This window comes from Lissotriton vulgaris, chromosome 10 (assembly GCF_964263255.1).
Source record: "Lissotriton vulgaris chromosome 10, aLisVul1.2, whole genome shotgun sequence".
Lineage (NCBI taxonomy): Eukaryota > Metazoa > Chordata > Amphibia > Caudata > Salamandridae > Lissotriton > Lissotriton vulgaris.
Window position 1 is genome coordinate 1,024,562,720 of NC_141698.1, and position 65,486 is coordinate 1,024,628,205.

The following is a 65,486-nucleotide window of genomic DNA, read 5'->3' on the forward strand; positions in this document are numbered from 1 at the left end:
CAGGCTGTGCTTGGTCCCCCTGGTTGCTCTTGGTCCCCCAGGCTGTGCTTGGTCCCCCAGGCTGTGCTTGGTCCCCTTGGTTGCTCTTGGTCCCCCAGGCAGTGCTTGGTCCCCCTGGTTGCTCTTGGTCCCCCAGGCTGTGCTTGGTCCCCCAGGCTGTGCTTGGTCCCCTTGGTTGCTCTTGGTTCCCTAGGCTGTGCTTGGTCCCCCAGGCTGTGCTTTGTCCCCCTGGCTGTGCTTGGTCCCCCAGGCTGTGCTTGGTCCCCCTGGCTGTGCTTGGTCCCCCAGGCTGTGCTTGGTCCCCTTGGTTGCTCTTGGTCCCCTGAGGTTCCGTGACGGTTCCGTGACGACTTGAACCCGTGTTTTCAAGTTTGTCGGAAATACCTAATATTGGTATCAGTGAACCGCAAATGATCCATTTAGTATATCCTAGTGTTTTCGCTACGATATGAGCAAGAGCACTTCTTCCATTGACATATTTCTGATATACCCATGGCATCCATCTTAGATCATGGCCGCCATTTTGTGTTTCCTTGCCCTCACATATGCAATAGCCTCTGATCACTTCATTCACTCCACTTTGATTAAGGACACGTAGCCTTAGCCGGAGATTCACCTCTTACATGACACGTGCACCTTAAACCAGATCACGCTGTAGCTGCATGACTCGACAAAGGCTGCCTCCTCTGCCCGAGGCCAGTCCTGCCAAACTGGTCTTCGTATCCATTGTACCTGATCATGATTAGGCGGCCGAAGCCGGTAGCCTTGCCCATTTACAACCCACAAACATCCCTTATCCCACTTTTCTATCTTCCACACCTGGCTCTGTTTCTTTCTTTATGAATCTTTATTAGGGGGAGGTAACGAACTTTACGATGAGGCGGTCCGGGTCCTGAATGCAATATTGACAGGGAATTGTGACAAACTAGTGGGAACCCCTCTCTTCGCAATGTTTGGCCTCAGATATTATCGACGGTTCCTGTGTAACACCAAATATTTATTGTTTTAGACACAAAGGTTTTGGGAATGTATTACATGTAAAGAATTTGCCCCTAGCATAAAAAACCGTATATAAGGAGCAGCCCTCTTTGTACAAATCGAACAGGCTCCTAGTCTCTGCCCGTGTGTAGATTCTGTGACTTCTGTGTCCCTGCAGTAATAAACCTTTGGTCTTTGACGCCACCATCGAGAAGCCCGTGTTTCTGTTCATTTGTGCACCAAGGCAGGTGGAACTCCGGGGTCTTTGGGTGTTGTACCCTGACACCTCTGGACGGAACCAAAAAGTCCAGAACTCCAATTGGCGCCCAACGTGGGGCGACGTCATTCGGTACCGGTCCAAAAGCCTGAAGAGTTCGAGAAGCTTTGTGTGAAGATTCCTGAGGGAGGCGCCCCACTTCATCGATCCCGGCATATCGCAAAAGTGGCCCGAAGTTCTCTTCCACGAGGGTTTCCCGTTCAGGACGGCTGCAGTGGGCCGTTGCCTTGACCGTCGCCCTGTCTTGGACCCGAAGTGGTGCAGTCCTTAGTACGGCGAAACGTGACGGGTTTCTCCTTGGTGACGTCTTCAGTGACTCAGTTAAGTATTTAGTGATAGCTAGCTGGTTACTTTTGTGAGGATTGTTAAAATCCTTGATCGGTTCTTGGTTTGGTTTGGTTTTGTCAGATTATCACTGGTTGTTCTAGTTACGATAATCTATTTGGTTTAGTTTTGGGTATCGATACATCAGTTCGTTTTGGTAGGCCTAAGTTCTTGGTTCAAGTGCACATATTTGTTCCGTGTTTGTTTGTTTTTGTGTTCCGGACTGAAAATGGTAAGTCGGAAAATGTTGTCTTGTTTTAGTTGCAACAGTGACTCGCGATTGGAGGACTCTTGTCTGGTTCCTCCGATTGGGACTCCTCTATATGATTTATATTGCAAATATGGCGTGGGTCCTATAACTTATAATGAGATATGGGTCCGCTATTGTAAGAAGGATGGTGTCCTTAGTTGGCCACTGCATGGTAGTTTTGAACAAGAGATTCTCGACAATTTAGAAGCGAAATTGTTCAAGAAGAAAGCCCGGCCGGCAATGTTTGATTCCTTCCGTTATTGGCGGAAAGAATCCAAACAGAGAGAAATGAGAAGGTTGAAGAAAGAGCAGAAAGAACAAGAAGAGTTAACTCTAGAGCAAGCGACTAAACAGTTGCAGGCTAACGAGTGTGAGAAGGCCATAGATGTAGCCATTAGAGAGCATAACTTAGCGATTGACAAGTGCTATCCTGCCTTGCCATCGAAAATGGCTAAGATACTGGAGGACTCCGAAAACGATCCTCTGCTATCTTATCTGTTATGGTCACCTCCACCGTATGCACAAGGTGCTACGGCTCCACTCATCCCGAATGTTCAAGTGCCGGTTGCTGGACAACCTGGTGCTCCTGCTCCTATCCCTCAGAATCAAGTTCCTGTACTTCCTGTGGTGAATGTAAATGTTCCTACAGCTCCTCCTCTTCCTACACTGCCAACCCCTATACCTACCTCTGTACCTACTGCTCCAGAAACTATTTTCCTCGATACTCCTACTGCTTCCTCATCTATTCCTACCTCCACTGCATTCTCTATGTCTGCGAGTGTACTAACTCCACTTTCTGTTTGTCGAAGAATCACTGATTCGGTTACTAATATGCTGTCTCCTATATATAAAACTTTGATTAAGACTCCTACTCCTGACTCTGTTCAGAGACGGAGTCAGCTTCCGAGTACTGAGGAACGGGGAGTTTTAGACTCCACGGCTCTCAGATGGATTTCGAAGGGTAGAAGATATAGTACAAGAGATGTGCTAGACACATTTATGCAGTGGGGAGAACCAACGCAACGATACGTCTTTGATGAGATGTGCTCGTTGTTACGTGAAGAGATAGAAGAAGACGATGTCGAATCAGATTTGGAAGATTTAATTAGGGTTCAAAAGGAATTTGCTGCTGGAATGATAGTGGGTGAGAGTATAAAACAAGCGATGGAACTCATTTTAAGTTTTAGGAATGATCCATCTCTTCGTTCACCGAGAGATTTAGAGAAAGGTAAAATGAAGCTAAGTCGCCAATATCCTATGAGGGAGGTTCCTCCAATTTGGCGCGAAGCAATACAACGTGATGATAATGCAGGAATTGCGGCTGCTCCAGCACAGTTCCAACGAGTGTGGATACACATTCCATGGAAGCGAGCAGAAGTGTTAGCAGTGAAACAGGCCTTGCCAGATCCGCGTAAGAATCCAGCCGGATATTACAAGGAATTAACACAAACAGTTGAGGCTTGTATAATGAACTTAGCCGACATTGATATGTTATTTGGTAATGTAGTTCCGCAACCAGTGTGGGCTAAAATTCGTAGAGAGGATCATCAGGCTGCTTTAGGTGGTGATTGGGCAGCTATCACTGCAGCAGATAATCAGCAAGTAGGTGGTGCGAAACCCGAACCCCTAATTGCTAATCTGCCAGGTAGAATAATTGATCTAATGAAGACTCTGATGCCAGCATTGCGTGTTAATTGGGACAAATTGTCAGCATGTAGGCAAAAGAAAGACGAAAGTGTCTCGGACTTCTTCACGAGGTTCGAAGAGACTTTTGTGGATCATAGTGGTCAGGACATGAGTACAGAAGGAGGGCAAAGACTGTTTGTAGATAAATTTGTGCATAATTTGTTACCTGAATTATGCAATAAATTAAAAGACTCAGAAAGTGCGTGGGCTGTATCTACGACAGCGCAAATACTTGCGACTGCGCAGTACTACGAAAATAGAGATAAAGAGGAAAAGGAAAAATCAGAAAAGAAAACGAAAGATTTAAAAACTAAAGTTCTTTTGCAGCAGGCGTATCCGCCTCGCGCGAATCAGACTAATACGCAGCAAAACTCATACCAAAGGACAGATTATAGTACATCAAGACCTCAATATCAATGGAATCAGTGCGCGTACTGCAAGAAAGAGGGTCACTATAAAAATGAATGTCCGATCTTAGCGCAAAATAATGCAGCAGCAGCTCAGAGAGGTCGTGGTGGTTTTGTGCAGAATTCTAGAGGACGAGGACGAGGTGCTATGCCTCCACAAACGAATGATCGTCCCTCCAATCACTTTGATCAGAGAAATGGACAATCTGTTCAGCAAAATAGATCACAGCAATATCTTGTTGAAGATTATTGTGAAGTAGAAGAGGGTTTTCAACAAAATGGGTACTAGGACAGCCATGGACAGAGAGAGGGAGTAGTATCAGTTCCAGTGGATCAGAGTGGGCCTTATGTCGCAGTAGCAACATCAGGTGTAGTCGAACCGTTTCTGTTGGATACTGGTGCCGCAAAAAGTTCTATCATGCATGCGAAACTCCCTGGCGCACCTTTGTCTGGCTCAACAAATGTTTCCGTAGGTTTTTCAGGCGCCCCTGTGTACAACCCGATATCTGGTCCTTTGTCTATTTCTGTTGGACCGTGCCAATTGAAAGCACCCCTGATTTTGACGACAGGTTGTAATGAAAATCTGCTTGGTTTAGATTTGTTAAAACGACTATATGCGACATTGTACTGTTCTCCGGAAGGAGTACAGCTTACACTGGGTAAAAATATCACCTCTCCGATGTACTTGTCAATGGACGCACTCCCGCCGGAGCTACGTTCACTCCCTGATTCTCTTTGGGCGACTGGTCCTAATGATGTAGGTCTCCTAGAAATTCCACCGTATGTAGTAACTTTGAAAGCAAATGTGAAATTTCCAAGAATTCCCCAGTATAAAATATCGAGTGAAGGTGAGCGTGCACTTTTATTGATTGTGCAAGACTTGATTAAGAAGGGTGTAGTTGAAGAAACTAGAGGAAATGTCTGTAACAGTCCTGTATTACCGATTCTGAAGCGAACTGACCCTACAAAACCTCCAGTTTATAGGTTTGTCATAGACCTTAGAGAAGTTAATAAGATTGTAATTCCGCAGTTTCCTGTTGTACCAGACATTACTGCCTTGTTAACATTGATTCCTGCTACAGCTACATGGTTCTCAGTTATTGACCTAAAGAATGCCTTCTTTAGCATTCCGATAGCCGAAGAAAGTAGGGATATTTTCGGCTTCTGTTTAGGAGGTCGCAGTTTCAGATTTAAACGCGCTCCACAAGGCTATTGTGAAAGTCCATCCATTTACAGTCAAGCTTTAAAAAGTCAGCTAGATTCCTTTGTCCTTCCTCCAGGTTCTGCCCTAGTACAGTACGTAGACGATCTTTTAGTGGCTGCCGATGACAAGGAAACTTGCAAAGCAGCTACAATTTCCCTATTGCATCATTTGTCTAATTTAAATCATAAGGTGTCTCCTTCCAAGATGCAATACTGCTGCCAAGAAGTGACCTACCTAGGTCATCTCTTGTCAAAGGAGGGAAGGAAGTTGACCCCAGAAAGAATAAAAGCAATTACGCAGATGAGTGTTCCACGCACACAGAGAGAGGTACGTGCCTTCCTAGGTATTACCTCTTACTGTAGGCAGTGGATCCCACATTTTTCTCTTTTAGCGAAACCATTAGTAGCTTTGACTGGGAAAAATGTTCCGAGTCCGGTGCCATGGTCGGATGAATGTCAAGAGAGTTTTACTGAATTACGAAAAGCATTGTGTTCAGCTCCTGTATTGGGTACACCTGATTACAGCAAGCCATTCACGCTCTACGTTCACGAAAGAGAAGGTTGCGCGTTGAGTGTTCTGACACAGAAATTTGGTGATAAGCAACGCCCTTGTGCGTATTTTTCATCAACATTAGATCCGGTAGCCAGAGCGTTACCTAGTTGTTTGAGGGCTACAGCGGCAGCTGCAGCTTCCATTCGACAATCTGCTGGTTTGGTGATGAACAATATGCTAGTGGTCATGGTTCCTCATGCAGTGGATACACTCATGAACCGAACGAAGACACAACACCTTACTAGTGCGAGATTATCTGGTTACGAGCTGACATTATTAGCGAGTCATATTCAGATCAAAAGATGCAATGTATTGAATCCAGCAACATTGTTGCCGACTGATCAAGAGTCGAGTGATTCTGAGCCACATGACTGCTATTTCAAAACGGAGGAAGAGACAAAAGGACGTATCGATTTAAAAGATACTCCCCTGTCCGACCCAGATGGTACGCTATATGTGGACGGGTCATGTTTTAAATTGGAGAATGGTGATGTGACTGCTGCCTACGCGGTAACGACTTTGAAGACGATTGTGGAGACTGCAAGAGTGAGTCAGAATTCTGCCCAAGCTGCAGAATTAATAGCTCTAACGAGAGCGTGTGTTTTAGCTGAGGGAAAGAGAGTGAATGTGTTTACAGATAGTCAGTACGCATTTGGCGTGGCCCATAGTTTTGGCCGGTTGTGGAGAGAAAGAGGTTTCATTACGTCCCATGGGACTAAGATCCAACATGGTCAGCTAGTTAACGACTTGTTGGAATCTCTAACCTTGCCGACTGAAGTTGCGATTGTGAAGTGCAGTGCTCATAAAGCAATCACGGATGATGTTGGTCGTGGGAATGCCTTTGCTGATGAAACTGCTAAACAGACAGCTAGAGACACGATGAGTAGAATGTATGTTGCTACGTCTGCAAGATGGATTGCTGAGTCTGGAATGTGTGAGGACACTATGGAAAGTGTGAAAGAGATTCAGAAAGAAGCGACTGAGGAAGAGAAACGTGTATGGAGAGAAAGTACGGGCAAGTTGGACTCGAATGGATGTTGGATTGATTTGACAGAACAGCAGCGTTGGATGTTGCCTAATGCGTATGTGCTTGCAGTAGTGACGATGGCACATGGAGTAGCGCATATAAGTTCTAAAGGGATATGTAAGATGTTGGCTCCGGTCTGGAAGAATGAGGGAATCAGTAAGTGTGCAGAGAGAGTGGTGAAAAATTGCATGGTGTGCTTGATGCATAATCCTGGCAAGGGAACTCCAACTCCAGCTGGTCATTTCGCTCCTCCTTCCTGCCCCTTTGAAGTGATTCAGTTAGACTTCATTCACATGGAACGCTGCAACAATTTAAAATACGTCCTGGTGGTAGTTTGTGCTTTTTCCAGGTGGATAGAAGCATACCCACTAAAGGACAACACTGCCCTATCAACTGCCAAAATTCTTCTCAAGGAATTTTTCCCTAGGTATGGAATGCCACGGATTGTATGGTCAGACAACGGAAGTGAGTTTATAGGGAAAGTTATGCAGAGTGTGTGTGCCGGTCTAGGATTGAAACAAAAATTCCATAGTGCAAACCATCCCCAATCTGCTGGTTTAGTTGAGGGTTACAATGACACTCTGAAGCTTAAGATAGCCAAAATACAAGCATCCACAGGTTTAGCTTGGCCAGACGCACTTCCTTTGGCCTTGTTATCAACGAGAGCAACAGTGCATTCTAGAATAGGGCTTTCTCCATACGAGATTGTGTTTGGCCGCCCGGCAAATATCTGGGGTGTGCCAAGGCCTAAACAATTTTGCTCCATTGAATATCCTATGTTGATAGATTACCTTTACGACATGACTGCTAAATTGAGTCTTATTCATCAACAGGTCTTCGATGCTTTGCCAAAACCTCCGGAGAGTCCAGGGCATCAGCTGAAACCCGGCGACCACGTGGTGGTCAGAAACTTCGCGAGGACAAAGAATCTTCAGCCTCGCTACATCGGCCCCTTCCAGGTCCTGCTGGCAACGAGGACAGCCATACGTGTCGCTGGCCGAAAACACTGGATTCACGCTTCTCACGTAAAGCGTGCTCCGTTGCCACTGCCTTACGACGACTGGGTGAAGAAGGGAATTGGTGCCTCCGAATCTGAAATCACTCCGAAATTTATCCCTTTCAGCGATGCCGATTTGATTACTGACACTTTGAAACTTGACTCTCCTCCTGAAAAGACTCCTTTGAACACTGAACATTTGTCTCCAGCATCAGAAGAAACTTTGCTATCTGCGAACTTAAACTCTGCAACAGCTGCTAGTAATACACTATTTTCCGATCAGACAGTACCAGCGAAACAGAAATACAACCTTAGAAGCCATAAAAAGGACAAATTAAGCAGGCAACTGCATACTGTGATTTTGATATATATATATATATTTAACTTTTGCCTTCAGCCAGGAAGTTTGCTATTGTTTATTGTTTTTAAAATTGCCTTGCCGTCTGGGTAGCCGTAGGGTCGTGGCTGTGTGCCTAGTTTGAATTTGCAGGGGTCTGACACAAGGTCGATCTTTCTGTTGGTTCTGGGAACTCCCAGGGCTGATAGAGGCATCTTCATCTACGTACACATCATCAGTGGTCGCGAGCGGATTGTAGAAGATGGAGCTTCCTGCGCTGCAACGAGAAAATGTGATTTACGTTCGCAGAAACAGACTTAATAGAATTCTTCACAGCAAATGTTTCTTGATGCAATGTGCCATTACATTTTTGATTGTTTTAGCAACATTGGTGGGTGGAATCGTCTTTAGCATAAATTTGATTTTTGTGCCAGTTTCTACAGTACCTCCCCTTGATCCTGCTATTTCTACTGTTTCTTCTATACACTCTTTTCACTCGTTTCCGGAACATGAGCAAGTCAGACGCTCAGAATTTACCAACAACACTTTTGTACAGCTCTTGCACCAACACCAACTGGTAGTTAACACTACAGACTGCTGGGTGTGTGGCTTGATACCTCACACTATGGATAAAGGTATTCCCTATTTGGTTTTGCCTTACAGCTATAATGGATCATTTCAGGCCTTCCAAACCATCTTTGCTTATGCCCTTGAAACCTATCCTCCACGTCCACCACATTCCACTAAATATAACTCTGCTAACAAAGCTTTAGTCCAGGGAATTATTGACATGGTCAAGGACGTCAATAATACTCCATCATACCCTAGAGACGAATTGCGAGTATATTTAAGTTGGAATACTTCAGAGTATCGCCTTAGTTTAGGAGAAAGCAAGCGTAAAAGCTCAACTCCAATCTGGGTCGTACCTCACCGAGGTCAGGTCTGTTTGCAAGGTAATGGGAGAAATCCGAGAGCTCAGCTAGGGAGGAGTGAGTGCGTAGAGACTTATGTGTTTCCGGCTAACTCTTCCCCTGCTTTTCTTACTGCTAGGGGTACCTATTTCATTTGTCGAGACAGAGCTTATACATGGTTGCCTGCCGACTTCTCAGGATCATGTTATATTGCTCGATTATTGCCTCCGACATACACTGCTTCACCTGATTACCACAGAACAAGAGTAGCGAGAGGTGTCTTCAGCAAGGAAGATACCGCTGGTCAGGAAGCCGGAGATTTCTTCAAAGGCTTCCTTCCGTTCTGGGGACCTATGGCCAATAGTAGAAACATACGTCAGCTAACACGGGTAGTTGAATCTACTATTACTGAAACTGCTGGTGCCCTTAGCAATCTGACAGCTGAGCTTCAGGCGGATAGGCTCATGACGTTGCAGAACCGTATGGTTCTAGACGTTATACTTGCAGATCGAGGTGGGGTATGCAGAATGATCCAATCGAGCTGCTGTGTCTTTATTCCTAATAATGCTCCAACAGTCTATGAGGCGATCTCTAAGTTGCACAAGATTTCAGACTCCATACATGTAGACAAGGGAAACTGGTCCTTCATGGAGTGGTTTTGGACTCTGATCTCAGCGTGGGGATGGAAGGTTCTAATGGTCATTGGTGTCATCCTAGTATTCCTATTCTCATGTTGTCTGATTATCCAGTGTGGTCCTGCTCTGTGTAGTCTTTGTGCTACGACTTGTCTCAGAAAACCACCTGCGTTTGGAGAAAAGACACGAGAAAGGATGATGATACAACAACATGTCACTGACCTGATGAGCATAGAACTAGATTCTGACATAGACTAAGTAATTGCCTATGTAAGGGCAAAAGGAGGGTCTGAGGTTCCGTGACGGTTCCGTGACGACTTGAACCCGTGTTTTCAAGTTTGTCGGAAATACCTAATATTGGTATCAGTGAACCGCAAATGATCCATTTAGTATATCCTAGTGTTTTCGCTACGATATGAGCAAGAGCACTTCTTCCATTGACATATTTCTGATATACCCATGGCATCCATCTTAGATCATGGCCGCCATTTTGTGTTTCCTTGCCCTCACATATGCAATAGCCTCTGATCACTTCATTCACTCCACTTTGATTAAGGACACGTAGCCTTAGCCGGAGATTCACCTCTTACATGACACGTGCACCTTAAACCAGATCACGCTGTAGCTGCATGACTCGACAAAGGCTGCCTCCTCTGCCCGAGGCCAGTCCTGCCAAACTGGTCTTCGTATCCATTGTACCTGATCATGATTAGGCGGCCGAAGCCGGTAGCCTTGCCCATTTACAACCCACAAACATCCCTTATCCCACTTTTCTATCTTCCACACCTGGCTCTGTTTCTTTCTTTATGAATCTTTATTAGGGGGAGGTAACGAACTTTACGATGAGGCGGTCCGGGTCCTGAATGCAATATTGACAGGGAATTGTGACAAACTAGTGGGAACCCCTCTCTTCGCAATGTTTGGCCTCAGATATTATCGACGGTTCCTGTGTAACACCAAATATTTATTGTTTTAGACACAAAGGTTTTGGGAATGTATTACATGTAAAGAATTTGCCCCTAGCATAAAAAACCGTATATAAGGAGCAGCCCTCTTTGTACAAATCGAACAGGCTCCTAGTCTCTGCCCGTGTGTAGATTCTGTGACTTCTGTGTCCCTGCAGTAATAAACCTTTGGTCTTTGACGCCACCATCGAGAAGCCCGTGTTTCTGTTCATTTGTGCACCAAGGCAGGTGGAACTCCGGGGTCTTTGGGTGTTGTACCCTGACACCTCTGGACGGAACCAAAAAGTCCAGAACTCCACCCCCAGGCTGTGCTTGGTCCCCCAGGCTGTGCTTGGTCCCCCAGGCTGTGCTTGGTCCTCCTGGTTGCTCTTGGTCCCCCAGGCTGTGCTTGGTCCCCCAGGCTGTGCTTGGTCCCCCTGGCTGTGCTTGGTCCCCCAGGCTGTGCTTGGTCCCCCTGGTTGCTCTTGGTCCCCCCAGGCTGTGCTTGGTCCCCCAGGCTGTGCTTGGTCCCCCAGGCTGTGTTTGGTCCCCCAGGCTGTGCTTGGTCCCCCTGGTTGCTCTTGGTCCCCCAGGCTGTGCTTGGTCCCCCAGGCTGTGCTTGGTCCCCTTGGTTGCTCTTGGTCCCCCAGGCTGTGCTTGTTCCCCCAGGCTGTGCTTGGTCCCCCTGGTTGCTCTTGGTCCCCCAGGCTGTGCTTGGTCCCCCAGGCTGTGCTTGGTCCCCCTGGCTGTGCTTGGTCCCCCAGGCTGTGCTTGGTCCCCCTGGCTGTGCTTGGTCCCCCAGGCTGTGCTTGGTCCCCCAGGTTGCTCTTGGTCCCCCAGGCTGTGCTTGGCCCCCCAGGCTGTGCTTGGTCCCCCAAGCTGTGCTTGGTCCCCTAGGCTGTGCTTGGTCCCCCAGGCTGTGCTTGGTCCCCCTGGTTGCTCTTGGTCCCCCTGGTTGCTCTTGGTCCCCCAGGCTGTGCTTGGTCCCCCAGGCTGTGCTTGGTCCCCCTGGCTGTGCTTGGTCCCCCTGGTTGCTCTTGGTGCCCCAGGCTGTGCTTGGTCCCCAGGCTGTGCTTGGTCCCCCTGGTTGCTCTTGGTCCCCCAGGCTGTGCTTGGTCCCCCTGGTTGCTCTTGGTCCATTGGTTGCTCTTGGTCCCCCAGGCTGTGCTTGGTCCCCCAGGCTGTGCTTGGTCCCCCAGGCTGTGCTTTGTCCCCTTGGTTGCTCTTGGTCCCCCAGGCTGTGCTTGGTCCCCTTGGTTGTTCTTGGTCCCCCAGGCTGTGCTTGGTCCCCCTGGCTGTGCTTGGTCCCCCAGGCTGTGCTTGGTCCCCCTGATTGCTCTTGGTCCCCCAGGCTGTTCTTGGTCCCCCAGGCTGTGCTTGGTCCCCCTGGCTGTGCTTGGTCCCCCAGGCTGTGCTTGGTCCCCCTGGTTGCTCTTGGTCCCCCAGGCTGTGCTTGGTCCCCCAGGCTGTGCTTGGTCCCCCAGGCTGTGTTTGGTCCCCCAGGCTGTGCTTGGTCCCCCTGATTGCTCTTGGTCCCCCAGGCTGTGCTTGGTCCCCTTGGTTGCTCTTGGTCCCCCAGGCTGTGCTTGGTCCCCCAGGCTGTGCTTGGTCCCCTCGGTTGCTCTTGGTCCCCCAGGCTGTGCTTGGTCCCCTTGGTTGCTCTTGGTCCCCAAGGCTGTGCTTGGTCCCCCTGGCTGTGCCTGGTCCCCCAGGCTGTGCTTGGCCCCCCTGGTTGCTCTTGGTCCCCCAGGCTGTGCTTGGTCCCCCAGGCTGTGCTTGGTGCCCCTGGCTGTGCTTGGTCCCCCAGGCTGTGCTTGGTCCCCCTGGTTGCTCTTGGTCCCCCAGGCTGTGCTTGGTCCCCCAGGCTGTGCTTGGTCCTCCAGGCTGTGTTTGGTCCCCCAGGCTGTGCTTGGTCCCCCTGGTTGCTCTTGGTCCCCCAGGCTGTGCTTGGTCCCCCTGGTTGCTCTTGGTCCCCCAGGCTGTGCTTGGTCCCCCAGCCTGTGCTTGGTCCCCCAGGATGTGCTTGGTCCCCTTGGTTGCTCTTGGTCCCCCAGGCTGTGCTTCATCCCCTTGGTTGCTCTTGGTCCCCCAGGCTGTGCTTGGTCCCCCTGGCTTAGCTTAGTCCCCCAGGCTGTGCTTGGTCCCCCTGGTTGCTCTTGGTCCCCCAGGCTGTGCTTGGTCCCCCAGGCTGTGCTTGGTCCCAATGGCTGTGCTTAGTCCCCCAGGCTGTGCTAGGTCCCCCTGGTTCCTCTTGGTCCCCCAGGCTGTGCTTGGTCCCCCAGGCTGTGCTTGGTCCCCCAGGCTGTGTTTGGTCCCCCAGGCTATGCTTGGTCCCCCTGGTTGCTCTTGGTCCCCCAGGCTGTGCTTGGTCCCCCAGGCTGTGCTTGGTCCCCCAGGCTGTGCTTGGTCCCCTCGGTTGCTCTTGGTCCCCCAGGCTGTGCTTGGTCCCCCAGGCTGTGCTTGGTCGCCCTGGTTGCTCTTGGTCCCCCAGGCTGTGCTTGGTCCCCCTGGCTGTGCTTGGTCCCCCTGGCTGTGCTTGGTCCCCCTGGCTGTGCTTGGTCCCCCTGGTTGCTCTTGGTGCCCCAGGCTGTGTTTGGTCCCCCAGGCTGTGCTTGGTCCCCCTGGTTGCTCTTGGTCCCCCAGGCTGTGCTTGGTCCCCCTGGTTGCTCTTGGTCCCCCAGGCTGTGCTTGGTCCCCCAGGCTGTGCTTTGTCCCCTTGGTTGCTCTTGGTCCCCCGGGCTGTGCTTGGTCCCCTTGGTTGCTCTTGGTCCCCCAGGCTGTGCTTGGTCCCCCAGGCTGTGCTTGGTCCCCCTGGTTGCTCTTGGTCCCCCAGGCTGTGCTTGGTCCCCCAGGCTGTGCTTGGTCCCCCTGGCTGTGCTTGGTCCCCCAGGCTGTGCTTGGTCCCCCTGGTTGCTCTTGGTCCCCCAGGCTGTGCTTGGTCCCCCAGGCTGTGCTTGGTCCCCCAGGCTGTGTTTGGTCCCCCAGGCTGTGCTTGGTCCCCCTGATTGCTCTTGGTCCCCCAGGCTGTGCTTGGTCCCCTTGGTTGCTCTTGGTCCCCCAGGCTGTGCTTGGTCCCCCAGTCTGTGCTTGGTCCCCTTGGTTGCTCTTGGTCCCCCAGGCTGTGCTTGGTCCCCTTGGTTGCTCTTGGTCCCCCAGGCTCTGCTTGGTCCCCTTGGTTGCTCTTGGTCCCCCAGGCTGTGCTTGGTCCCCCAGGCTGTGCTTGGTCCCCTTGGTTGCTCTTGGTCCCCCAGGCTGTGCTTGGTCCCCCAGGCTGTGCTTGGTCCCCCTGGCTGTGCTTGGTCCCCCAGGCTGTGCTTGGTCCCCTTGGTTGCTCTTGGTCCCCCAGGCTATGCTTGGTCCCCCAGGCTGTGCTTGGTCCCCCTGGTTGCTCTTGGTCCCCCAGGCTGTGCTTGGTCCCACAGGCTGTGCTTGGTCCCCAAGGCTGTGCTTGGTTCCCTTGGTTGCTCTTGGTCCCCCAGGCTATGCTTGGTCCCCCAGGCTGTGCTTGGTCCCCCTGGTTGCTCTTGGTCCCCCAGGCTGTGCTTGGTCCCCCAGGCTGTGCTTGGTCCCCTTGGTTGCTCTTGGTCCCCCAGGCAGTGCTTGGTCCCCCTGGTTGCTCTTGGTCCCCCAGGCAGTGCTTGGTCCCCCAGGCTGTGCTTGGTCCCCTTGGTTGCTCTTGGTCCCCCAGGCTGTGCTTGGTCCCCCAGGCTGTGCTTGGTCCCCCAGGCTGTGCTTGGTTCCCCAGGCTGTGCTTGGTCCCCATGGTTGCTCTTGGTCCCCCAGGCTGTGCTTGGTCCCCCAGGCTGTGCTTGGTCCCCCTGGCTGTTTTTGGTCCCCCAGGCTGTGCTTGGTCCCCCTGGTTGCTCTTGGTCCCCCAGGCTGTGCTTGGTCCCCCTGGCTGTGCTTGGTCCCCCAGGCTGTGCTTGGTCCCCCTGGTTGCTCTTGGTCCCCCAGGCTGTAATTGGACCCCCAGGCTGTGCTTGGTCCCCCAGGCTGTGCTTGGCCCCCCCTGGTTGCTCTTGGTCCCCCAGGCTGTGCTTGGTACCCCTGGTTGCTCTTGGTCCCCCAGGCTGTGCTTTGTCCCCCAGGCTGTGCTTGGTCCCCTTGGTTGCTCTTTGTCCCCCAGGCTGTGCTTGGTCCCCCAGGCTGTGCTTGGTCCCCCTGGCTGTGCTTGGTCCCCCAGGCTGTGCTTGGTCCCCCTGGTTGCTCTTGGTCCCCCAGGCTGTGCTTGGTCCCCCTGGTTGCTCTTGGTCCCCCAGGCTGTGCTTGGTCCCCCAGGCTGTGCTTAGTCCCCCAGGATGTGCTTGGTCCCCTTGGTTGCTCTTGGTCCCCCAGGCTGTGCTTGGTCCCCTTGGTTGCTCTTGGTCCCCCAGGCTGTGCTTGGTCCCCCTGGCTTAGCTTAGTCCCCCAGGCTGTGCTTGGTCCCCCTGGTTGCTCTTGGTCCCCCAGGCTGTGCTTGGTCCCCCAGGCTGTACTTGGTCCCAATGGCTGTGCTTAGTCGCCCAGGCTGTGCTTGGTCCCCCTGGTTCCTCTTGGTCCCCCAGGTTGTGCTTGGTCCCCCAGGCTGTGCTTGGTCCCCCAGGCTGTGTTTGGTCCCCCAGGCTGTGCTTGGTCCCCCTGGTTGCTCTTGGTCCCCCAGGCTATGCTCGTCCCCCTGGTTGCTCTTGGTCCCCCAGGCTGTGCTTGGTCCCCCAGGCTGTGCTTGGTCCCCTTGGTTGCTCTTGGTCCCCCAGGCTGTGCTTGGTCCCCTTGGTTGCTCTTGGTCCCCCAGGCTGTGCTTGGTCCCCCAGGCTGTGCTTGGTCCCCCTGGTTGCTCTTGGTCCCCCAGGCTGTGCTTGGTCCCCTTGGTTGCTCTTGGTCCCCCAGGCTATGCTTGGTCACCCAGGCTGTGCTTGGTCCCCCTGGTTGCTCTTGGTCCCCCAGGCTGTGCTTGGTCCCCCAGGCTATGCTTGGTCCCCCAGGCTGTGCTTGGTCCCCCAGGCTGTGCTTGGTCCCCCTGGCTGTGCTTGGTCCCCCAGGCTGTGCTTTGTCCCCCTGGTTGCTCTTGGTCCCCAAGGCTGTGCTTGGTCCCCCTGGTTGCTCTTGGTCCCCCAGGCTATGCTTGGTCCCCTTGGTTGCTCTTAGTCCCCCAGGCTGTAATTGGACCCCCAGGCTGTGCTTGGTCCCCCAGGCTGTGCTTGGCCCCCCTGGTTGCTCTTGGTCCCCCAGGCTGTGCTTGGTACCCCTGGTTGCTTTTGGTCCCCCAGGCTGTGCTTTGTCCCCCAGGCTGTGCTTGGTCCCCTTGGTTGCTCTTTGTCCCCCAGGCTGTGCTTGGTCCCCCAGGCTGTGCTTGGTCCCCCTGGCTGTGCTTGGTCCCCCAGGCTGTGCTTGGTCCCCCTGGTTGCTCTTGGTCCCCCAGGCTGTGCTTGGTCCCCCTGGTTGCTCTTGGTCCCCCAGGCTATGCTTGGTCCCCTTGGTTGCTCTTAGTCCCCCAGGCTGTAATTGGACCCCCAGGCTGTGCTTGGTCCCCCAGGCTGTGCTTGCCCCCCCTGGTTGCTCTTGGTCCCCCAGGCTGTGCTTGGTACCCCTGGTTGCTCTTGGTCCCCCAGGCTGTGCTTTGTCCCCCAGGCTGTGCTTGGTCCCCCTGGCTGTGCTTGGTCCCCCAGGCTGTGCTTGGTCCCCCTGGTTGCTCTTGGTCCCCCAGGCTGTGCTTGGTCCCCCTGGTTGCTCTTGGTCCCCCAGGCTGTGCTTGGTCCCCCAGGCTGTGCTTAGTCCCCCAGGATGTGCTTGGTCCCCTTGGTTGCTCTTGGTCCCCCAGGCTGTGCTTGGTCCCCTTGGTTGCTCTTGGTCCCCCAGGCTGTGCTTGGTCCCCCTGGCTTAGCTTAGTCCCCCAGGCTGTGCTTGGTCCCCCTGGTTGCTCTTGGTCCCCCAGGCTGTGCTTGGTCCCCCAGGCTGTACTTGGTCCCAATGGCTGTGCTTAGTCGCCCAGGCTGTGCTTGGTCCCCCTGGTTCCTCTTGGTCCCCCAGGTTGTGCTTGGTCCCCCAGGCTGTGCTTGGTCCCCCAGGCTGTGTTTGGTCCCCCAGGCTGTGCTTGGTCCCCCTGGTTGCTCTTGGTCCCCCAGGCTATGCTCGTCCCCCTGGTTGCTCTTGGTCCCCCAGGCTGTGCTTGGTCCCCTTGGTTGCTCTTGGTCCCCCAGGCTGTGCTTGGTCCCCTTGGTTGCTCTTGGTCCCCCAGGCTGTGCTTGGTCCCCCAGGCTGTGCTTGGTCCCCCTGGTTGCTCTTGGTCCCCCAGGCTGTGCTTGGTCCCCTTGGTTGCTCTTGGTCCCCCAGGCTATGCTTGGTCCCCCAGGCTGTGCTTGGTCCCCCTGGTTGCTCTTGGTCCCCCAGGCTGTGCTTGGTCCCCCAGGCTATGCTTGGTCCCCCAGGCTGTGCTTGGTCCCCTTGGTTGCTCTTGGTCCCCCAGGCAGTGCTTGGTCCCCCAGGCTGTGCTTGGTCCCCCTGGTTGCTCTTGGTCCCCCAGGCTGTGCTTGGTCCCCCAGGCTGTGCTTGGTCCCCCAGGCTGTGCTTGGTCCCCTTGGTTGCTCTTGGTCCCCCAGGCTGTGCTTGGTCCCCCAGGCTGTGCTTGGTCCCCTTGGTTGCTCTTGGTCCCCCAGGCTGTGCTTGGTCCCCCTGGCTGTGCTTGTTCCCCCAGGCTGTGCTTGGTCCCCCTGGTTGCTCTTGGTCCCCCAGGCTGTGCTTGGTCCCCCAGGCTGTGCTTGGTCCCCCTGGCTGTGCTTAATCCCCCAGGCTGTGCTTGGTCCCCCTGGTTGCTCTTGGTCCCCCAGGCTGTGCTTGGTCCCCCAGGCTGTGCTTGGTCCCCCAGGCTGTGTTTGGTCCCCCAGGCTGTGCTTGGTCCCCCTGGTTGCTCTTGGTCCCCCAGGCTATGCTTGGTCCCCCTGGTTGCTCTTGGTCCCCCAGGCTGTGCTTGGTCCCCTTGGTTGCTCTTGGTCCCCCAGGCTGTGCTTGGTCCCCTTGGTTGCTCTTGGTCCCCCAGGCTGTGCTTGGTCCCCCAGGCTGTGCTTGGTCCCCCTGGTTGCTCTTGGTCCCCCAGGCTGTGCTTGGTCCCCTTGGTTGCTCTTGGTCCCCCAGGCTATGCTTGGTCCCCCAGGCTGTGCATGGTCCCCCTGGTTGCTCTTGGTCCCCCAGGCTGTGCTTGGTTCACCAGGCTGTGCTTGGTCCCCCTGGCTGTGCTTGGTCCCCCAGGCTGTGCTTGGTCCCCCTGGTTGCTCTTGGTCCCCCAGGCTGTGCTTGGTCCCCCTGGTTGCTCTTGGTCCCCCAGGCTGTGCTTGGTCCCCCAGGCTGTGCTTGGTCCCCTTGGTTGCTCTTTGTCCCCCAGGCTGTGCTTGGTCCCCCAGGCTGTGCTTGGTCCCCCTGGCTGTGCTTGGTCCCCCAGGCTGTGCTTGGTCCCCCTGGTTGCTCTTGGTCCCCCAGGCTGTGCTTGGTCCCCCTGGTTGCTCTTGGTCCCCCAGGCTGTGCTTGGTCCCCCAGGCTGTGCTTGGTCCCCCAGGATGTGCTTGGTCCCCTTGGTTGCTCTTGGTCCCCCAGGCTGTGCTTGGTCCCCTTGGTTGCTCTTGGTCCCCCAGGCTGTGCTTGGTCCCCCTGGCTTAGCTTAGTCCCCCAGGCTGTGCTTGGTGCCCCTGGTTGCTCCTGGTCCCCCAGGCTGTGCTTGGTCCCCCAGGCTGTGCTTGGTCCCCTTGGTTGCTCTTGGTCCCCCAGGCTGTGCTTGGTCCCCCTGGCTTAGCTTAGTCCCCCAGGCTGTGCTTGGTCCCCCTGGTTGCTCTTGGTCCCCCAGGCTGTGCTTGGTCCCCCAGGCTGTACTTGGTCCCAATGGCTGTGCTTAGTCGCCCAGGCTGTGCTTGGTCCCCCTGGTTCCTATTGGTCCCCCAGGTTGTGCTTGGTCCCCCAGGCTGTGCTTGGTCCCCCAGGCTGTGTTTGGTCCCCCAGGCTGTGCTTGGTCCCCCTGGTTGCTCTTGGTCCCCCAGGCTATGCTCGTCCCCCTGGTTGCTCTTGGTCCCCCAGGCTGTGCTTGGTCCCCCAGGCTGTGCTTGGTCCCCTTGGTTGCTCTTGGTCCCCCAGGCTGTGCTTGGTCCCCTTGGTTGCTCTTGGTCCCCCAGGCTGTGCTTGGTCCCCCAGGCTGTGCTTGGTCCCCCTGGTTGCTCTTGGTCCCCCAGGCTGTGCTTGGTCCCCTTGGTTGCTCTTGGTCCCCCAGGCTATGCTTGGTCCCCCAGGCTGTGCTTGGTCCCCCTGGTTGCTCTTGGTCCCCCAGGCTGTGCTTGGTCCCCCAGGCTGTGCTTGGTCCCCCAGGCTGTGCTTGGTCCCCTTGGTTGCTCTTGGTCCCCCAGGCAGTGCTTGGTCCCCCAGGCTGTGCTTGGTCCCCCTGGTTGCTCTTGGTCCCCCAGGCTGTGCTTGGTCCCCCAGGCTGTGCTTGGTCCCCCAGGCTGTGCTTGGTCCCCTTGGTTGCTCTTGGTCCCCCAGGCTGTGCTTGGTCCCCCAGGCTGTGCTTGGTCCCCTTGGTTGCTCTTGGTCCCCTAGGCTGTGCTTGGTCCCCCAGGCTGTGCTTGGTCCCCCTGGCTGTGCTTGGTCCCCCAGGCTGTGCTTGGTCCCCTGGCTGTGCTTGGTCCCCCAGGCTGTGCTTGGTCCCCTTGGTTGCTCTTGGTCCCCCAGGCTGTGCTTGGTCCCCCAGGCTGTGCTTGGTCCCCCTGGCTGTGCTTGGTCCCCCAGGCTGTGCTTGGTCCCCCTGGTTGCTCTTGGTCCCCAAGGCTGTGCTTGGTCCCCCTGGTTGCTCTTGGTCCCCCAGGCTGTGCTTGGTCCCCTTGGTTGCTCTTAGTCCCCCAGGCTGTGCTTGGTCCCCCTGGCTGTGCTTGGTCCCCCAGGCTGTGCTTGGTCCCCCTGGTTGCTCTTGGTCCCCCAGGCTGTGCTTGGTCCCCCAGGCTGTGCTTGGCCCCCCTGGCTGTGCTTAATCCCCCAGGCTGTGCTTGGTCCCCCTGGTTGCTCTTGGTCCCCCAGGCTGTGCTTGGTCCCCCAGGCTGTGCTTGGTCCCCCAGGCTGTGTTTGGTCCCCCAGGCTGTGCTTGGTCCCCCTGGTTGCTCTTGGTCCCCCAGGCTGTGCTTGGTCCCCCAGGCTGTGCTTGGTCCCCCAGGCTGTGTTTGGTCCCCCAGGCTGTGCTTGGTCCCCCTGGTTGCTCTTGGTCCCCCAGGCTATGCTTGGTCCCCCTGGTTGCTCTTGGTCCCCCAGGCTGTGCTTGGTCCCCTTGGTTGCTCTTGGTCCCCCAGGCTGTGCTTGGTCCCCTTGGTTGCTCTTGGTCCCCCAGGCTGTGCTTGGTCCCCCAGGCTGTGCTTGGTCCCCCTGGTTGCTCTTGGTCCCCCAGGCTGTGCTTGGTCCCCTTGGTTGCTCTTGGTCCCCCAGGCTATGCTTGGTCCCCCAGGCTGTGCATGGTCCCCCTGGTTGCTCTTGGTCCCCCAGGCTGTGCTTGGTTCACCAGGCTGTGCTTGGTCCCCCTGGCTGTGCTTGGTCCCCCAGGCTGTGCTTGGTCCCCCTGGTTGCTCTTGGTCCCCCAGGCTGTGCTTGGTCCCCCTGGTTGCTCTTGGTCCCCCAGGCTGTGCTTGGTCCCCCAGGCTGTGCTTAGTCCCCCAGGATGTGCTTGGTCCCCTTGGTTGCTCTTGGTCCCCCAGGCTGTGCTTGGTCCCCTTGGTTGCTCTTGGTCCCCCAGGCTGTGCTTGGTCCCCCTGGCTTAGCTTAGTCCCCCAGGCTGTGCTTGGTCCCCCTGGTTGCTCTTGGTCCCCCAGGCTGTGCTTGGTCCCCCAGGCTGTACTTGGTCCCAATGGCTGTGCTTAGTCGCCCAGGCTGTGCTTGGTCCCCCTGGTTCCTCTTGGTCCCCCATGTTGTGCTTGGTCCCCCAGGCTGTGCTTGGTCCCCCAGGCTGTGTTTGGTCCCCAGGCTGTGCTTGGTCCCCCTGGTTGCTCTTGGTCCCCCAGGCTATGCTCGTCCTCCTGGTTGCTCTTGGTCCCCCAGGCTGTGCTTGGTCCCCCAGGCTGTGCTTGGTCCCCTTGGTTGCTCTTGGTCCCCCAGGCTGTGCTTGGTCCCCTTGGTTGCTCTTGGTCCCCCAGGCTGTGCTTGGTCCCCCTGGCTTAGCTTAGTCCCCCAGGCTGTGCTTGGTCCCCCTGGTTGCTCTTGGTCCCCTAGGCTGTGCTTGGTCCCCCAGGCTGTGCTTGGTCCCCCTGGCTGTGCTTGGTCCCCCAGGCTGTGCTTGGTCCCCTGGCTGTGCTTGGTCCCCCAGGCTGTGCTTGGTCCCCTTGGTTGCTCTTGGTCCCCCAGGCTGTGCTTGGTCCCCCAGGCTGTGCTTGGTCCCCCTGGCTGTGCTTGGTCCCCCAGGCTGTGCTTGGTCCCCCTGGTTGCTCTTGGTCCCCAAGGCTGTGCTTGGTCCCCCTGGTTGCTCTTGGTCCCCCAGGCTGTGCTTGGTCCCCTTGGTTGCTCTTAGTCCCCCAGGCTGTGCTTGGTCCCCCTGGCTGTGCTTGGTCCCCCAGGCTGTGCTTGGTCCCCCTGGTTGCTCTTGGTCCCCCAGGCTGTGCTTGGTCCCCCAGGCTGTGCTTGGCCCCCCTGGCTGTGCTTAATCCCCCAGGCTGTGCTTGGTCCCCCTGGTTGCTCTTGGTCCCCCAGGCTGTGCTTGGTCCCCCAGGCTGTGCTTGGTCCCCCAGGCTGTGTTTGGTCCCCCAGGCTGTGCTTGGTCCCCCTGGTTGCTCTTGGTCCCCCAGGCTGTGCTTGGTCCCCCAGGCTGTGCTTGGTCCCCCAGGCTGTGTTTGGTCCCCCAGGCTGTGCTTGGTCCCCCTGGTTGCTCTTGGTCCCCCAGGCTATGCTTGGTCCCCCTGGTTGCTCTTGGTCCCCCAGGCTGTGCTTGGTCCCCTTGGTTGCTCTTGGTCCCCCAGGCTGTGCTTGGTCCCCTTGGTTGCTCTTGGTCCCCCAGGCTGTGCTTGGTCCCCCAGGCTGTGCTTGGTCCCCCTGGTTGCTCTTGGTCCCCCAGGCTGTGCTTGGTCCCCTTGGTTGCTCTTGGTCCCCCAGGCTATGCTTGGTCCCCCAGGCTGTGCATGGTCCCCCTGGTTGCTCTTGGTCCCCCAGGCTGTGCTTGGTTCACCAGGCTGTGCTTGGTCCCCCTGGCTGTGCTTGGTCCCCCAGGCTGTGCTTGGTCCCCCTGGTTGCTCTTGGTCCCCCAGGCTGTGCTTGGTCCCCCTGGTTGCTCTTGGTCCCCCAGGCTGTGCTTGGTCCCCCAGGCTGTGCTTAGTCCCCCAGGATGTGCTTGGTCCCCTTGGTTGCTCTTGGTCCCCCAGGCTGTGCTTGGTCCCCTTGGTTGCTCTTGGTCCCCCAGGCTGTGCTTGGTCCCCCTGGCTTAGCTTAGTCCCCCAGGCTGTGCTTGGTCCCCCTGGTTGCTCTTGGTCCCCCAGGCTGTGCTTGGTCCCCCAGGCTGTACTTGGTCCCAATGGCTGTGCTTAGTCGCCCAGGCTGTGCTTGGTCCCCCTGGTTCCTCTTGGTCCCCCATGTTGTGCTTGGTCCCCCAGGCTGTGCTTGGTCCCCCAGGCTGTGTTTGGTCCCCAGGCTGTGCTTGGTCCCCCTGGTTGCTCTTGGTCCCCCAGGCTATGCTCGTCCCCCTGGTTGCTCTTGGTCCCCCAGGCTGTGCTTGGTCCCCCAGGCTGTGCTTGGTCCCCTTGGTTGCTCTTGGTCCCCCAGGCTGTGCTTGGTCCCCTTGGTTGCTCTTGGTCCCCCAGGCTGTGCTTGGTCCCCCTGGCTTAGCTTAGTCCCCCAGGCTGTGCTTGGTCCCCCTGGTTGCTCTTGGTCCCCCAGGCTGTGCTTGGTCCCCCAGGCTGTACTTGGTCCCAATGGCTGTGCTTAGTCGCCCAGGCTGTGCTTGGTCCCCCTGGTTCCTCTTGGTCCCCCAGGTTGTGCTTGGTCCCCCAGGCTGTGCTTGGTCCCCCAGGCTGTGTTTGGTCCCCCAGGCTGTGCTTGGTCCCCCTGGTTGCTCTTGGTCCCCCAGGCTATGCTCGTCCCCCAGGCTGTGTTTGGTCCCCCAGGCTGTGCTTGGTCCCCCTGGTTGCTCTTGGTCCCCCAGGCTGTGCTTGGTCCCCTTGGTTGCTCTTGGTCCCCCAGGCTATGCTTGGTCCCCCAGGCTGTGCTTGGTCCCCCTGGTTGCTCTTGGTCCCCCAGGCTGTGCTTGGTCCCCCAGGCTGTGCTTGGTCCCCCAGGCTGTGCTTGGTCCCCTTGGTTGCTCTTGGTCCCCCAGGCAGTGCTTGGTCCCCCAGGCTGTGCTTGGTCCCCCTGGTTGCTCTTGGTCCCCCAGGCTGTGCTTGGTCCCCCAGGCTGTGCTTGGTCCCCCAGGCTGTGCTTGGTCCCCTTGGTTGCTCTTGGTCCCCCAGGCTGTGCTTGGTCCCCCAGGCTGTGCTTGGTCCCCTTGGTTGCTCTTGGTCCCCTAGGCTGTGCTTGGTCCCCCAGGCTGTGCTTGGTCCCCCTGGCTGTGCTTGGTCCCCCAGGCTGTGCTTGGTCCCCCTGGCTGTGCTTGGTCCCCCCGGCTGTGCTTGGTCCCCTTGGTTGCTCTTGGTCCCCCAGGCTGTGCTTGGTCCCCCAGGCTGTGCTTGGTCCCCCTGGCTGTGCTTGGTCCCCCAGGCTGTGCTTGGTCCCCCTGGTTGCTCTTGGTCCCCAAGGCTGTGCTTGGTCCCCCTGGTTGCTCTTGGTCCCCCAGGCTGTGCTTGGTCCCCTTGGTTGCTCTTAGTCCCCCAGGCTGTGCTTGGTCCCCCTGGCTGTGCTTGTTCCCCCAGGCTGTGCTTGGTCCCCCTGGTTGCTCTTGGTCCCCCAGGCTGTGCTTGGTCCCCCAGGCTGTGCTTGGTCCCCCTGGCTGTGCTTAATCCCCCAGGCTGTGCTTGGTCCCCCTGGTTGCTCTTGCTCCCCCAGGCTGTGCTTGGTCCCCCAGGCTGTGCTTGGTCCCCCAGGCTGTGTTTGGTCCCCCAGGCTGTGCTTGGTCCCCCTGGTTGCTCTTGGTCCCCCAGGCTATGCTTGGTCCCCCTGGTTGCTCTTGGTCCCCCAGGCTGTGCTTGGTCCCCTTGGTTGCTCTTGGTCCCCCAGGCTGTGCTTGGTCCCCTTGGTTGCTCTTGGTCCCCCAGGCTGTGCTTGGTCCCCCAGGCTGTGCTTGGTCCCCCTGGTTGCTCTTGGTCCCCCAGGCTGTGCTTGGTCCCCTTGGTTGCTCTTGGTCCCCCAGGCTATGCTTGGTCCCCCAGGCTGTGCTTGGTTCACCAGGCTGTGCTTGGTCCCCCTGGCTGTGCTTGGTCCCCCAGGCTGTGCTTGGTCCCCCTGGTTGCTCTTGGTCCCCCAGGCTGTGCTTGGTCCCCCAGGCTGTGCTTGGTCCCCCTGGCTGTGCTTGGTCCCCCAGGCTGTGCTTGGTCCCCCTGGTTGCTCTTGGTCCCCCAGGCTGTGCTTGGTCCCCCAGGCTGTGCTTGGTCCCCCTGGCTGTGCTTGGTCCCCCAGGCTGTGCTTGGTCCCCCTGGTTGCTCTTGGTCCCCCAGGCTGTAATTGGACCCCCAGGCTGTGCTTGGTCCCCCAGGCTGTGCTTGGTCCCCCTGGTTGCTCTTGGTCCCCCAGGCTGTGCTTGGTCCCCCTGGTTGCTCTTGGTCCCCCAGGCTGTGCTTGGTCCCCCAGGCTGTGCTTGGTCCCCTTGGTTGCTCTTTGTCCCCCAGGCTGTGCTTGGTCCCCCAGGCTGTGCTTGGTCCCCCTGGCTGTGCTTGGTCCCCCAGGCTGTGCTTGGTCCCCCTGGTTGCTCTTGGTCCCCCAGGCTGTGCTTGGTCCCCCTGGTTGCTCTTGGTCCCCCAGGCTGTGCTTGGTCCCCCAGGCTGTGCTTGGTCCCCCAGGATGTGCTTGGTCCCCTTGGTTGCTCTTGGTCCCCCAGGCTGTGCTTGGTCCCCTTGGTTGCTCTTGGTCCCCCAGGCTGTGATTGGTCCCCCTGGCTTAGCTTAGTCCCCCAGGCTATGGTTGGTCCCCATGGTTGCTCCTGGTCCCCCAGGCTGTGCTTGGTCCCCCAGGCTGTGCTTGGTCCCCTTGGTTGCTCTTGGTCCCCCAGGCTGTGCTTGGTCCCCCTGGCTTAGCTTAGTCCCCCAGGCTGTGCTTGGTCCCCCTGGTTGCTCTTGGTCCCCCAGGCTGTGCTTGGTCCCCCAGGCTGTACTTGGTCCCAATGGCTGTGCTTAGTCGCCCAGGCTGTGCTTGGTCCCCCTGGTTCCTCTTGGTCCCCCAGGTTGTGCTTGGTCCCCCAGGCTGTGCTTGGTCCCCCAGGCTGTGCTTGGTCCCCCTGGTTGCTCTTGGTCCCCAAGGCTGTGCTTGGTCCCCCTGGTTGCTCTTGGTCCCCCAGGCTGTGCTTGGTCCCCTTGGTTGCTCTTAGTCCCCCAGGCTGTGCTTGGTCCCCCTGGCTGTGCTTGTTCTCCCAGGCTGTGCTTGGTCCCCCTGGTTGCTCTTGGTCCCCCAGGCTGTGCTTGGTCCCCCAGGCTGTGCTTGGTCCCCCTGGCTGTGCTTAATCCCCCAGGCTGTGCTTGGTCCCCCTGGTTGCTCTTGGTCCCCCAGGCTGTGCTTGGTCCCCCAGGCTGTGCTTGGTCCCCCAGGCTGTGTTTGGTCCCCCAGGCTGTGCTTGGTCCCCCTGGTTGCTCTTGGTCCCCCAGGCTATGCTTGGTCCCCCTGGTTGCTCTTGGTCCCCCAGGCTGTGCTTGGTCCCCTTGGTTGCTCTTGGTCCCCCAGGCTGTGCTTGGTCCCCTTGGTTGCTCTTGGTCCCCCAGGCTGTGCTTGGTCCCCCAGGCTGTGCTTGGTCCCCCTGGTTGCTCTTGGTCCCCCAGGCTGTGCTTGGTCCCCTTGGTTGCTCTTGGTCCCCCAGGCTATGCTTGGTCCCCCAGGCTGTGCATGGTCCCCCTGGTTGCTCTTGGTCCCCCAGGCTGTGCTTGGTTCACCAGGCTGTGCTTGGTCCCCCTGGCTGTGCTTGGTCCCCCAGGCTGTGCTTGGTCCCCCTGGTTGCTCTTGGTCCCCCAGGCTGTGCTTGGTCCCCCAGGCTGTGCTTGGTCCCCCTGGCTGTGCTTGGTCCCCCAGGCTGTGCTTGGTCCCCCTGGTTGCTCTTGGTCCCCCAGGCTGTGCTTGGTCCCCCAGGCTGTGCTTGGTCCCCCTGGCTGTGCTTGGTCCCCCAGGCTGTGCTTGGTCCCCCTGGTTGCTCTTGGTCCCCCAGGCTGTAATTGGACCCCCAGGCTGTGCTTGGTCCCCCAGGCTGTGCTTGGTCCCCCTGGTTGCTCTTGGTCCCCCAGGCTGTGCTTGGTCCCCCTGGTTGCTCTTGGTCCCCCAGGCTGTGCTTGGTCCCCCAGGCTGTGCTTGGTCCCCTTGGTTGCTCTTTGTCCCCCAGGCTGTGCTTGGTCCCCCAGGCTGTGCTTGGTCCCCCTGGCTGTGCTTGGTCCCCCAGGCTGTGCTTGGCCCCCCTGGTTGCTCTTGGTCCCCCAGGCTGTGCTTGGTCCCCCTGGTTGCTCTTGGTCCCCCAGGCTGTGCTTGGTCCCCCAGGCTGTGCTTGGTCCCCCAGGATGTGCTTGGTCCCCTTGGTTGCTCTTGGTCCCCCAGGCTGTGCTTGGTCCCCTTGGTTGCTCTTGGTCCCCCAGGCTGTGCTTGGTCCCCCTGGCTTAGCTTAGTCCCCCAGGCTGTGCTTGGTCCCCCTGGTTGCTCCTGGTCCCCCAGGCTGTGCTTGGTCCCCCAGGCTGTGCTTGGTCCCCTTGGTTGCTCTTGGTCCCCCAGGCTGTGCTTGGTCCCCCTGGCTTAGCTTAGTCCCCCAGGCTGTGCTTGGTCCCCCTGGTTGCTCTTGGTCCCCCAGGCTGTGCTTGGTCCCCCAGGCTGTACTTGGTCCCAATGGCTGTGCTTAGTCGCCCAGGCTGTGCTTGGTCCCCCTGGTTCCTCTTGGTCCCCCAGGTTGTGCTTGGTCCCCCAGGCTGTGCTTGGTCCCCCAGGCTGTGTTTGGTCCCCCAGGCTGTGCTTGGTCCCCCTGGTTGCTCTTGGTCCCCCAGGCTATGCTTGGTCCCCCTGGTTGCTCTTGGTCCCCCAGGCTGTGCTTGGTCCCCTTGGTTGCTCTTGGTCCCCCAGGCTGTGCTTGGTCCCCTTGGTTGCTCTTGGTCCCCCAGGCTGTGCTTGGTCCCCCAGGCTGTGCTTGGTCCCCCTGGTTGCTCTTGGTCCCCCAGGCTGTGCTTGGTCCCCTTGGTTGCTCTTGGTCCCCCAGGCTATGCTTGGCCCCCCAGGCTGTGCTTGGTTCACCAGGCTGTGCTTGGTCCCCCTGGCTGTGCTTGGTCCCCCAGGCTGTGCTTGGTCCCCCTGGTTGCTCTTGGTCCCCCAGGCTGTGCTTGGTCCCCCAGGCTGTGCTTGGTCCCCCTGGCTGTGCTTGGTCCCCCAGGCTGTGCTTGGTCCCCCTGGTTGCTCTTGGTCCCCCAGGCTGTGCTTGGTCCCCCAGGCTGTGCTTGGTCCCCCTGGCTGTGCTTGGTCCCCCAGGCTGTGCTTGGTCCCCCTGGTTGCTCTTGGTCCCCCAGGCTGTAATTGGACCCCCAGGCTGTGCTTGGTCCCCCAGGCTGTGCTTGGTCCCCCTGGTTGCTCTTGGTCCCCCAGGCTGTGCTTGGTCCCCCTGGTTGCTCTTGGTCCCCCAGGCTGTGCTTGGTCCCCCAGGCTGTGCTTGGTCCCCTTGGTTGCTCTTTGTCCCCCAGGCTGTGCTTGGTCCCCCAGGCTGTGCTTGGTCCCCCTGGCTGTGCTTGGTCCCCCAGGCTGTGCTTGGTCCCCCTGGTTGCTCTTGGTCCCCCAGGCTGTGCTTGGTCCCCCTGGTTGCTCTTGGTCCCCCAGGCTGTGCTTGGTCCCCCAGGCTGTGCTTGGTCCCCCAGGATGTGCTTGGTCCCCTTGGTTGCTCTTGGTCCCCCAGGCTGTGCTTGGTCCCCTTGGTTGCTCTTGGTCCCCCAGGCTGTGATTGGTCCCCCTGGCTTAGCTTAGTCCCCCAGGCTATGGTTGGTCCCCCTGGTTGCTCCTGGTCCCCCAGGCTGTGCTTGGTCCCCCAGGCTGTGCTTGGTCCCCTTGGTTGCTCTTGGTCCCCCAGGCTGTGCTTGGTCCCCCTGGCTTAGCTTAGTCCCCCAGGCTGTGCTTGGTCCCCCTGGTTGCTCTTGGTCCCCCAGGCTGTGCTTGGTCCCCCAGGCTGTACTTGGTCCCAATGGCTGTGCTTAGTCGCCCAGGCTGTGCTTGGTCCCCCTGGTTCCTCTTGGTCCCCCAGGTTGTGCTTGGTCCCCCAGGCTGTGCTTGGTCCCCCAGGCTGTGCTTGGTCCCCCTGGTTGCTCTTGGTCCCCAAGGCTGTGCTTGGTCCCCCTGGTTGCTCTTGGTCCCCCAGGCTGTGCTTGGTCCCCTTGGTTGCTCTTAGTCCCCCAGGCTGTGCTTGGTCCCCCTGGCTGTGCTTGTTCTCCCAGGCTGTGCTTGGTCCCCCTGGTTGCTCTTGGTCCCCCAGGCTGTGCTTGGTCCCCCAGGCTGTGCTTGGTCCCCCTGGCTGTGCTTAATCCCCCAGGCTGTGCTTGGTCCCCCTGGTTGCTCTTGGTCCCCCAGGCTGTGCTTGGTCCCCCAGGCTGTGCTTGGTCCCCCAGGCTGTGTTTGGTCCCCCAGGCTGTGCTTGGTCCCCCTGGTTGCTCTTGGTCCCCCAGGCTATGCTTGGTCCCCCTGGTTGCTCTTGGTCCCCCAGGCTGTGCTTGGTCCCCTTGGTTGCTCTTGGTCCCCCAGGCTGTGCTTGGTCCCCTTGGTTGCTCTTGGTCCCCCAGGCTGTGCTTGGTCCCCCAGGCTGTGCTTGGTCCCCCTGGTTGCTCTTGGTCCCCCAGGCTGTGCTTGGTCCCCTTGGTTGCTCTTGGTCCCCCAGGCTATGCTTGGTCCCCCAGGCTGTGCATGGTCCCCCTGGTTGCTCTTGGTCCCCCAGGCTGTGCTTGGTTCACCAGGCTGTGCTTGGTCCCCCTGGCTGTGCTTGGTCCCCCAGGCTGTGCTTGGTCCCCCTGGTTGCTCTTGGTCCCCCAGGCTGTGCTTGGTCCCCCAGGCTGTGCTTGGTCCCCCTGGCTGTGCTTGGTCCCCCAGGCTGTGCTTGGTCCCCCTGGTTGCTCTTGGTCCCCCAGGCTGTGCTTGGTCCCCCAGGCTGTGCTTGGTCCCCCTGGCTGTGCTTGGTCCCCCAGGCTGTGCTTGGTCCCCCTGGTTGCTCTTGGTCCCCCAGGCTGTAATTGGACCCCCAGGCTGTGCTTGGTCCCCCAGGCTGTGCTTGGTCCCCCTGGTTGCTCTTGGTCCCCCAGGCTGTGCTTGGTCCCCCTGGTTGCTCTTGGTCCCCCAGGCTGTGCTTGGTCCCCCAGGCTGTGATTGGTCCCCTTGGTTGCTCTTTGTCCCCCAGGCTGTGCTTGGTCCCCCAGGCTGTGCTTGGTCCCCCTGGCTGTGCTTGGTCCCCCAGGCTGTGCTTGGCCCCCCTGGTTGCTCTTGGTCCCCCAGGCTGTGCTTGGTCCCCCTGGTTGCTCTTGGTCCCCCAGGCTGTGCTTGGTCCCCCAGGCTGTGCTTGGTCCCCCAGGATGTGCTTGGTCCCCTTGGTTGCTCTTGGTCCCCCAGGCTGTGCTTGGTCCCCTTGGTTGCTCTTGGTCCCCCAGGCTGTGCTTGGTCCCCCTGGCTTAGCTTAGTCCCCCAGGCTGTGCTTGGTCCCCCTGGTTGCTCCTGGTCCCCCAGGCTGTGCTTGGTCCCCCAGGCTGTGCTTGGTCCCCTTGGTTGCTCTTGGTCCCCCAGGCTGTGCTTGGTCCCCCTGGCTTAGCTTAGTCCCCCAGGCTGTGCTTGGTCCCCCTGGTTGCTCTTGGTCCCCCAGGCTGTGCTTGGTCCCCCAGGCTGTACTTGGTCCCAATGGCTGTGCTTAGTCGCCCAGGCTGTGCTTGGTCCCCCTGGTTCCTCTTGGTCCCCCAGGTTGTGCTTGGTCCCCCAGGCTGTGCTTGGTCCCCCAGGCTGTGTTTGGTCCCCCAGGCTGTGCTTGGTCCCCCTGGTTGCTCTTGGTCCCCCAGGCTATGCTCGTCCCCCTGGTTGCTCTGGGTCCCCCAGGCTGTGCTTGGTCCCCCAGGCTGTGCTTGGTCCCCTTGGTTGCTCTTGGTCCCCCAGGCTGTGCTTGGTCCCCTTGGTTGCTCTTGGTCCCCCAGGCTGTGCTTGGTCCCCCAGGCTGTGCTTGGTCCCCCTGGTTGCTCTTGGTCCCCCAGGCTGTGCTTGGTCCCCTTGGTTGCTCTTGGTCCCCCAGGCTATGCTTGGTCCCCCAGGCTGTGCTTGGTCCCCCTGGTTGCTCTTGGTCCCCCAGGCTGTGCTTGGTCCCCCAGGCTGTGCTTGGTCCCCCAGGCTGTGCTTGGTCCCCTTGGTTGCTCTTGGTCCCCCAGGCAGTGCTTGGTCCCCCAGGCTGTGCTTGGTCCCCCTGGTTGCTCTTGGTCCCCCAGGCTGTGCTTGGTCCCCCAGGCTGTGCTTGGTCCCCCAGGCTGTGCTTGGTCCCCTTGGTTGCTCTTGGTCCCCCAGGCTGTGCTTGGTCCCCCAGGCTGTGCTTGGTCCCCTTGGTTGCTCTTGGTCCCCTAGGCTGTGCTTGGTCCCCCAGGCTGTGCTTGGTCCCCCTGGCTGTGCTTGGTCCCCCAGGCTGTGCTTGGTCCCCCTGGCTGTGCTTGGTCCCCCAGGCTGTGCTTGGTCCCCTTGGTTGCTATTGGTCCCCCAGGCTGTGCTTGGTCCCCCAGGCTGTGCTTGGTCCCCCTGGCTGTGCTTGGTCCCCCAGGCTGTGCTTGGTCCCCCTGGTTGCTCTTGGTCCCCCAGGCTGTGCTTGGTCCCCTTGGTTGCTCTTAGTCCCCCAGGCTGTGCTTGGTCCCCCAGGCTGTGCTTGGTCCCCCTGGTTGCTCTTGGTCCCCCAGGCTGTGCTTGGTCCCCCAGGCTGTGCTTGGTCCCCCTGGCTGTGCTTAATCCCCCAGGCTGTGCTTGGTCCCCCTGGTTGCTCTTGGTCCCCCAGGCTGTGCTTGGTCCCCCAGGCTGTGCTTGGTCCCCCAGGCTGTGTTTGGTCCCCCAGGCTGTGCTTGGTCCCCCTGGTTGCTCTTGGTCCCCCAGGCTATGCTTGGTCCCCCTGGTTGCTCTTGGTCCCCCAGGCTGTGCTTGGTCCCCTTGGTTGCTCTTGGTCCCCCAGGCTGTGCTTGGTCCCCCAGGCTGTGCTTGGTCCCCCTGGTTGCTCTTGGTCCCCCAGGCTGTGCTTGGTCCCCTTGGTTGCTCTTGGTCCCCCAGGCTATTCTTGGTCCCCCAGGCTGTGCATGGTCCCCCTGGTTGCTCTTGGTCCCCCAGGCTGTGCTTGGTTCACCAGGCTGTGATTGGTCCCCCTGGCTGTGCTTGGTTCACCAGGCTGTGCTTGGTCCCCCTGGCTGTGCTTGGTCCCCCAGGCTGTGCTTGGTCCCCCTGGTTGCTCTTGGTCCCCCAGGCTGTGCTTGGTCCCCCAGGCTGTGCTTGGTCCCCCTGGCTGTGCTTGGTCCCCCAGGCTGTGCTTGGTCCCCCTGGTTGCTCTTGGTCCCCCAGGCTGTGCTTGGTCCCCCAGGCTGTGCTTGGTCCCCCTGGCTGTGCTTGGTCCCCCAGGCTGTGCTTGGTCCCCCTGGTTGCTCTTGGTCCCCCAGGCTGTAATTGGACCCCCAGGCTGTGCTTGGTCCACCAGGCTGTGCTTGGTCCCCCTGGTTGCTCTTGGTCCCCCAGGCTGTACTTGGTCCCCCTGGTTGCTCTTGGTCCCCCAGGCTGTGCTTGGTCCCCCAGGCTGTGCTTGGTCCCCTTGGTTGCTCTTTGTCCCCCAGGCTGTGCTTGGTCCCCCAGGCTGTGCTTGGTCCCCCTGGCTGTGCTTGGTCCCCCAGGCTGTGCTTGGTCCCCCTGGTTGCTCTTGGTCCCCCAGGCTGTGCTTGGTCCCCCTGGTTGCTCTTGGTCCCCCAGGCTGTGCTTGGTCCCCCAGGCTGTGCTTGGTCCCCCAGGATGTGCTTGGTCCCCTTGGTTGCTCTTGGTCCCCCAGGCTGTGCTTGGTCCCCTTGGTTGCTCTTGGTCCCCCAGGCTGTGCTTGGTCCCCCTGGCTTAGCTTAGTCCCCCAGGCTGTGCTTGGTCCCCCTGGTTGCTCCTGGTCCCCCAGGCTGTGCTTGGTCCCCCAGGCTGTGCTTGGTCCCAATGGCTGTGCTTAGTCCCCCAGGTTGTGCTTGGTCCCCCTGGTTCCTCTTGGTCCCCCAGGCTGTGCTTGGTCCCCCAGGATGTGCTTGGTCCCCCAGGCTGTGTTTGGTCCCCCAGGCTGTGCTTGGTCCCCCTGGTTGCTCTTTGTCCCCCAGGCTATGCTTGGTCCCCCTGGTTGCTCTTGGTCCCCCAGGCTGTGCTTGGTCCCCTTGGTTGCTCTTGGTCCCCCAGGCTGTGCTTGGTCCCCCAGGCTGTGCTTGGTCGCCCTGGTTGCTCTTGGTCCCCCAGGCTGTGCTTGGTCCCCTTGGTTGCTCTTGGTCCCCCAGGCTATGCTTGGTCCCCGAGGCTGTGCTTGGTCCCCCAGGCTGTGCTTGGTCCTCCAGGCTGTGCTTGGTCCCCTTGGTTGTGCTTGGTCCCCCAGGCTGTGCTTGGTCCCCCTGGTTGCTCTTGGTCCCCCAGGCTGTGCTTGGTCCCCCAGGCTGTGCTTGGTCCCCCTGGCTGTGCTTAATCCCCCAGGCTGTGCTTGGTCCCCCTGGTTGCTCTTGGTCCCCCAGGCTGTGCTTGGTCCCCCAGGCTGTGCTTGGTCCCCCAGGCTGTGCTTGGTCCCCTTGGTTGCTCTTGGTCCCCCAGGCTGTGCTTGGTCCCCCAGGCTGTGCTTGGTCCCCCTGGCTGTGCTTGGTCCCCCAGGCTGTGCTTGGTCCCCCTGGTTGCTCTTGGTCCCCAAGGCTGTGCTTGGTCCCCCAGGCTGTGCTTGGTCGCCCTGGTTGCTCTTGGTCCCCCAGGCTGTGCTTGGTCCCCTTGGTTGCTCTTGGTCCCCCAGGCTATGCTTGGTCCCCGAGGCTGTGCTTGGTCCCCCAGGCTGTGCTTGGTCCTCCAGGCTGTGCTTGGTCCCCTTGGTTGTGCTTGGTCCCCCAGGCTGTGCTTGGTCCCCCTGGTTGCTCTTGGTCCCCCAGGCTGTGCTTGGTCCCCCAGGCTGTGCTTGGTCCCCCTGGCTGTGCTTAATCCCCCAGGCTGTGCTTGGTCCCCCTGGTTGCTCTTGGTCCCCCAGGCTGTGCTTGGTCCCCCAGGCTGTGCTTGGTCCCCCAGGCTGTGCTTGGTCCCCTTGGTTGCTCTTGGTCCCCCAGGCTGTGCTTGGTCCCCCAGGCTGTGCTTGGTCCCCCTGGCTGTGCTTGGTCCCCCAGGCTGTGCTTGGTCCCCCTGGTTGCTCTTGGTCCCCAAGGCTGTGCTTGGTCCCCCTGGTTGCTCTTGGTCCCCCAGGCTGTGCTTGGTCCCCTTGGTTGCTCTTAGTCCCCCAGGCTGTGCTTGGTCCCCCAGGCTGTGCTTGGTCCCCCAGGCTGTGTTTGGTCCCCCAGGCTGTGCTTGGTCCCCCTGGTTGCTCTTGGTCCCCCAGGCTATGCTTGGTCCCCCTGGTTGCTCTTGGTCCCCCAGGCTGTGCTTGGTCCCCTTGGTTGCTCTTGGTCCCCCAGGCTGTGCTTGGTCCCCTTGGTTGCTCTTGGTCCCCCAGGCTGTGCTTGGTCCCCCAGGCTGTGCTTGGTCCCCCTGGTTGCTCTTGGTCCCCCAGGCTGTGCTTGGTTCACCAGGCTGTGCTTGGTCCCCCTGGCTGTGCTTGGTCCCCCAGGCTGTGCTTGGTCCCCCTGGTTGCTCTTGGTCCCCCAGGCTGTGCTTGGTCCCCCAGGCTGTGCTTGGTCCCCCTGGCTGTGCTTGGTCCCCCAGGCTGTGCTTGGTCCCCCTGGTTGCTCTTGGTCCCCCTGGTTGCTCTTGGTCCCCCAGGCTGTAATTGGACCCCCAGGCTGTGCTTGGTCCCCCAGGCTGTGCTTGGTCCCCCTGGTTGCTCTTGGTCCCCCAGGCTGTGCTTGGTCCCCCTGGTTGCTCTTGGTCCCCCAGGCTGTGCTTGGTCCCCCAGGCTGTGCTTGGTCCCCTTGGTTGCTCTTTGTCCCCCAGGCTGTGCTTGGTCCCCCAGGCTGTGCTTGGTCCCCCTGGCTGTGCTTGGTCCCCCAGGCTGTGCTTGGTCCCCCTGGTTGCTCTTGGTCCCCCAGGCTGTGCTTGGTCCCCCTGGTTGCTCTTGGTCCCCCAGGCTGTGCTTGGTCCCCCAGGCTGTGCTTGGTCCCCCAGGATGTGCTTGGTCCCCTTGGTTGCTCTTGGTCCCCCAGGCTGTGCTTGGTCCCCTTGGTTGCTCTTGGTCCCCCAGGCTGTGCTTGGTCCCCCTGGCTTAGCTTAGTCCCCCAGGCTGTGCTTGGTCCCCCTGGTTGCTCCTGGTCCCCCAGGCTGTGCTTGGTCCCCCAGGCTGTGCTTGGTCCCAATGGCTGTGCTTAGTCCCCCAGGTTGTGCTTGGTCCCCCTGGTTCCTCTTGGTCCCCCAGGCTGTGCTTGGTCCCCCAGGATGTGCTTGGTCCCCCAGGCTGTGTTTGGTCCCCCAGGCTGTGCTTGGTCCCCCTGGTTGCTCTTTGTCCCCCAGGCTATGCTTGGTCCCCCTGGTTGCTCTTGGTCCCCCAGGCTGTGCTTGGTCCCCTTGGTTGCTCTTGGTCCCCCAGGCTGTGCTTGGTCCCCCAGGCTGTGCTTGGTCGCCCTGGTTGCTATTGGTCCCCCAGGCTGTGCTTGGTCCCCTTGGTTGCTCTTGGTCCCCCAGGCTATGCTTGGTCCCCGAGGCTGTGCTTGGTCCCCCTGGTTGCTCTTGGTCCCCCAGGCTGTGCTTGGTCCCCCAGGCTGTGCTTGGTCCCCCAGGCTGTGCTTGGTCCCCCAGGCTGTGCTTGGTCCTCCAGGCTGTGCTTGGTCCCCTTGGTTGTGCTTGGTCCCCCAGGCTGTGCTTGGTCCCCCTGGTTGCTCTTGCTCCCCCAGGCTGTGCTTGGTCCCCCAGGCTGTGCTTGGTACCCCTGGCTGTGCTTAATCCCCCAGGCTGTGCTTGGTCCCCCTGGTTGCTCTTGGTCCCCCAGGCTGTGCTTGGTCCCCCAGGCTGTGCTTGGTCCCCCAGGCTGTGTTTGGTCCCCCTGGCTGTGTTTGGTCCCCCTGGTTGCTCTTGGTCCCCCAGGCTATGCTTGGTCCCCCTGGTTGCTCTTGGTCCCCCAAGCTGTGCTTGGTCCCCTTGGTTGCTCTTGGTCCCCCAGGCTGTGCTTGGTCCCCTTGGTTGCTCTTGGTCCCCCAGGCTGTGCTTGGTCCCCCAGGCTGTGCTTGGTCCCCCTGGTTGCTCTTGGTCCCCCAGGCTGTGATTGGTCCCCTTGGTTGCTCTTGGTCCCCCAGGCTATGCTTGGTCCCCCAGGCTGTGCATGGTCCCCCTGGTTGCTCTTGGTCCCCCAGGCTGTGCTTGGTTCACCAGGCTGTGCTTGGTCCCCCTGGCTGTGCTTGGTCCCCCAGGCTGTGCTTGGTCCCCCTGGTTGCTCTTGGTCCCCCAGGCTGTGCTTGGTCTGCCAGGGTGTGCTTGGTCCCCCTGGCTGTGCTTGGTCCCCCAGGCTGTGCTTGGTCCCCCTGGTTGCTCTTGGTCCCCCAGGCTGTGCTTGGTCCCCCAGGCTGTGCTTGGTCCCCCAGGCTGTGCTTGGTCCCCCAGGCTGTGCTTGGTCCCCCTGGTTGCTCATGGTCCCCCAGGCTGTGCTTGGTCCCCCTGGTTGCTCTTGGTCCCCCAGGCTGTGCTTGGTCCCCCAGGCTGTGCTTGGTCCCCTTGGTTGCTCTTTGTCCCCCAGGCTGTGCTTGGTCCCCCAGGCTGTGCTTGGTCCCCCTGGCTGTGCTTGGTCCCTCAGGCTGTGCTTGGTCCCCCTGGTTGCTCTTGGTCCCCCAGGCTGTGCTTGGTCCCCCTGGTTGCTCTTGGTCCCCCAGGCTGTGCTTGGTCTCCCAGCCTGTGCTTGGTCCCCCAGGATGTGCTTGGTCCCCTTGGTTGCTCTTGGTCCCCCAGGCTGTGCTTGGTCCCCTTGGTTGCTCTTGGTCCCCCAGGCTGTGCTTGGTCCCACTGGCTTAGCTTAGTCCCCCAGGCTGTGCTTGGTCCCCCTGGTTGCTCCTGGTCCCCCAGGCTGTGCTTGGTCCCCCAGGCTGTGCTTGGTCCCAATGGCTGTGCTTAGTCCCCCAGGCTGTGCTTGGTCCCCCTGGTTCCTCTTGGTCCCCCAGGCTGTGCTTGGTCCCCCAGGCTGTGCTTGGTCCCCCAGGCTGTGTTTGGTTCCCCAGGCTGTGCTTGGTCCCCCTGGTTGCTCTTGGTCCCCCAGGCTATGCTTGGTCCCCCTGGTTGCTCTTGGTCCCCCCAGGCTGTGCTTGGTCCCCCAGGCTGTGCTTGGTCCCCTTGGTTGCTCTTGGTCCCCCAGGCTGTGCTTGGTCCCCTTGGTTGCTCTTGGTCCCCCAGGCTGTGCTTGGTCCCCCAGGCTGTGCTTGGTCGCCCTGGTTGCTCCTGGTCCCCCAGGCTATGCTTGGTCCCCCAGGCTGTGCTTGGTCCCCCTGGTTGCTCTTGGTCCCCCAGGCTGTGCTTGGTCCCCCAGGCTGTGCTTGGTCCCCCAGGCTGTGCTTGGTCCCCCAGGCTGTGCTTGGTCCCCCAGGCTGTGCTTGGTCCCCCAGGCTGTGCTTGGTCCTCTAGGCTGTGCTTGGTCCCCTTGGTCGCTCTTGGTCCCCCAGGCAGTGCTTGGTCCCCCTGGTTGCTCTTGGTCCCCCAGGCTGTGCTTGGTCCCCCAGGCTGTGCTAGGTCCCCTTGGTTGCTCTTGGTCCCCTAGGCTGTGCTTGATCCCCCAGGCTGTGCTTGGTCCCCCTGGCTGTGCTTGGTCCCCCAGGCTGTGCTTGGTCCCCCTGGCTGTGCTTGGTCCCCCAGGCTGTGCTTGTTCCCCTTGGTTGCTCTTGGTCCCCCAGGCTGTGCTTGGTCCCCCAGGCTGTGCTTGGTCCCTCTGGCTGTGATTGGTCCCCCAGGCTGTGCTTGGTCCCCCTGGTTGCTCTTGGTCCCCAAGGCTGTGCTTGGTCCCCCTGGTTGCTCTTGGTCCCCCAGGCTGTGCTTGGTCCCCCAGGCTGTGCTTGGTCCCCTTGGTTGCTCTTGGTCCCCCAGGCTGTTCTTGGTCCCCTTGGTTGCTCCTAGTCCCCCAGGCTATGCTTGGTACCCCTGGCTGTGCTTGGTCCCCCAGGCTGTGCTTGGTCCCCCTGGTTGCTCTTGGTCCCCCAGGCTGTGCTTGGTTCCCCAGGCTGTGCTTGGTCCCCCTGGCTGTGCTTGGTCCCCCAGGCTGTGCTTGGTCCCCCTGGTTGCTCTTGGTCCCCCTGGTTGCTCTTGGTCCCCCAGGCTGTGCTTGGTCCGCCAGGCTGTGTTTGGTCCCCCAGGCTGTGCTTGGTCCCCCTGGTTGCTCTTGGTCCCCCAGGCTGTGCTTGGTCCCCCTGGTTGCTCTTGGTCCCCCAGGCTGTGCTTGGTCCCCCAGGCTGTGCTTGGTCCCCTTGGTTGCTCTTGGTCCCCCAGGCTGTGCTTGGTCCCCCAGGCTGTGCTTGGTCCCCCTGGCTGTGCTTGGTCCCCCAGGCTGTGCTTGGTCCCCCTGGTTGCTCTTGGTCCCCCAGGCTGTAATTGGACCCCCAGGCTGTGCTTGGTCCCCCAGGCTGTGCTTGGTCCCCCTGGTTGCTCATGGTCCCCCAGGCTGTGCTTCGTCCCCCTGGTTGCTCTTGGTCCCCCAGGCTGTGCTTGGTCCCCCAGGCTGTGCTTGGTCCCCTTGGTTGCTCTTTGTCCCCCAGGCTGTGCTTGGTCCCCCAGGCTGTGCTTGGTCCCCCTGGCTGTGCTTGGTCCCTCAGGCTGTGCTTGGTCCCCCTGGTTGCTCTTGGTCCCCCAGGCTGTGCTTGGTCCCCCTGGTTGCTCTTGGTCCCCCAGGCTGTGCTTGGTCTCCCAGCCTGTGCTTGGTCCCCCAGGATGTGCTTGGTCCCCTTGGTTGCTCTTGGTCCCCCAGGCTGTGCTTGGTCCCCTTGGTTGCTCTTGGTCCCCCAGGCTGTGCTTGGTCCCCCTGGCTTAGCTTAGTCCCCCAGGCTGTGCTTGGTCCCCCTGGTTGCTCCTGGTCCCCCAAGCTGTGCTTGGTCCCCCAGGCTGTGCTTGGTCCCAATGGCTGTGCTTAGTCCCCCAGGCTGTGCTTGGTCCCCCTGGTTCCTCTTGGTCCCCCAGGCTGTGCTTGGTCCCCCAGGCTGTGCTTGGTCCCCCAGGCTGTGTTTGGTTCCCCAGGCTGTGCTTGGTCCCCCTGGTTGCTCTTGGTCCCCCAGGCTATGCTTGGTCCCCCTGGTTGCTCTTGGTCCCCCAGGCTGTGCTTGGTCCCCCAGGCTGTGCTTGGTCCCCTTGGTTGCTCTTGGTCCCCCAGGCTGTGCTTGGTCCCCTTGGTTGCTCTTGGTCCCCCAGGCTGTGCTTGGTCCCCCAGGCTGTGCTTGGTCGCCCTGGCTGTGCTTGGTCCCCCAGGCTGTGCTTGGTCCCCCAGGCTGTGCTTGGTCCCCCAGGCTGTGCTTGGTCCCCCAGGCTGTGCTTGGTCCTCCAGGCTGTGCTTGGTCCCCTTGGTCGCTCTTGGTCCCCCAGGCAGTGCTTGGTCCCCCTGGTTGCTCTTGGTCCCCCAGGCTATGCTTGGTCCCCCAGGCTGTGCTTGGTCCCCCTGGTTGCTCTTGGTCCCCCAGGCTGTGCTTGGTCCCCCAGGCTGTGCTTGGTCCCCCAGGCTGTGCTTGGTCCCCCAGGCTGTGCTTGGTCCTCCAGGCTGTGCTTGGTCCCCTTGGTCGCTCTTGGTCCCCCAGGCAGTGCTTGGTCCCCCTGGTTGCTCTTGGTCCCCCAGGCTGTGCTTGGTCCCCCAGGCTGTGCTTGGTCCCCTTGGTTGCTCTTGGTCCCCTAGGCTGTGCTTGATCCCCCAGGCTGTGCTTGGTCCCCCTGGCTGTGCTTGGTCCCCCAGGCTGTGCTTGGTCCCCCTGGCTGTGCTTGGTCCCCCAGGCTGTGCTTGGTCCCCTTGGTTGCTCTTGGTCCCCCAGGCTGTGCTTGGTCCCTCTGGCTGTGATTGGTCCCCCAGGCTGTGCTTGGTCCCCCTGGTTGCTCTTGGTCCCCAAGGCTGTGCTTGGTCCCCCTGGTTGCTCTTGGTCCCCCAGGCTGTGCTTGGTCCACCAGGCTGTGCTTGGTCCCCTTGGTTGCTCTTGGTCCCCCAGGCTGTTCTTGGTCCCCTTGGTTGCTCCTTGTCCCCCAGGCTATGCTTGGTACCCCTGGCTGTGCTTGGTCCCCCAGGCTGTGCTTGGTCCCCCTGGTTGCTCTTGGTCCCCCAGGCTGTGCTTGGTTCCCCAGGCTGTGCTTGGTTCCCCAGGCTGTGCTTGGTCCCCCTGGCTGTGCTTGGTCCCCCAGGCTGTGCTTGGTCCCCCTGGTTGCTCTTGGTCCCCCTGGTTGCTCTTGGTCCCCCAGGCTGTGCTTGGTCCGCCAGGCTGTGTTTGGTCCCCCAGGCTGTGCTTGGTCCCCCTGGTTGCTCTTGGTCCCCCAGGCTGTGCTTGGTCCCCCTGGTTGCTCTTGGTCCCCCAGGCTGTGCTTGGTCCCCCAGGCTGTGCTTGGTCCCCTTGGTTGCTCTTGGTCCCCCAGGCTGTCCTTGGTCCCCCAGGCTGTGCTTGGTCCCCCTGGTTGCTCTTGGTCCCCCAGGCTGTGCTTGGTCCCCCAGGCTGTGCTTGGTCCCCCTGGCTGTGCTTGGTCCCCCAGGCTGTGCTTGGTCCCCTTGGTTGCTCTTGGTCCCCCAGGCTGTGCTTGGCCCCCCAGGCTGTGCTTGGTCCCCCAGGCTGTGATTGGTCCCCCAGGCTGTGCTTGGTCCCCTAGGCCGTGCTTGGTCCCCCAGGCTGTGCTTGGTCCCCCAGGCTGTGCTTGGTCCCCCTGGTTGCTCTTGGTCCCCCAGGCTGTGCTTGGTCCCCCAGGCTGTGCTTGGTCCCCCTGGCTGTGCTTGGTCCCCCTGGTTGCTCTTGGTCCCCCAGGCTGTGCTTGGTCCCCCAGGCTGTGCTTGGTCCCCCTGGCTGTGCTTGGTCCCCCAGGCTGTGCTTGGTCCCCCAGGCTGTGCTTGGTCCCCCTGGTTGCTCTTGGTCCCCCAGGCTGTGCTTGGTCCCCCAGGCTGTGCTTGGTCCACCAGGCTGTGCTTGGTCCCCCAGGCTGTGCTTGGTCCCCCTGGCTGTGCTTGGTCCCCCAGGCTGTGCTTGGTCCCCCAGGCTGTGCTTAGTCCCCCAGGCTGTGCTTGGTCCCCCAGGCTGTGCTTAGTCCCCTTGGTTGCTCTTGGTCCCCCAGGCAGTGCTTGGTCCCCCTGGTTGTTCTTGGTCCCCCAGGCTGTGCTTGGTCACCCAGGCTGTGCTTGGTCCCCTTGGTTGCTCTTGGTCCCCCAGGCTGTGCTTGGTCCCCTTGGTTGCTCTTGGTCCCCCAGGCTGTGCTTGGTCCCCTTGGTTGCTCTTGGTCCCCCAGGCTGTGCTTGGTCCCCCAGGCTGTGCTTGGTCCCCCTGGCTGTGCTTGGTCCCCCAGGCTGTGCTTGGTCCCCCTGGCTGTGCTTGGTCCCCCAGGCTGTGCTTGGTCCCCCAGGCTGTGCTTGGTCCCCCTGGCTGTGCTTGGTCCCCCAGGCTGTGCATGGTCCCCGTGGTTGCTCTTGGTCCCCCAGGCTGTGCTTGGTCCCCCAGGCTGTGATTGGTCCCCTTGGTTGCTCTTGGTCCCCCAGGCTGTGCTTGGTCCCCCTGGCTGTGCTTGGTCCCCCAGGCTGTGCTTGGTCCCCCTGGTTGCTCTTGGTCCCCCAGGCTGTGCTTGGTCCCCCAGGCTGTGCTTGGTCCCCCTGGCTGTGCTTGGTCCCCCAGGCTGTGCTTGGTCCCCCTGGTTGCTCTTGGTCCCCCAGGCTGTGCTTGGTCCCGCAGGGTGTGTTTGGTCCCCCAGGCTGTGCTTGGTCCCCTTGGTTGCTCTTGGTCCCCCAGGCTGTGCTTGGTCCCCCTGGCTGTGCTTGGTCCCCCTGGCTGTGCTTGGTCCCCCTGTCTGCTCTTGGTCCCCCAGGCTGTGCTTGGTCCCCCAGGCTGTGCTTCGTCCCCCAGGCTGTGCTGTGTCCCCCTGGCTGTGCTTGGTCCCCCTGGTTGCTCTTGGTCCCCCAGGCTGTGCTTGGTCCCCCAGGCTGTGCTTGGTCCCCTTGGTTGCTCTTGGTCCCCCAGGCAGTGCTTGGTCCCCCTGGTTGCTCTTGGTCCCCCAGGCTGTGCTTTGTCCCCTTGGTTGCTCTTGGTCCCCCAGGCTGTGCTTGGTCCCCTTGGTTGCTCTTGGTCCCCCAGGCTGTGCTTGGTCCCTCTGGTTGCTCTTGGTCCCCCAGGCTGTGCTTGGTCCCCCTGGTTGCTCTTGGTCCCCCAGGCTGTGCTTGGTCCCCCAGGCTGTGCTTGGTCCCCCAGGCTGTGCTTGGTCCCCCAGGCTGTGTTTGGTCCCCCAGGCTGTGCTTGGTCCCCCAGGCTGTGCTTGGTCCCCCAGGCTGTGTTTGGTCCCCCAGGCTGTGCTTGGTCCCCCTGGTTGCTCTTGGTCCCCCAGGCTGTGCTTGGTCCCCCTGGTTACTCTTGGTCCCCCAGGCTGTGCTTGGTCCCACTGGCTTAGCTTAGTCCCCCAGGCTGTGCTTGGTCCTCCAGGCTGTGCTTGGTCCCCTTGGTCGCTCTTGGTCCCCCAGGCAGTGCTTGGTCCCCCTGGTTGCTCTTGGTCCCCCAGGCTGTGCTTGGTCCCCCAGGCTGTGCTTGGTCCCCTTGGTTGCTCTTGGTCCCCTAGGCTGTGCTTGATCCCCCAGGCTGTGCTTGGTCCCCCAGGCTGTGCTTGGTCCCCCAGGCTGTGCTTGGTCCTCCAGGCTGTGCTTGGTCCCCTTGGTCGCTCTTGGTCCCCCAGGCAGTGCTTGGTCCCCCTGGTTGCTCTTGGTCCCCCAGGCTGTGCTTGGTCCCCCAGGCTGTGCTTGGTCCCCTTGGTTGCTCTTGGTCCCCTAGGCTGTGCTTGATCCCCCAGGCTGTGCTTGGTCCCCCTGGCTGTGCTTGGTCCCCCAGGCTGTGCTTGGTCCCCCTGGCTGTGCTTGGTCCCCCAGGCTGTGCTTGGTCCCCTTGGTTGCTCTTGGTCCCCCAGGCTGTGCTTGGTCCCTCTGGCTGTGATTGGTCCCCCAGGCTGTGCTTGGTCCCCCTGGTTGCTCTTGGTCCCCAAGGCTGTGCTTGGTCCCCCTGGTTGCTCTTGGTCCCCCAGGCTGTGCTTGGTCCACCAGGCTGTGCTTGGTCCCCTTGGTTGCTCTTGGTCCCCCAGGCTGTTCTTGGTCCCCTTGGTTGCTCCTTGTCCCCCAGGCTATGCTTGGTACCCCTGGCTGTGCTTGGTCCCCCAGGCTGTGCTTGGTCCCCCTGGTTGCTCTTGGTCCCCCAGGCTGTGCTTGGTTCCCCAGGCTGTGCTTGGTTCCCCAGGCTGTGCTTGGTCCCCCTGGCTGTGCTTGGTCCCCCAGGCTGTGCTTGGTCCCCCTGGTTGCTCTTGGTCCCCCTGGTTGCTCTTGGTCCCCCAGGCTGTGCTTGGTCCGCCAGGCTGTGTTTGGTCCCCCAGGCTGTGCTTGGTCCCCCTGGTTGCTCTTGGTCCCCCAGGCTGTGCTTGGTCCCCCTGGTTGCTCTTGGTCCCCCAGGCTGTGCTTGGTCCCCCAGGCTGTGCTTGGTCCCCTTGGTTGCTCTTGGTCCCCCAGGCTGTCCTTGGTCCCCCAGGCTGTGCTTGGTCCCCCTGGTTGCTCTTGGTCCCCCAGGCTGTGCTTGGTCCCCCAGGCTGTGCTTGGTCCCCCTGGCTGTGCTTGGTCCCCCAGGCTGTGCTTGGTCCCCTTGGTTGCTCTTGGTCCCCCAGGCTGTGCTTGGCCCCCCAGGCTGTGCTTGGTCCCCCAGGCTGTGATTGGTCCCCCAGGCTGTGCTTGGTCCCCTAGGCCGTGCTTGGTCCCCCAGGCTGTGCTTGGTCCCCCAGGCTGTGCTTGGTCCCCCTGGTTGCTCTTGGTCCCCCAGGCTGTGCTTGGTCCCCCAGGCTGTGCTTGGTCCCCCTGGCTGTGCTTGGTCCCCCTGGTTGCTCTTGGTCCCCCAGGCTGTGCTTGGTCCCCCAGGCTGTGCTTGGTCCCCCTGGCTGTGCTTGGTCCCCCAGGCTGTGCTTGGTCCCCCAGGCTGTGCTTGGTCCCCCTGGTTGCTCTTGGTCCCCCAGGCTGTGCTTGGTCCCCCAGGCTGTGCTTGGTCCACCAGGCTGTGCTTGGTCCCCCAGGCTGTGCTTGGTCCCCCTGGCTGTGCTTGGTCCCCCAGGCTGTGCTTGGTCCCCCAGGCTGTGCTTAGTCCCCCAGGCTGTGCTTGGTCCCCCAGGCTGTGCTTAGTCCCCTTGGTTGCTCTTGGTCCCCCAGGCAGTGCTTGGTCCCCCTGGTTGTTCTTGGTCCCCCAGGCTGTGCTTGGTCACCCAGGCTGTGCTTGGTCCCCTTGGTTGCTCTTGGTCCCCCAGGCTGTGCTTGGTCCCCTTGGTTGCTCTTGGTCCCCCAGGCTGTGCTTGGTCCCCTTGGTTGCTCTTGGTCCCCCAGGCTGTGCTTGGTCCCCCAGGCTGTGCTTGGTCCCCCTGGCTGTGCTTGGTCCCCCAGGCTGTGCTTGGTCCCCCTGGCTGTGCTTGGTCCCCCAGGCTGTGCTTGGTCCCCCAGGCTGTGCTTGGTCCCCCTGGCTGTGCTTGGTCCCCCAGGCTGTGCATGGTCCCCGTGGTTGCTCTTGGTCCCCCAGGCTGTGCTTGGTCCCCCAGGCTGTGATTGGTCCCCTTGGTTGCTCTTGGTCCCCCAGGCTGTGCTTGGTCCCCCTGGCTGTGCTTGGTCCCCCAGGCTGTGCTTGGTCCCCCTGGTTGCTCTTGGTCCCCCAGGCTGTGCTTGGTCCCCCAGGCTGTGCTTGGTCCCCCTGGCTGTGCTTGGTCCCCCAGGCTGTGCTTGGTCCCCCTGGTTGCTCTTGGTCCCCCAGGCTGTGCTTGGTCCCGCAGGGTGTGTTTGGTCCCCCAGGCTGTGCTTGGTCCCCTTGGTTGCTCTTGGTCCCCCAGGCTGTGCTTGGTCCCCCTGGCTGTGCTTGGTCCCCCTGGCTGTGCTTGGTCCCCCTGTCTGCTCTTGGTCCCCCAGGCTGTGCTTGGTCCCCCAGGCTGTGCTTCGTCCCCCAGGCTGTGCTGTGTCCCCCTGGCTGTGCTTGGTCCCCCTGGTTGCTCTTGGTCCCCCAGGCTGTGCTTGGTCCCCCAGGCTGTGCTTGGTCCCCTTGGTTGCTCTTGGTCCCCCAGGCAGTGCTTGGTCCCCCTGGTTGCTCTTGGTCCCCCAGGCTGTGCTTTGTCCCCTTGGTTGCTCTTGGTCCCCCAGGCTGTGCTTGGTCCCCTTGGTTGCTCTTGGTCCCCCAGGCTGTGCTTGGTCCCTCTGGTTGCTCTTGGTCCCCCAGGCTGTGCTTGGTCCCCCTGGTTGCTCTTGGTCCCCCAGGCTGTGCTTGGTCCCCCAGGCTGTGCTTGGTCCCCCAGGCTGTGCTTGGTCCCCCAGGCTGTGTTTGGTCCCCCAGGCTGTGCTTGGTCCCCCAGGCTGTGCTTGGTCCCCCAGGCTGTGTTTGGTCCCCCAGGCTGTGCTTGGTCCCCCTGGTTGCTCTTGGTCCCCCAGGCTGTGCTTGGTCCCCCTGGTTACTCTTGGTCCCCCAGGCTGTGCTTGGTCCCACTGGCTTAGCTTAGTCCCCCAGGCTGTGCTTGGTCCCCCTGGTTGCTCCTGGTCCCCCAGGCTGTGCTTGGTCCCCCAGGCTGTGCTTGGTCCCAATGGCTGTGCTTAGTCCCCCAGGCTGTGCTTGGTCCCCCTGGTTCCTCTTGGTCCCCCAGGCTGTGCTTGGTCCCCCAGGCTGTGCTTGGTCCCCCAGGCTGTGTTTGGTCCCCCAGGCTGTGCTTGGTCCCCTTGGTTGCTCTTGGTCCCCCAGGCTATGCTTGGTCCCCCTGGTTGCTCTTGGTCCCCCAGGCTGTGCTTGGTCCCCCAGGCTGTGCTTGGTCCCCTTGGTTGCTCTTGGTCCCCCAGGCTGTGCTTGGTCCCCTTGGTTGCTCTTGGCCCCCCAGGCTGTGCTTGGTCCCCCAGGCTGTGCTTGGTCCCCCTGGTTGCTCTTGGTCCCCCAGGCTGTGCTTGGTCCCCTTGGTTGCTCTTGGTCCCCCAGGCTATGCTTGGTCCCCCAGGCTGTGCTTGGTCCCCCTGGTTGCTCTTGGTCCCCCAGGCTGTGCTTGGTCCCCCAGGCTGTGCTTGGTCCCCTTGGTTGCTCTTGGTCCCCCAGGCAGTGCTTGGTCCCCCTGGTTGCTCTTGGTCCCCCAGGCTGTGCTTGGTCCCCCAGGCTGTGCTTGGTCCCCTTGGTTGCTCTTGGCCCCCTAGGCTGTGCTTGATCCCCCAGGCTGTGCTTGGTCCCCCTGGCTGTGCTTGGTCCCCCAGGCTGTGCTTGGTCCCCCTGGCTGTGCTTGGTCCCCCAGGCTGTGCTTGGTCCCCTTGGTTGCTCTTGGTCCCCCAGGCTGTGCTTGGTCCCCCAGGCTGTGCTTGGTCCCCCTGGCTGTACTTGGTCCCCCAGGCTGTGCTTGGTCCTCCTGGTTGCTCTTGGTCCCCAAGGCTGTGCTTGGTCCCCCTGGTTGCTCTTGGTCCCCCAGGCTGTGCTTGGTCCCCCAGGCTGTGCTTGGTCCCCTTGGTTGCTCTTAGTCCCCCAGGCTGTGCTTGGTCCCCCTGGCTGTGCTTGGTCCCCAAGGCTGTGCTTGGTCCCCCTGGTTGCTCTTGGTCCCCCAGGCTGTGCTTGGTTCCCCAGCTAGGCTTGGTCCCCCTGGCTGTGCTTGGTCCCCCAGGCTGTGCTTGGTCCCCCTGGTTGCTCTTGGTCCCCCAGGCTGTGCTTGGTCCCCCAGGCTGTGCTTGGTCCCCCAGGCTGTGTTTGGTCCCCCAGGCTGTGCTTGGTCCCCCTGGTTGCTCTTGGTCCCCCAGGCTGTGCTTGGTCCCCCAGGCTGTGCTTGGTCCTCCAGGCTGTGTTTGGTCCCCCAGGCTGTGCTTGGTCCCCCTGGTTGCTCTTGGCCCCCAGGCTCTGCTTGGTCCCCTTGGTTTCTCTTGGTCCCCCAGGCTGTGCTTGGTCCCCCAGGCTGTGCTTGGTCCCCCTGGTTGCTTTTGGTCCCCCAGGCTGTGCTTGGTCCCCCTGGCTGTGCTTGGTCCCCCAGGCTGTGCTTGGTCCCCCTGGCTGTGCTTGGTCCCCCAAGCTGTGCTTGGTCCCCCTGGTTGCTCTTGGTCCCCCAGGCTGTGCTTGGTCCCCCAGGCTGTGCTTGGTCCCCCTGGCTGTGCTTGGTCCCCCTGGCTGTGCTTGGTCCCCCTGGTTGCTTTTGGTCCCCCAGGCTGTGCTTGGTCCCCCAGGCTGTGCTTGGTCCCCCAGGCTGTGCTTGGTCCCCAAGGCTGTGCTTGGTCCCCTTGGTTGCTCTTGGTCCCCCAGGCAGTGCTTGGTCCCCCTGGTTGCTCTTGGTCCCCCAGGCTGTGATTGGTCCCCCAGGCTGTGCTTGGTCCCCTTGGTTGCTCTTGGTCCCCCAGGCTGTGCGTGGTCCCCTTGGTTGCTCTTGGTCCCCCAGGCTGTGCTTGGTCCCCTTGGTTGCTCTTGGTCCCCCAGGCTGTGCTTGGTTCCCCAGGCTGTGCTTGGTCCCCCTGGCTGTGCTTGGTCCCCCAGGCTGTGCTTGGTCCCCCTGGCTGTGCTTGGTCCCCCAGGCTGTGCATGGTCCCCGTGGTTGCTCTTGGTCCCCCAGGCTGTGCTTGGTCCCCCATGCTGTGCTTGGTCCCCCTGGCTGTGCTTGGTCCCCCAGGCTGTGCTTGGTCCCCCTGGTTGCTCTTGGTCCCCCAGGCTGTGCTTGGTCCCCCAGGCTATGCTTGGTCCCCCTGGCTGTGCTTGGTCCCCCAGGCTGTGCTTGGTCCCCTAGGTTGCTCTTGGTCCCTCAGGCTGTGCTTGGTCCCCCAGGCTGTGCTTGGTCCCCCTGGCTGTGCTTGGTCCCCCAGGCTGTGCTTGGTCCCCCTGGTTGCTCTTGGTCCCCCAGGCTGTGCTTGGACCCCCAGGCTCTGCTTGGTCCCCCAGGCTGTGCTTGGTCCCCCAGGCTGTGCTTAGTCCCCCTGGTTGCTCTTGGTCCCCCAGGCTGTGCTTGGTCCCCCTGGTTGCTCTTGGTCCCCCAGCCTGTGCTTGGTCCCCCAGGCTGTGCTTGGTCCCCTTGGTTGCTCTTGGTCCCCCAGGCTGTGCTTGGTCCCCCAGGCTGTGCTTGGTCCCCCTGGCTGTGCTTGGTCCCCCAGGCTGTGCTTGGTCCCCCTGGTTGCTCTTGGTCCCCCAGGCTGTGCTTGGTCCCCCTGGTTGCTCTTGGTCCCCCAGGCTGTGCTTGGTCCCCCTGGCTGTGCTTGGTCCCCCAGGCTGTGCTTGGTCCCCCTGGTTGCTCTTGGTCCCCCAGGCTGTGCTTGGTCCCCAAGGCTGTGCTTGGTCCCCCTGGTTGCTCTTGGTCCCCCAGGCTGTGCTTGGTTCCCCAGCTGTGCTTGGTCCCCCTGGCTGTGCTTGGTCCCCCAGGCTGTGCTTGGTCCCCCTGGTTGCTCTTGGTCCCCCAGGCTGTGCTTGGTCCCCCAGGCTGTGCGTGGTCCCCCAGGCTGTGTTTGGTCCCCCAGGCTGTGCTTGGTCCCCCTGGTTGCTCTTGGTCCCCCAGGCTGTGCTTGGTCCCCCAGGCTGCGCTTGGTCCTCCAGGCTGTGTTTGGTCCCCCAGGCTGTGCTTGGTCCCCCTGGTTGCTCTTGGCCCCCAGGCTCTGCTTGGTCCCCTTGGTTGCTCTTGGTCCCCCAGGCTGTGCTTGGTCCCCCAGGCTGTGCTTGGTCCCCCTGGTTGCTCTTGGTCCCCCAGGCTGTGCTTGGTCCCCCTGGCTGTGCTTGGTCCCCCAGGCTGTGCTTGGTCCCCCTGGTTGCTCTTGGTCCCCCAGGCTGTGCTTGGTCCCCCTGGTTGCTCTTGGTCCCCCAGGCTGTGCTTGGTCCCCCTGGCTGTGCTTGGTCCCCCAGGCTGTGCTTGGTCCCCCTGGTTGCTCTTGGTCCCCCAGGCTGTGCTTGGTCCCCAAGGCTGTGCTTGGTCCCCCTGGTTGCTTTTGGTCCCCCAGGCTGTGCTTGGTTCCCCAGCTGTGCTTGGTCCCCCTGGCTGTGCTTGGTCCCCCAGGCTGTGCTTGGTCCCCCTGGCTGTGCTTGGTCCCCCAAGCTGTGCTTGGTCCCCCTGGTTGCTCTTGGTCCCCCAGGCTGTGCTTGGTCCCCCAGGCTGTGCTTGGTCCCCCTGGCTGTGCTTGGTCCCCCTGGCTGTGCTTGGTCCCCCTGGTTGCTTTTGGTCCCCCAGGCTGTGCTTGGTCCCCCAGGCTGTGCTTGGTCCCCAAGGCTGTGCTTGGTCCCCTTGGTTGCTCTTGGTCCCCCAGGCAGTGCTTGGTCCCCCTGGTTGCTCTTGGTCCCCCAGGCTGTGATTGGTCCCCCAGGCTGTGCTTGGTCCCCTTGGTTGCTCTTGGTCCCCCAGGCTGTGCGTGGTCCCCTTGGTTGCTCTTGGTCCCCCAGGCTGTGCTTGGTCCCCTTGGTTGCTCTTGGTCCCCCAGGCTGTGCTTGGTTCCCCAGGCTGTGCTTGGTCCCCCTGGCTGTGCTTGGTCCCCCAGGCTGTGCTTGGTCCCCCTGGCTGTGCTTGGTCCCCCAGGCTGTGCATGGTCCCCGTGGTTGCTCTTGGTCCCCCAGGCTGTGCTTGGTCCCCCATGCTGTGCTTGGTCCCCCTGGCTGTGCTTGGTCCCCCAGGCTGTGCTTGGTCCCCCTGGTTGCTCTTGGTCCCCCAGGCTGTGCTTGGTCCCCCAGGCTATGCTTGGTCCCCCTGGCTGTGCTTGGTCCCCCAGGCTGTGCTTGGTCCCCTAGGTTGCTCTTGGTCCCTCAGGCTGTGCTTGGTCCCCCAGGCTGTGCTTGGTCCCCCTGGCTGTGCTTGGTCCCCCAGGCTGTGCTTGGTCCCCCTGGTTGCTCTTGGTCCCCCAGGCTGTGCTTGGACCCCCAGGCTCTGCTTGGTCCCCCAGGCTGTGCTTGGTCCCCCAGGCTGTGCTTAGTCCCCCTGGTTGCTCTTGGTCCCCCAGGCTGTGCTTGGTCCCCCTGGTTGCTCTTGGTCCCCCAGGCTGTGCTTGGTCCCCCTGGTTACTCTTGGTCCCCCAGGCTGTGCTTGGTCCCACTGGCTTAGCTTAGTCCCCCAGGCTGTGCTTGGTCCCCCTGGTTGCTCCTGGTCCCCCAGGCTGTGCTTGGTCCCCCAGGCTGTGCTTGGTCCCAATGGCTGTGCTTAGTCCCCCTGGTTCCTCTTGGTCCCCCAGGCTGTGCTTGGTCCCCCAGGCTGTGCTTGGTCCCCCAGGCTGTGCTTGGTCCCCCAGGCTGTGTTTGGTCCCCCAGGCTGTGCTTGGTCCCCTTGGTTGCTCTTGGTCCCCCAGGCTGTGCTTGGTCCCCCAGGCTGTGCTTGGTCCCCTTGGTTGCTCTTGGCCCCCTAGGCTGTGCTTGGTCCCCTTGGTTGCTCTTGGCCCCCCAGGCTGTGCTTGGTCCCCCAGGCTGTGCTTGGTCCCCCTGGTTGCTCTTGGTCCCCCAGGCTGTGCTTGGTCCCCTTGGTTGCTCTTGGTCCCCCAGGCTATGCTTGGTCCCCCAGGCTGTGCTTGGTCCCCCTGGTTGCTCTTGGTCCCCCAGGCTGTGCTTGGTCCCCCAGGCTGTGCTTGGTCCCCTTGGTTGCTCTTGGTCCCCCAGGCAGTGCTTGGTCCCCCTGGTTGCTCTTGGTCCCCCAGGCTGTGCTTGGTCCCCCAGGCTGTGCTTGGTCCCCTTGGTTGCTCTTGGCCCCCTAGGCTGTGCTTGATCCCCCAGGCTGTGCTTGGTCCCCCTGGCTGTGCTTGGTCCCCCAGGCTGTGCTTGGTCCCCCTGGCTGTGCTTGGTCCCCCAGGCTGTGCTTGGTCCCCTTGGTTGCTCTTGGTCCCCCAGGCTGTGCTTGGTCCCCCAGGCTGTGCTTGGTCCCCCTGGCTGTACTTGGTCCCCCAGGCTGTGCTTGGTCCTCCTGGTTGCTCTTGGTCCCCAAGGCTGTGCTTGGTCCCCCTGGTTGCTCTTGGTCCCCCAGGCTGTGCTTGGTCCCCCAGGCTGTGCTTGGTCCCCTTGGTTGCTCTTAGTCCCCCAGGCTGTGCTTGGTCCCCCTGGCTGTGCTTGGTCCCCAAGGCTGTGCTTGGTCCCCCTGGTTGCTCTTGGTCCCCCAGGCTGTGCTTGGTTCCCCAGCTAGGCTTGGTCCCCCTGGCTGTGCTTGGTCCCCCAGGCTGTGCTTGGTCCCCCTGGTTGCTCTTGGTCCCCCAGGCTGTGCTTGGTCCCCCAGGCTGTGCTTGGTCCCCCAGGCTGTGTTTGGTCCCCCAGGCTGTGCTTGGTCCCCCTGGTTGCTCTTGGTCCCCCAGGCTGTGCTTGGTCCCCCAGGCTGTGCTTGGTCCTCCAGGCTGTGTTTGGTCCCCCAGGCTGTGCTTGGTCCCCCTGGTTGCTCTTGGCCCCCAGGCTCTGCTTGGTCCCCTTGGTTGCTCTTGGTCCCCCAGGCTGTGCTTGGTCCCCCAGGCTGTGCTTGGTCCCCCTGGTTGCTTTTGGTCCCCCAGGCTGTGCTTGGTCCCCCTGGCTGTGCTTGGTCCCCCAGGCTGTGCTTGGTCCCCCTGGCTGTGCTTGGTCCCCCAAGCTGTGCTTGGTCCCCCTGGTTGCTCTTGGTCCCCCAGGCTGTGCTTGGTCCCCCTGGCTGTGCTTGGTCCCCCTGGCTGTGCTTGGTCCCCCTGGTTGCTTTTGGTCCCCCAGGCTGTGCTTGGTCCCCCAGGCTGTGCTTGGTCCCCCAGGCTGTGCTTGGTCCCCAAGGCTGTGCTTGGTCCCCTTGGTTGCTCTTGGTCCCCCAGGCAGTGCTTGGTCCCCCTGGTTGCTCTTGGTCCCCCAGGCTGTGATTGGTCCCCCAGGCTGTGCTTGGTCCCCTTGGTTGCTCTTGGTCCCCCAGGCTGTGCGTGGTCCCCTTGGTTGCTCTTGGTCCCCCAGGCTGTGCTTGGTCCCCTTGGTTGCTCTTGGTCCCCCAGGCTGTGCTTGGTTCCCCAGGCTGTGCTTGGTCCCCCTGGCTGTGCTTGGTCCCCCAGGCTGTGCTTGGTCCCCCTGGCTGTGCTTGGTCCCCCAGGCTGTGCATGGTCCCCGTGGTTGCTCTTGGTCCCCCAGGCTGTGCTTGGTCCCCCATGCTGTGCTTGGTCCCCCTGGCTGTGCTTGGTCCCCCAGGCTGTGCTTGGTCCCCCTGGTTGCTCTTGGTCCCCCAGGCTGTGCTTGGTCCCCCAGGCTATGCTTGGTCCCCCTGGCTGTGCTTGGTCCCCCAGGCTGTGCTTGGTCCCCTAGGTTGCTCTTGGTCCCTCAGGCTGTGCTTGGTCCCCCAGGCTGTGCTTGGACCCCCTGGCTGTGCTTGGTCCCCCAGGCTGTGCTTGGTCCCCCTGGTTGCTCTTGGTCCCCCAGGCTGTGCTTGGACCCCCAGGCTCTGCTTGGTCCCCCAGGCTGTGCTTGGTCCCCCAGGCTGTGCTTAGTCCCCCTGGTTGCTCTTGGTCCCCCAGGCTGTGCTTGGTCCCCCTGGTTGCTCTTGGTCCCCAGGCTGTGCTTGGTCCCCCAGGCTGTGCTTGGTCCCCTTGGTTGCTCTTGGTCCCCCAGGCTGTGCTTGGTCCCCCAGGCTGTGCTTGGTCCCCCTGGCTGTGCTTGGTCCCCCAGGCTGTGCTTGGTCCCCCTGGTTGCTCTTGGTCCCCCAGGCTGTGCTTGGTCCCCCTGGTTGCTCTTGGTCCCCCAGGCTGTGCTTGGTCCCCCTGGCTGTGCTTGGTCCCCCAGGCTGTGCTTGGTCCCCCTGGTTGCTCTTGGTCCCCCAGGCTGTGCTTGGTCCCCCTGGTTGCTCTTGGTCCCCCAGGCTGTGCTTGGTTCCCCAGCTGTGCTTGGTCCCCCTGGCTGTGCTTGGTCCCCCAGGCTGTGCTTGGTCCCCCTGGTTGCTCTTGGTCCCCCAGGCTGTGCTTGGTCCCCCAAGCTGTGCTTGGTCCCCCAGGCTGTGTTTGGTCCCCCAGGCTGTGCTTGGTCCCCCTGGTTGCTCTTGGTCCCCCAGGCTGTGCTTGGTCCCCCAGGCTGTGCTTGGTCCTCCAGGCTGTGTTTGGTCCCCCAGGCTGTGCTTGGTCCCCCTGGTTGCTCTTGGCCCCCAGGCTCTGCTTGGTCCCCTTGGTTGCTCTTGGTCCCCCAGGCTGTGCTTGGTCCCCCAGGCTGTGCTTGGTCCCCCTGGTTGCTCTTGGTCCCCCAGGCTGTGCTTGGTCCCCCTGGCTGTGCTTGGTCCCCCAGGCTGTGCTTGGTCCCCCTGGTTGCTCTTGGTCCCCCAGGCTGTGCTTGGTCCCCCTGGTTGCTCTTGGTCCCCCAGGCTGTGCTTGGTCCCCCTGGCTGTGCTTGGTCCCCCAGGCTGTGCTTGGTCCCCCTGGTTGCTCTTGGTCCCCCAGGCTGTGCTTGGTCCCCAAGGCTGTGCTTGGTCCCCCTGGTTGCTCTTGGTCCCCCAGGCTGTGCTTGGTTCCCCAGCTGTGCTTGGTCCCCCTGGCTGTGCTTGGTCCCCCAGGCTGTGCTTGGTCCCCCTGGCTGTGCTTGGTCCCCCAAGCTGTGCTTGGTCCCCCTGGTTGCTCTTGGTCCCCCAGGCTGTGCTTGGTCCCCCAGGCTGTGCTTGGTCCCCCTGGCTGTGCTTGGTCCCCCTGGCTGTGCTTGGTCCCCCTGGTTGCTTTTGGTCCCCCAGGCTGTGCTTGGTCCCCCAGGCTGTGCTTGGTCCCCAAGGCTGTGCTTGGTCCCCTTGGTTGCTCTTGGTCCCCCAGGCAGTGCTTGGTCCCCCTGGTTGCTCTTGGTCCCCCAGGCTGTGATTGGTCCCCCAGGCTGTGCTTGGTCCCCTTGGTTGCTCTTGGTCCCCCAGGCTGTGCGTGGTCCCCTTGGTTGCTCTTGGTCCCCCAGGCTGTGCTTGGTCCCCTTGGTTGCTCTTGGTCCCCCAGGCTGTGCTTGGTTCCCCAGGCTGTGCTTGGTCCCCCTGGCTGTGCTTGGTCCCCCAGGCTGTGCTTGGTCCCCCTGGCTGTGCTTGGTCCCCCAGGCTGTGCATGGTCCCCGTGGTTGCTCTTGGTCCCCCAGGCTGTGCTTGGTCCCCCATGCTGTGCTTGGTCCCCCTGGCTGCGCTTGGTCCCCCAGGCTGTGCTTGGTCCCCCTGGTTGCTCTTGGTCCCCCAGGCTGTGCTTGGTCCCCCAGGCTATGCTTGGTCCCCCTGGCTGTGCTTGGTCCCCCAGGCTGTGCTTGGTCCCCTAGGTTGCTCTTGGTCCCTCAGGCTGTGCTTGGTCCCCCAGGCTGTGCTTGGTCCCCCTGGCTGTGCTTGGTCCCCCAGGCTGTGCTTGGTCCCCCTGGTTGCTCTTGGTCCCCCAGGCTGTGCTTGGACCCCCAGGCTCTGCTTGGTCCCCCAGGCTCTGCTTGGTCCCCCAGGCTGTGCTTGGTCCCCCAGGCTGTGCTTAGTCCCCCTGGTTGCTCTTGGTCCCCCAGGCTGTGCTTGGTCCCCCTGGTTGCTCTTGGTCCCCCAGGCTGTGCTTGGTCCCCCAGGCTGTGCTTGGTCCCCTTGGTTGCTCTTGGTCCCCCAGGCTGTGCTTGGTCCCCCAGGCTGTGCTTGGTCCCCCTGGCTGTGCTTGGTCCCCCAGGCTGTGCTTGGTCCCCCTGGTTGCTCTTGGTCCCCCAGGCTGTGCTTGGTCCCCCTGGTTGCTCTTGGTCCCCCAGGCTGTGCTTGGTCCCCCTGGCTGTGCTTGGTCCCCCAGGCTGTGCTTGGTCCCCCAGGCTGTGTTTGGTCCCCCAGGCTGTGCTTGGTCCCCCTGGTTGCTCTTGGTCCCCCAGGCTGTGCTTGGTCCCCCAGGCTGTGCTTGGTCCTCCAGGCTGTGTTTGGTCCCCCAGGCTGTGCTTGGTCCCCCTGGTTGCTCTTGCCCCCCAGGCTCTGCTTGGTCCCCTTGGTTGCTCTTGGTCCCCCAGGCTGTGCTTGGTCCCCCAGGCTGTGCTTGGTCCCCCTGGTTGCTCTTGGTCCCCCTGGCTGTGCTTGGTCCCCCAGGCTGTGCTTGGTCCCCCTGGTTGCTCTTGGTCCCCCAGGCTGTGCTTGGACCCCCAGGCTCTGCTTGGTCCCCCAGGCTGTGCTTGGTCCCCCAGGCTGTGCTTAGTCCCCCTGGTTGCTCTTGGTCCCCCAGGCTGTGCTTGGTCCCCCTGGTTGCTCTTGGTCCCCCAGGCTGTGCTTGGTCCCCCAGGCTGTGCTTGGTCCCCTTGGTTGCTCTTGGTCCCCCAGGCTGTGCTTGGTCCCCCAGGCTGTGCTTGGTCCCCCTGGCTGTGCTTGGTCCCCCAGGCTGTGCTTGGTCCCCCTGGTTGCTCTTGGTCCCCCAGGCTGTGCTTGGTCCCCCTGGTTGCTCTTGGTCCCCCAGGCTGTGCTTGGTCCCCCTGGCTGTGCTTGGTCCCCCAGGCTGTGCTTGGTCCCCCTGGTTGCTCTTGGTCCCCCAGGCTGTGCTTGGTCCCCCAGGCTGTGCTTGGTCCCCCAGGCTGTGTTTGTTCCCCCAGGCTGTGCTTGGTCCCCCTGGTTGCTCTTGGTCCCCCAGGCTGTGCTTGGTCCCCCAGGCTGTGCTTGGTCCTCCAGGCTGTGTTTGGTCCCCCAGGCTGTGCTTGGTCCCCCTGGTTGCTCTTTCCCCCCAGGCTCTGCTTGGTCCCCTTGGTTGCTCTTGGTCCCCCAGGCTGTGCTTGGTCCCCCAGGCTGTGCTTGGTCCCCCTGGTTGCTCTTGGTCCCCCAGGCTGTGCTTGGTCCCCCAGGCTGTGCTTGGTCCCCCTGGCTGTGCTTGGTCCCCCTGGTTGCTCTTGGTCCCCCAGGCTGTGCTTGGTCCCCCAGGCTGTGCGTGGTCCCCCAGGCTGTGCTTGGTCCCCCTGGTTGCTCTTGGTCCCCCAGGCTGTGCTTGGTCCCCCTGGCTGTGCTTGGTCCCCCAGGCTGTGCTTGGTCCCCCTGGTTGCTCTTGGTCCCCCAGGCTGTGCTTGGTCCCCCTGGTTGCTCTTGGTCCCCCAGGCTGTGCTTGGTCCCCCTGGCTGTGCTTGGTCCCCCAGGCTGTGCTTGGTCCCCCTGGTTGCTCTTGGTCCCCCAGGCTGTGCTTGGTCCCCAAGGCTGTGCTTGGTCCCCCTGGTTGCTCTTGGTCCCCCAGGCTGTGCTTGGTTCCCCAGCTGTGCTTGGTCCCCCTGGCTGTGCTTGGTCCCCCAGGCTGTGCTTGGTCCCCCTGGCTGTGCTTGGTCCCCCAAGCTGTGCTTGGTCCCCCTGGTTGCTCTTGGTCCCCCAGGCTGTGCTTGGTCCCCCAGGCTGTGCTTGGTCCCCCTGGCTGTGCTTGGTCCCCCTGGCTGTGCTTGGTCCCCCTGGTTGCTTTTGGTCCCCCAGGCTGTGCTTGGTCCCCCAGGCTGTGCTTGGTCCCCAAGGCTGTGCTTGGTCCCCTTGGTTGCTCTTGGTCCCCCAGGCAGTGCTTGGTCCCCCTGGTTGCTCTTGGTCCCCCAGGCTGTGATTGGTCCCCCAGGCTGTGCTTGGTCCCCTTGGTTGCTCTTGGTCCCCCAGGCTGTGCGTGGTCCCCTTGGTTGCTCTTGGTCCCCCAGGCTGTGCTTGGTCCCCTTGGTTGCTCTTGGTCCCCCAGGCTGTGCTTGGTTCCCCAGGCTGTGCTTGGTCCCCCTGGCTGTGCTTGGTCCCCCAGGCTGTGCTTGGTCCCCCTGGCTGTGCTTGGTCCCCCAGGCTGTGCATGGTCCCCGTGGTTGCTCTTGGTCCCCCAGGCTGTGCTTGGTCCCCCATGCTGTGCTTGGTCCCCCTGGCTGCGCTTGGTCCCCCAGGCTGTGCTTGGTCCCCCTGGTTGCTCTTGGTCCCCCAGGCTGTGCTTGGTCCCCCAGGCTATGCTTGGTCCCCCTGGCTGTGCTTGGTCCCCCAGGCTGTGCTTGGTCCCCTAGGTTGCTCTTGGTCCCTCAGGCTGTGCTTGGTCCCCCAGGCTGTGCTTGGTCCCCCTGGCTGTGCTTGGTCCCCCAGGCTGTGCTTGGTCCCCCTGGTTGCTCTTGGTCCCCCAGGCTGTGCTTGGACCCCCAGGCTCTGCTTGGTCCCCCAGGCTCTGCTTGGTCCCCCAGGCTGTGCTTGGTCCCCCAGGCTGTGCTTAGTCCCCCTGGTTGCTCTTGGTCCCCCAGGCTGTGCTTGGTCCCCCTGGTTGCTCTTGGTCCCCCAGGCTGTGCTTGGTCCCCCAGGCTGTGCTTGGTCCCCTTGGTTGCTCTTGGTCCCCCAGGCTGTGCTTGGTCCCCCAGGCTGTGCTTGGTCCCCCTGGCTGTGCTTGGTCCCCCAGGCTGTGCTTGGTCCCCCTGGTTGCTCTTGGTCCCCCAGGCTGTGCTTGGTCCCCCTGGTTGCTCTTGGTCCCCCAGGCTGTGCTTGGTCCCCCTGGCTGTGCTTGGTCCCCCAGGCTGTGCTTGGTCCCCCAGGCTGTGTTTGGTCCCCCAGGCTGTGCTTGGTCCCCCTGGTTGCTCTTGGTCCCCCAGGCTGTGCTTGGTCCCCCAGGCTGTGCTTGGTCCTCCAGGCTGTGTTTGGTCCCCCAGGCTGTGCTTGGTCCCCCTGGTTGCTCTTGCCCCCCAGGCTCTGCTTGGTCCCCTTGGTTGCTCTTGGTCCCCCAGGCTGTGCTTGGTCCCCCAGGCTGTGCTTGGTCCCCCTGGTTGCTCTTGGTCCCCCTGGCTGTGCTTGGTCCCCCAGGCTGTGCTTGGTCCCCCTGGTTGCTCTTGGTCCCCCAGGCTGTGCTTGGACCCCCAGGCTCTGCTTGGTCCCCCAGGCTGTGCTTGGTCCCCCAGGCTGTGCTTAGTCCCCCTGGTTGCTCTTGGTCCCCCAGGCTGTGCTTGGTCCCCCTGGTTGCTCTTGGTCCCCCAGGCTGTGCTTGGTCCCCCAGGCTGTGCTTGGTCCCCTTGGTTGCTCTTGGTCCCCCAGGCTGTGCTTGGTCCCCCAGGCTGTGCTTGGTCCCCCTGGCTGTGCTTGGTCCCCCAGGCTGTGCTTGGTCCCCCTGGTTGCTCTTGGTCCCCCAGGCTGTGCTTGGTCCCCCTGGTTGCTCTTGGTCCCCCAGGCTGTGCTTGGTCCCCCTGGCTGTGCTTGGTCCCCCAGGCTGTGCTTGGTCCCCCTGGTTGCTCTTGGTCCCCCAGGCTGTGCTTGGTCCCCCAGGCTGTGCTTGGTCCCCCAGGCTGTGTTTGTTCCCCCAGGCTGTGCTTGGTCCCCCTGGTTGCTCTTGGTCCCCCAGGCTGTGCTTGGTCCCCCAGGCTGTGCTTGGTCCTCCAGGCTGTGTTTGGTCCCCCAGGCTGTGCTTGGTCCCCCTGGTTGCTCTTTCCCCCCAGGCTCTGCTTGGTCCCCTTGGTTGCTCTTGGTCCCCCAGGCTGTGCTTGGTCCCCCAGGCTGTGCTTGGTCCCCCTGGTTGCTCTTGGTCCCCCAGGCTGTGCTTGGTCCCCCAGGCTGTGCTTGGTCCCCCTGGCTGTGCTTGGTCCCCCTGGTTGCTCTTGGTCCCCCAGGCTGTGCTTGGTCCCCCAGGCTGTGCGTGGTCCCCCAGGCTGTGCTTGGTCCCCAAGGCTGTGCTTGGTCCCCTTGGTTGCTCTTGGTCCCCCAGGCAGTGCTTGGTCCCCCTGGTTGCTCTTGGTCCCCCAGGCTGTGCTTGGTCCCCCAGGCTGTGCTTGGTCCCCTTGGTTGCTCTTGGTCCCCCAGGCTGTGCGTGGTCCCCTTGGTTGCTCTTGGTCCCCCAGGCTGTGCTTGGTCCCCTTGGTTGCTCTTGGTCCCCCAGGCTGTGCTTGGTTCCCCAGGCTGTGCTTGGTCCCCCTGGCTGTGCTTGGTCCCCCAGGCTGTGCTTGGTCCCCCTGGCTGTGCTTGGTCCCCCAGGCTGTGCATGGTCCCCGTGGTTGCTCTTGGTCCCCCAGGCTGTGCTTGGTCCCCCATGCTGTGCTTGGTCCCCCTGGCTGTGCTTGGTCCCCCAGGCTGTGCTTGGTCCCCCTGGTTGCTCTTGGTCCCCCAGGCTGTGCTTGGTCCCCCAGGCTATGCTTGGTCCCCCTGGCTGTGCTTGGTCCCCCAGGCTGTGCTTGGTCCCCCTGGTTGCTCTTGGTCCCTCAGGCTGTGCTTGGTCCCCCAGGCTGTGCTTGGTCCCCCTGGCTGTGCTTGGTCCCCCAGGCTGTGCTTGGTCCCCCTGGTTGCTCTTGGTCCCCCAGGCTGTGCTTGGACCCCCAGGCTCTGCTTGGTCCCCCAGGCTGTGCTTGGTCCCCCAGGCTGTGCTTAGTCCCCCTGGTTGCTCTTGGTCCCCCAGGCTGTGCTTGGTCCCCCTGGTTGCTCTTGGTCCCCCAGGCTGTGCTTGGTCCCCCAGGCTGTGGTGGTCCCCTTGGTTGCTCTTGGTCCCCCAGGCTGTGCTTGGTCCCCCAGGCTGTGCTTGGTTCCCCTGGCTGTGCTTGGTCCCCCAGGCTGTGCTTGGTCCCCCTGGTTGCTCTTGGTCCCCCAGGCTGTGCTTAGTCCCCCTGGTTGCTCTTGGTCCCCCAGGCTGTGCTTGGTCCCCCTGGTTGCTCTTGGTCCCCCAGGCTGTGCTTGGTCCCCCAGGCTGTGCTTCGTCCCCTTGGTTGCTCTTGGTCCCCCAGGCTGTGCTTGGTCCCCCAGGCTGTGCTTGGTCCCCCAGGCTGTGCTTGGTCCCCCTGGCCGTGCTTGCTCCCCCAGGCTGTGCTTGGTCCCCCTGGTTGCTCTTGGTCCCCCAGGCTGTGCTTGGTCCCCCTGGTTGCTCTTGGTCCCCCAGGCTGTGCTTGGTCCCCCAGGCTGTGCTTGGTCCCCCAGGCTGTGTTTGGTCCCCCAGGCTGTGCTTGGTCCCCCAGGCTGTGCTTGGTCCCCCAGGCTGTGTTTGGTCCCCCAGGCTGTGCTTGGTCCCCCTGGTTGCTCTTGGTCCCCCAGGCTGTGCTTGGTCCCCCTGGCTGTGCTTGGTCCCCCAGGCTGTGCTTGGTCCCCCTGGTTGCTCTTGGTCCCCCAGGCTGTGCTTGGTCCCCCTGGCTGTGCTTGGTCCCCCAGGCTGTGCTTGGTCCCCCTGGTTGCTCTTGGTCCCCCAGGCTGTGCTTGGACCCCCAGGCTCTGCTTGGTCCCCCAGGCTGTGCTTGGTCCCCCAGGCTGTGCTTAGTCCCCCTGGTTGCTCTTGGTCCCCCAGGCTGTGCTTGGTCCCCCTGGTTGCTCTTGGTCCCCCAGGCTGTGCTTGTTCCCTTAGGCTGTGCTTGGTCCCCTTGGTTGCTCTTGGTCCCCCAGGCTATGCTTGGTCCCCCAGGCTGTGCTTGGTCCCCCTGGTTGCTCTTGGTCCCCCAGGCTGTGCTTGGTCCCCCAGGCTGTGCTTGGTCCCCTTGGTTGCTCTTGGTCCCCCAGGCAGTGCTTGGTCCCCCTGGTTGCTCTTGGTCCCCCAGGCTGTGCTTGGTCCCCCAGGCTGTGCTTGGTCCCCTTGGTTGCTCTTGGTCCCCCAGGCTGTGCTTGGTCCCCCAGGCTGTGCTTGGTCCCCCAGGCTGTGCTTGGTCCCCATGGTTGCTCTTGGTCCCCCAGGCTGTGCTTGGTCCCCCAGGCTGTGCTTGGTCCCCCTGGCTGTTTTTGGTCCCCCAGGCTGTGCTTGGTCCCCCTGGTTGCTCTTGGTCCCCCAGGCTGTGCTTGGTCCCCCAGGCTGTGCTTGGTCCCCCTGGCTGTGCTTGGTCCCCCAGGCTGTGCTTGGTCCTCCTGGTTGCTCTTGGTCCCCCAGGCAGTAATTGGACCCCCAGGCTGTGCTTGGTCCCCCAGGCTGTGCTTGGCCCCCCTGGTTGCTCTTGGTCCCCCAGGCTGTGCTTGGTCCCCCTGGTTGCTCTTGGTCCCCCAGGCTGTGCTTGGTCCCCCAGGCTGTGCTTGGTCCCCTTGGTTGCTCTTTGTCCCCCAGGCTGTGCTTGGTCCCCCAGGCTGTGCTTGGTCCCCCTGGCTGTACTTGGTCCCCCAGGCTGTGCTTGGTCCCCCTGGTTGCTCTTGGTCCCCCAGGCTGTGCTTGGTCCCCCTGGTTGCTCTTGGTCCCCCAGGCTGTGCTTGGTCCCCCAGGCTGTGCTTAGTCCCCCAGGATGTGCTTGGTCCCCTTGGTTGCTCTTGGTCCCCCAGGCTGTGCTTGGTCCCCTTGGTTGCTCTTGGTCCCCCAGGCTGTGCTTGGTCCCCCTGGCTTAGCTTAGTCCCCCAGGCTGTGCTTGGTCCCCCTGGTTGCTCTTGGTCCCCCAGGCTGTGCTTGGTCCCCCAGGCTGTGCTTGGTCCCAATGGCTGTGCTTAGTCCCCCAGGCTGTGCTTGGTCCCCCTGTTTCCTCTTGGTCCCCCAGGTTGTGCTTGGTCCCCCAGGCTGTGCTTGGTCCCCCAGGCTGTGTTTGGTCCCCCAGGCTGTGCTTGGTCCCCCTTGTTGCTCTTGGTCCCCCATGCTATGCTTGGTCCCCCTGGTTGCTCTTGGTCCCCCAGGCTGTGCTTGGTCCCCCAGGCTGTGCTTGGTCCCCTTGGTTGCTCTTGGTCCCCCAGGCTGTGCTTGGTCCTTGGTTGCTCTTGGTCCCCCATGCTGTGCTTGGTCCCCCAGGCTGTGCTTGGTCCCCCTGGTTGCTCTTGGTCCCCCAGGCTGTGCTTGGTCCCCTTGGTTGCTCTTGGTCCCCCAGGCTATGCTTGGTCCCCCAGGCTGTGCTTGGTCCCCCTGGTTGCTCTTGGTCCCCCAGGCTGTGCTTGGTCCCCCAGGCTGTGCTTGGTCCCCCAGGCTGTGCTTGGTCCCCTTGGTTGCTCTTGGTCCCCCAGGCAGTGCTTGGTCCCCGAGGCTGTGCTTGGTCCCCCTGGTTGCTCTTGGTCCCCCAGGCTGTGCTTGGTCCCCCAGGCTGTGCTTGGTCCCCTTGGTTGCTCTTGGTCCCCAAGGCTGTGCTTGGTCCCCCAGGCTGTGCTTGGTCCCCTTGGTTGCTCTTGGTCCCCTAGGCTGTGCTTGGTCCCCCAGGCTGTGCTTGGTCCCCCTGGCTGTGCTTGGTCCCCCAGGCTGTGCTTGGTCCCCCTGGCTGTGCTTGGTCCCCCAGGCTGTGCATGGTCCCCTTGGTTGCTCTTGGTCCCCCAGGCTGTGCTTGGTCCCCCAGGCTGTGCTTGGTCCCCCTGGCTGTGCTTGGTCCCCCAGGCTGTGCTTGGTCCCCCTGGTTGCTCTTGGCCCCCAAGGCTGTGCTTGGTCCCCCTGGTTGCTCTTGGTCCCCCAGGCTGTGCTTGGTCCCCTTGGTTGCTCTTAGTCCCCCAGGCTGTGCTTGGTCCCCCTGGCTGTGCTTGGTCCCCCAGGCTTTGCTTGGTCCCCCTGGTTGCTCTTGGTCCCCCAGGCTGTGCTTGGTCCCCCTGGCTGTGCTTGGTCCCCCAGGCTGTGCTTGGTCCCCTGGTTGCTCTTGGTCCCCCAGGCTGTGCTTGGTCCTCCAGGCTGTGCTTGGTCCCCCAGGCTGTGTTTGGTCCCCCAGGCTGTGCTTGGTCCCCCTGGTTGCTCTTGGTCCCCCAGGCTATGCTTGGTCCCCCTGGTTGCTCTTGGTCCCCCAGGCTGTGCTTGGTCCCCTTGGTTGCTCTTGGTCCCCCAGGCTGTGCTTGGTCCCCTTGGTTGCTCTTGGTCCCCCAGGCTGTGCTTGGTCCCCCAGGCTGTGCTTGGTCCCCCTGGTTGCTCTTGGTCCCCCAGGCTGTGCTTGGTCCCCTTGGTTGCTCTTGGTCCCCCAGGCTATGCTTGGTCCCCCAGGCTGTGCATGGTCCCCCTGGTTGCTCTTGGTCCCCCAGGCTGTGCTTGGTTCACCAGGCTGTGCTTGGTCCCCCTGGCTGTGCTTGGTCCCCCAGGCTGTGCTTGGTCCCCCTGGTTGCTCTTGGTCCCCAAGGCTGTGCTTGGTCCCCCTGGTTGCTCTTGGTCCCCCAGGCTGTGCTTGGTCCCCCAGGCTGTGCTTGGTCCCCTTGGTTGCTCCTAGTCCCCCAGGCTGTGCTTGGTCCCCTGGCTGTGCTTGGTCCCCCAGGCTGTGCTTGGTCCCCCTGGTTGCTCTTGGTCCCCCAGGCTGTGCTTGGTTCCCCAGGCTGTGCTTGGTCCCCCTGGCTGTGCTTGGTCCCCCAGGCTGTGCTTGGTCCCCCTGGTTGCTCTTGGTCCCCCAGGCTGTGCTTGGTCCCCCAGGCTGTGCTTGGTCCCCCTGGCTGTGCTTGGTCCCCCAGGCTGTGCTTGGTCCCCCTGGTTGCTCTTGGTCCCCAAGGCTGTGCTTGGTCCCCCTGGTTGCTCTTGGTCCCCCAGGCTGTGCTTGGTCCCCCAGGCTGTGCTTGGTCCCCTTGGTTGCTCTTAGTCCCCCAGGCTGTGCTTGGTCCCCCTGGCTGTGCTTGGTCCCCAAGGCTGTGCTTGGTCCCCCTGGTTGCTCTTGGTCCCCCAGGCTGTGCTTGGTCCCCCAGGCTGTGCTTGGTCCCCCAGGCTGTGCTTGGTCCCCCAGGCTGTGCTTGGTCCCCCAGGCTGTGCTTGGTCCCCAAGGCTGTGCTTGGTCCCCTTGGTTGCTCTTGGTCCCCCAGGCAGTGCTTGGTCCCCCTGGTTGCTCTTGGTCCCCCAGGCTGTGCTTGGTCCCCCAGGCTGTGCTTGGTCCCCTTGGTTGCTCTTGGTCCCCCAGGCTGTGCGTGGTCCCCTTGGTTGCTCTTGGTCCCCCAGGCTGTGCTTGGTCCCCTTGGTTGCTCTTGGTCCCCCAGGCTGTGCTTGGTTCCCCAGGCTGTGCTTGGTCCCCCTGGCTGTGCTTGGTCCCCCAGGCTGTGCTTGGTCCCCCTGGCTGTGCTTGGTCCCCCAGGCTGTGCTTGGTCCCCCTGGTTGCTCTTGGTCCCCCAGGCTGTGCTTGGTCCCCCAGGCTGTGCTTGGTCCCCCAGGCTGTGTTTGGTCCCCCAGGCTGTGCTTGGTCCCCCTGGTTGCTCTTGGTCCCCCAGGCTGTGCTTGGTCCCCCAGGTTGCTCTTGGTCCCCCAGGCTGTGCTTGGTCCCCCAGGCTGTGCTTGGTCCCCCAGGCTGTGTTTGGTCCCCCAGGCTGTGCTTGGTCCCCCTGGTTGCTCTTGGTCCCCCAGGCTGTGCTTGGTCCCCCAGGCTGTGCTTGGTCCTCCAGGCTGTGTTTGGTCCCCCAGGCTGTGCTTGGTCCCCCTGGTTGCTCTTGCCCCCCAGGCTCTGCTTGGTCCCCTTGGTTGCTCTTGGTCCCCCAGGCTGTGCTTGGTCCCCCAGGCTGTGCTTGGTCCCCCTGGTTGCTCTTGGTCCCCCTGGCTGTGCTTGGTCCCCCAGGCTGTGCTTGGTCCCCCTGGTTGCTCTTGGTCCCCCAGGCTGTGCTTGGACCCCCAGGCTCTGCTTGGTCCCCCAGGCTGTGCTTGGTCCCCCAGGCTGTGCTTAGTCCCCCTGGTTGCTCTTGGTCCCCCAGGCTGTGCTTGGTCCCCCTGGTTGCTCTTGGTCCCCCAGGCTGTGCTTGGTCCCCCAGGCTGTGCTTGGTCCCCTTGGTTGCTCTTGGTCCCCCAGGCTGTGCTTGGTCCCCCAGACTGTGCTTGGTCCCCCTGGCTGTGCTTGGTCCCCCAGGCTGTGCTTGGTCCCCCTGGTTGCTCTTGGTCCCCCAGGCTGTGCTTGGTCCCCCTGGTTGCTCTTGGTCCCCCAGGCTGTGCTTGGTCCCCCTGGCTGTGCTTGGTCCCCCAGGCTGTGCTTGGTCCCCCTGGTTGCTCTTGGTCCCCCAGGCTGTGCTTGGTCCCCCAGGCTGTGCTTGGTCCCCCAGGCTGTGTTTGGTCCCCCAGGCTGTGCTTGGTCCCCCTGGTTGCTCTTGGTCCCCCAGGCTGTGCTTGGTCCCCCAGGCTGTGCTTGGTCCTCCAGGCTGTGTTTGGTCCCCCAGGCTGTGCTTGGTCCCCCTGGTTGCTCTTGCCCCCCAGGCTCTGCTTGGTCCCCTTGGTTGCTCTTGGTCCCCCAGGCTGTGCTTGGTCCCCCAGGCTGTGCTTGGTCCCCCTGGTTGCTCTTGGTCCCCCAGGCTGTGCTTGGTCCCCCAGGCTGTGCTTGGTCCCCCTGGCTGTGCTTGGTCCCCCTGGCTGTGCTTGGTCCCCCTGGTTGCTCTTGGTCCCCCAGGCTGTGCTTGGTCCCCCAGGCTGTGCTTGGTCCCCCAGGCTGTGCTTTGTCCCCAAGGCTGTGCTTGGTCCCCTTGGTTGCTCTTGGTCCCCCAGGCTGTGCGTGGTCCCCTTGGTTGCTCTTGGTCCCCCAGGCTGTGCTTGGTCCCCTTGGTTGCTCTTGGTCCCCCAGGCTGTGCTTGGTTCCCCAGGCTGTGCTTGGTCCCCCTGGCTGTGCTTGGTCCCCCAGGCTGTGCTTGGTCCCCCTGGCTGTGCTTGGTCCCCCAGGCTGTGCATGGTCCCCGTGGTTGCTCTTGGTCCCCCAGGCTGTGCTTGGTCCCCCATGCTGTGCTTGGTCCCCCTGGCTGTGCTTGGTCCCCCTGGTTGCTCTTGGTCCCCCAGGCTGTGCTTGGTCCCCCAGGCTATGCTTGGTCCCCCTGGCTGTGCTTGGTCCCCCAGGCTGTGCTTGGTCCCCCTGGTTGCTCTTGGTCCCTCAGGCTGTGCTTGGTCCCCCAGGCTGTGCTTGGTCCCCCTGGCTGTGCTTGGTCCCCCAGGCTGTGCTTGGTCCCCCTGGTTGCTCTTGGTCCCCCAGGCTGTGCTTGGACCCCCAGGCTGTGCTTGGTCCCCCAGGCTGTGCTTGGTCCCCCAGGCTGTGCTTAGTCCCCCTGGTTGCTCTTGGTCCCCCAGGCTGTGCTTGGTCCCCCTGGTTGCTCTTGGTCCCCCAGGCTGTGCTTGGTCCCCCAGGCTGTGCTTGGTCCCCTTGGTTGCTCTTGGTCCCCCAGGCTGTGCTTGGTCCCCCAGGCTGTGCTTGGTCCCCCTGGCTGTGCTTGGTCCCCCAGGCTGTGCTTGGTCCCCCTGGTTGCTCTTGGTCCCCCAGGCTGTGCTTGGTCCCCCTGGTTGCTCTTGGTCCCCCAGGCTGTGCTTAGTCCCCCTGGTTGCTCTTGGTCCCCCAGGCTGTGCTTGGTCCCCCTGGTTGCTCTTGGTCCCCCAGGCTGTGCTTGGTCCCCCAGGCTGTGCTTGGTCCCCTTGGTTGCTCTTGGTCCCCCAGGCTGTGCTTGGTCCCCCAGGCTGTGCTTGGTCCCCCAGGATGTGCTTGGTCCCCCTGGCCGTGCTTGCTCCCCCAGGCTGTGCTTGGTCCCCCTGGTTGCTCTTGGTCCCCCAGGCTGTGCTTGGTCCCCCTGGTTGCTCTTGGTCCCCCAGGCTGTGCTTGGTCCCCCAGGCTGTGTTTGGTCCCCCAGGCTGTGCTTGGTCCCCCAGGCTGTGCTTGGTCCCCCAGGCTGTGTTTGGTCCCCCAGGCTGTGCTTGGTCCCCCTGGTTGCTCTTGGTCCCCCAGGCTGTGCTTGGTCCCCCTGGCTGTGCTTGGTCCCCCAGGCTGTGCTTGGTCCCCCTGGTTGCTCTTGGTCCCCCAGGCTGTGCTTGGTCCCCCTGGCTGTGCTTGGTCCCCCAGGCTGTGCTTGGTCCCCCTGGTTGCTCTTGGTCCCCCAGGCTGTGCTTGGACCCCCAGGCTCTGCTTGGTCCCCCAGGCTGTGCTTGGTCCCCCAGGCTGTGCTTAGTCCCCCTGGTTGCTCTTGGTCCCCCAGGCTGTGCTTGGTCCCCCTGGTTGCTCTTGGTCCCCCAGGCTGTGCTTGTTCCCTTAGGCTGTGCTTGGTCCCCTTGGTTGCTCTTGGTCCCCCAGG